The sequence below is a fragment of the Podarcis muralis genome, chromosome 9 (assembly GCF_964188315.1).
Source record: "Podarcis muralis chromosome 9, rPodMur119.hap1.1, whole genome shotgun sequence".
In the NCBI taxonomy this organism is placed as follows: domain Eukaryota; kingdom Metazoa; phylum Chordata; class Lepidosauria; order Squamata; family Lacertidae; genus Podarcis; species Podarcis muralis.
In genome coordinates this window covers 26,837,247-26,909,335 of record NC_135663.1, presented here as the reverse complement: position 1 = coordinate 26,909,335, position 72,089 = coordinate 26,837,247, and the positions used below count along the sequence as shown (strand labels likewise).

The following is a 72,089-nucleotide window of genomic DNA, read 5'->3' as shown; positions in this document are numbered from 1 at the left end:
ATCTTTAAGGAATATATCAAAATTTAGGTGGAAAAAGTAGAATTTCTGGCAGATATTGAGTGAATCCAGAAAATGATTAGAGTGAAAGGAGAGTAAAGTTAAGATAGAAGAAGAGATTAAAGAAGTAATGAAATGTGTTTAAGCTAGTTGGAAAAATAAAGTAGTGTAACAAGAACGTAGCGTAACAAGTACAAGAAGTCAAGTCACTTGGTCGGTGTCCGTGTGGGGTAGGTGTGTAGGTATGTTGATATGTACAGTATAGGTAGGCATTATATAGAGTAATATAGGTATGTTTTTTTTTTTTTTGTCAGGGACGCGGGTGGCGCTGTGGGTAAAAGCCTCAGTGCCTAGGACTTGCCGATCACATGGTTGGCGGTTCGAATCCCCGCGGCGGAGTGCGCTCCCGTAGTTCGGTCCCAGCGCCTGCCAACCTAGCAGTTCGAAAGCACCTCCGAGTGCAAGTAGATAAATAGGGACCACTTACTAGCGGGAAGGTAAACGGCGTTTCCGTGTGCGGCTCTGGCTCGCCAGATGCAGCTTGTCACGCTGGCCACGTGACCCGGAAGTGTCTGCGGACAGCGCTGGCTCCTGGCCTATAGAGTGAGATGAGCGCACAACCCTAGAGTCTGGCAAGACTGGCCCGTACGGGCAGGGGTACCTTTACCTTTTTAGGTATGTTTTATGTTATGAATATAAGGTAGTGTGTTATGTACATGTATTGTGTAATTGTGCAAATGTATATGTATGTGTTTTATATGTTAATAAAATTTACTTAATAATAATAATATAAATAAATAAATAAAAAGAAAGAAAGAAAGAAACCAACCAGGAAGGCTCCTGCAAATCTGGGACTGTCCCTGGAAGGTAGGAACACTTGGAGGATCTGTGAGCAGTGGATTAATATTAATTGGGTTATTTCCCACACCAGTTTCTGCCTTTTGTCCTTATGAATGTATGTTGTTATTGCTTCTGCAGTTAATTCCTCATTGGCTGAAAAGTACACAACCTGCACCGTTACTGGCAGTGCTGTTCTTCATACACTATACTGCAGAAGAAAACCTTTTCTGACTTACAGGCCAGATCCCAACCACCTCCACCATCTGCAGGTCATTTTGACAGGTGGGCAGATGGCTCAAGGGGTTTTCTCAGGAGGATGGAGGACATGTGTGCTATGTCCTGTTGGTATAACCGGAGGCGGGGAGAGAGATGTCCCTATTTTCACCTGAGGAATGCTGGAGGCTATGAGATTGAAGGTGGGGGAAATACATACATTGTCTACTGCACAGAGAATTGTCTCCCTCACAGAGACAATATTTCCAGAGTTCCCTGGAAAAAAAGGAAATTACTGTTAAAACACTCTGGAAAATAGTTATTTGAGGGGAATAGGGTTTCCTAAAAGCTAGCAGCACCCTGAATAAACTAGTTCCCAGGATTCTTTTGGGGGAGCCATGATGGCTTAAGTTGCTTTGCTACTGCTTTAAATAGATAGTGCAGATGGGGCTAGAGTGGAAATTTGGGGGAACTGCATCAAAACACAGTATTTCAGAAGAAACTAGTGGGTTGTGGGTAATTTGGGGAACAGGTGGATTGTGGGTAATTTCAAAGAACAGTTGTGACAATGCGCTGAACCAGAGTAAAGGGCTATATCTGCATATCCTTATCTTAGTTTTCTGCTAAAAACTACTCCCACCCTGGCTGCTATTTGGCTCCTGAGATGCTGCTTGCAGTTAGATGCTCTTCACAGTTGGGCATAATCCAAAGAAAACTGAATTATTTCCACCACTAGATGTCACCAAAGGCTAAGAAATATTTTAAAAAATGAACCTAATGTCAATATATCATTTGAAACAAGGAAAAAAGTGCCTTGGTTTCATTACATTATAACCAGTGCTTTTTTCTGGGGGGACGCAGGGGTACACATACCCCTAAACATTTTGTACATCTTTGTACTTTTGTTCATTTACTGTATTTATTTTTCCCAATTTGAACTATAAAATGGTGATTTTCTTGAGCCAAAATGAGAGTACCCCTAAACATATTTTTTTAGGGAAAAAGGCATTGATTATAACGTTCTTGGAAAGTAAGTCCATATATTTAATAATTATGGATTGTATCAGATTAAATCATACTCAGAGTAGACCATGAGCATAACACACTTAAGTTAATTGATTTTTATCAATCTTTATTGCGGTCAAAGACCAGACAGCAAAGTTAACAACAGCAACATATATAGCCCACACTGTAAAATAACTCATTTGTTTCTGTCTGGAGACCACCACAAAGAAGGCCCTACCACATAGTGCCATCCTATGGACTTCTGAAGTTGGCAGAATTACTAGCAAGTTTCCCCCTGCTTAACTTCCCAGCTGGCATGAATAGGAGGAGAGTTCTTTTGGCTATTTGTGACCTGGGTCATTTGGGGCTTTAGATGTCAAAGTCAAGATCTTGAACTCGACCCAGAAGCAAATTGCGTACCAATGTAATTCTTCCAAGACTGATATAGGATATGGGGTGTAATTCTCAGATCATTGCAGTGCTATTTTTACAGAACAAGAGGTGCCGGAACTCACCATGAACACCTATCTTGTTCTCTTATAATGGCAATGGCGCCCACCTGAGAGGTGCCTGAACTGAGTTCCAGCTGAAAAAAAGCCCTGCCTCATGTTAACTCAAGAATTGCACTCTGAAACCCTGTACAAAATGGCAAGAGAGCATGAGGTGTTTTATCTTTGATAGCATAAGTTAAGGTAAGGTAAAGGACCCCTGGACGATCCAGTCAAAGGCGACTATGGGGTGCGGCTCTCATCTTACTTTTCAGGCCAAGGGAGCCGGCGTTTCTCCTCAGACAGCTTTCCAGGTCATGCGGCCAGCATGACTAAACTGCTTCTGGGGCACGGAGGACAGTCACAGAAGCCACAGTGCATGGAAACACTGTTTACCTTCCCGCCGCAGAGGTACCTATTTATCTACTTTCACTAGTGTGCTTTTGAACTGCTAGATTGGCAGAAGCTGGGACAGAGCAACGGGAGCTCACTCCATCGTGCATATGCCTTACAACATCTTGGATGGCTTGTGCAGATGGACTAGCCCTGGGAGATGCCAGAGCACTTCTGAGGTAGACACGGGTGGCGCTGTGGTCTAAACCTCATGACCCGGAAGCTGTACGACGGCTCCCTTGGCCAGTAAAGCGAGATGTGCGCCGCAACCCCAGAGTCGTCGGCGACTGGACCTAACGGTTATAAGAAAAGGTAAGGAAAAGATGTGCATCCATTTTATGACTGCTGCCTTGCACATATTTTGAAACACTGAGTAGAGAAACAACAGGAGAATCACCCTGTGAACCGGAAAAATTGCTCATAGGAAGCCATTTTGTTGAAACCACTTTAGAAAACTCCCACTAACCTAATTAGGTACAGAAGCACACTCTTACTTGTTATAGCCACATAATTGACACGTGTACACACACAAACAAGACACCTTTGTAACACAGTCACTGTGGAAACACCTTAAACTCCCCACTGAGTCATGAAACTCACTGGCTGACATTAGGCCAGTCTCCATCATTCAGCCTTATCTATCCCTGTGGGTTGCTTCAAGGATAAAATAGAGGGAGTAATGCACATTGCTTTGAGCTCCTTGAAGGGAAGGTGGGACAGACAGGTAATAAATTCAGAAAATTATTGTTGGTACTAGGATTGCCATATTTCAAAAAGTAAAATTCATTACACCCCCAACATTGTTGAGCTTTTCTTTTTAGGAAACCACCAACATTGTTGAGCTTTTTTGGGGAAACCTCCCCCCCCCACAGGGACGCGGGTGGCGCTGTGGCTAAAACCTCAGCACCTAGGACTTGCCGATCGCATGATCGGCGTTTTGAATCCCCTCAGCGGGGTGCGCTCCCGTCATTCGGTCCCAGCGCCTGCCAAGTTAGCAGTTCGAAGGCACCCCCGGGTGCAAGTAGATAAATAGGGACCGCTTACCAGCGGGAAGGTAAACGGCGTTCCATGTGCTGCGCTGGCTCGCCAGAGCAGCGATGTCACGCTGGCCACGTGACCCGGAAGTGTCTCCGGACAGCGCTGGCCCCCGGCCTATAGAGTGAGATGAGCGCACAACCCTAGAGTCTAGCAAGACTGGCCCGTACGGGCAGGGGTACCTTTACCTTTTTTACCACCCCCCCCCAAAAAAATAGTGGGTTTTTAAGCTTTTGGAGCTGTTCCACCATTGCCATACATCCAGATTTTCCTTTACATTTTGCCAATTTGGCGAAAATCCCCCCCATGCTATTTTTACACCAGGAAACCAGGGCATGGCAGGAATTTTCCTGACATATGGCAAGCGTATTGGTACTCATGAGGCTTCATAGCATAATTTTTGAAATAAATTATATCTGGATTAATATTTTTAAATAGCTTTGTACTACTACTGCTGCTGCTACTACTACTACTACTACTACTACTACTACTACTACTATTTGTATACTGCCCTTCATCCATAGATCTCAAGGCAGTTCACAGGGGGGTACCTTTTGTGTGGTTGTGCACAGCCCCCCGGATCCCAGTGCGACTCCTGGTAGTTCAGGCTGGCTTCATCCTTCCCAGGCTGGATACCTGGAGGTCTCTGGCGACCTCAGCCAATTGCCCAATCCCGCCTGGGGAGGCGTTGCCAGGGGATTGGCCAGGTAAAGGGAGGGGCCGCCCTGCCCACAAAACAGTAGGTGAATCTTACCTGAGAAGCAGCAGTTTGCTCCAGAGCTTCTCCCACCCTCCCCTCCCTCAGTTAAGTCTTCTTTTGCAAGTTAACCTCTTCTTCATGACCCGGAAGCTGTACACCGGCTCCCTTGGCCAATAAAGCGAGATGAGCACCGCAACCCCAGAGTCGGTCACGACTGGACCTAATGGTCAGGGGTCCCTTTACCTTTACCCTTCTTCACAGGTTCACAGGTGCTGCTACGTCAGGGTCGCTGTTGAAGGGCCAGAAAGGAATTTTCCTGCATTGGCAGGTTTCGCCTTTCCCGTAGCAAAATGTCACAACTTTGGGGGTTTCAGGCCTTGGGCACAATCCTTTAGTTCTCTCTTCCTAAACGGGGGGGGAGGGGCGTGAAGTGGTGACCCATGCCCCCCTTGAGGCGGTGATACCAGGGTTCCCCATTAAAGGGATCTTGAGGGGAGGTATTGGCCATAAGCTGAGAGGTTGTCATTGCTTACCCCTCCAATGGCGGCGAAACAGGAGATGGGCTATCTGCTTGTTCTCCAGAGCCAGTCTAACCCCACACATTCTGGATAACCCCCAGCTGGGGACTGGGAAGGATAAATGCCCAATGCCTGAGCCAAGGTCTCCCTACATCTGAAACTTAATAAAGCTGTGGCCAATTTTAATCCCATAGCACGTTGTCTTGAGTCATTACTCCGCTCGGGGGTCATCTGGGGTTGGGGGGACTCCGCCTGTCCATGCAATGACCCCAGATCTTTTAGGAAAAGTAAAATCTGTAATAAATATGAAACAGTGTGAGGAGATAATAATACTGGAGGATAAGTATCAAATTGCTTTTGTGGTAGAGATAATTCTGTCCATTTCAGGTTTCACTGTGGTGGTTAATAAGATTACTGGGGGTTTTTTCAGGTTGAATCTGTGGGCAGGCCTATCTGGTGTGGGCAATCCAGACTTCTGTAATGGAGATAAAGTTTAATTATAATATACTATGTGGGCAAATGCAGGCCAGCATGAAACCAATAACAGTAAGCCCAAGGAAGAACTATTTCCAGTTGAACTAGGAACAGTGTTTGCACTGCATTATGAGCCCAATGTATCTTAAACCACATTGGAAACAGTGGATTCACTCTGATATAAGCATAAGTCATAAAATGCACTATATATGCTCAGATATTAGAAAATATCTCTACATGGAGCATTCTGAGTAGAGCTGAGCCAAAACTTCCCAGAAAACATTTTTCTGAGACAAATCCTGAAAGTTTCTTTTCTCTCCCTTCTAGAAAAAGCAGGTAGTTGTGCGTTTTTCTTTTCCTTTGGGTGGCCACCATTTTCCCTCCACAGAACCCTGCAATGATGCTAGGTCCTGGGGCATTGTGGAGGATGCAAGATGGTGGCCAGTGGCCAGGCTTCAGACACAGAAATACCAGAGGAGAGGAGCTGTGCTGGGGCCCATCCCTGAGAAATATAAGAATTCTGCCTCCCCCAAGAAGAAATTTGGTGAAATGGCCCCCCATTTCTTTGACCACAAATAAGGAGAATTTCAAGAGGCAACATGCACACAGCCCTAATTCTGCATCATGAAGCTGCATGGAAGAGGTAATGTAAGACTTGGTTTTACCTGCCTCTTGTAGGTTGTGACCCATATTGGTGTGCTGAATGAAAAATACTCTCGCTTAAATAAATCACCACCAGGAAATAACAACTGTAACTCAGAGCATTGTGGTGTTAATTCCTCTATGCACCTGCACACTTAGACGATGACCCAGCTGGAAGTAAATATTTCCAAACATTTAACATAATCCTCCGGGATTGGATCCAACTTACCGGTAAGTCATGCTTAGAGGAGACCTGCCAAAATCATTAGGACTGAAATTAGCCTTCAATGGGTCCACAATAAACATGTCTAAGTCTGGATCGAAGCCATTGTTTATAAGCATAAGGAGATTTCTATTTTGTTCTTTTTTTGGAGGGGAAACATTGCTTAAAGTGTCCAAATTATTTTGCACATACGGGAAGCAACCTTTGCCTGACAGTTGATAAAAATGGTTTCATTTGCCTGTGGCATTTTCATTAATGGCTGCTTTATCAGTCTGCCAGTACTTTACCTGCTAAAACCAATAATGAATGTTTATTTGAGAGGATCTGGCCAGAGTTTTCCTATTGTTATCTCGGTTAAACAATGTTTTGCTTATTGCAGGCTCCTTGAAATTCACAAGATCCTTTTCCTATGTGAATGCTAGAAGGAAACAGAAATGAATGCACAGGCTGAAACAAAAATTCCATATTCTGAAAACTATGGTGTATTGAATCTCTCTCTCAACCCTGTGGTGGTCTCAGCTGAGACTGAACCGGGCCTTCAACCTTATGGTCCCTGGAAGGATAGAATGTTTTGGATCTCCCTCTCTGAAGGCAAAGAGATGCCCACCTTCAAAGAGGGAGACCTCACCCCTGACATCAGAGCTCTGGGATCAAAAGGGGTTATAAAGTGATGAGGGTAGATTGGTCGACGTCTATAGACCCAAACATGCCAGTTTCCTAACATCCCTTTAAAATGGGGAAAAGTATATATCTGTTAGGATTCTCAGCCGCAGTCAGAGGTAACTGGCCTCACACCAGGCATTCGGCTCGAGATCCTTGTTGACCTTCCCGTCTGCGTCTCCCGGCAGGTTACAGGCAAGATCACAAATCGGCGATCCCACTCAACGTGAGAGGGACACACCCTCCTCCCTCATCCCTGCTTCCCTCAGGGAGGGGGAAAGAGACAGACAGAAATCTATTTACATCTCTTTATTTCTGTCATTCCAGCAGTACAGAGAAACGTGTCTGTACCCTCCAGTCTCCAGCAGAAGACCACACTAACTCCACCCCTGTACTTCCAGTACAGGTCAGATGACACTCTGAGCTAACATCCGGTGCTCAGTACAGTGAATGGACTGCCCCCTTTTTCCAATAGTACAGTCCCAGACATCAACATTGTGTTTTGCATTCCAGACACCTGCAGCTTGCTTTTGCATTGCTGCTTTTTCCTGACAATATCAGACCTGTGTCTGACATATGTATTTGCACTCCCAACATGGAGCAAGAAGGGGTGCTCACTCAGTGACAGAGCAGCGGCTTTGCATGTAGAAGGTCCCGTATTCAATCTCCAGGTAGGGCTAGAAGAGACTCCTGTCTGAAACCCTTGAGCACTGATGCCAGTCATTGCAGACAGTACTGAACTGCATGGACCAATGGTCTGACTCAATATATGGCAGCTTCCTATGTTCCTAAGAAGACTGGGAAGGAGCAGAAGAACATTGCTCCAATTTCAGTTTTGTCCTGCTGCTGCAAGCCTGGCAGTGAGTAGGATCAGGCGGGTTCTTCCTCCTGCTGCCCCTTGGGATGGCAGCCCAAAGAAGCTGAACTGAGCTAACAAAGTTGTTCTGTAAGGATAGTTTTCCAGTTGGATGGCTGTTTGTTCAAAAGCAGCCCCACATGAAAGCTATGCATTAACACTGAAAATAGCAACCTCAAGGAGTGCAATGGAAGGATGCTTCTCCTTCTCCCCAAGTGTAGGATGTTATGGCACTGCAATGGGCTTGTGGCTAAAATCTGACTTGTGTGGTGTGTGTTCCCTGTACAATAATCTCTGCTTTTATGTCTTAAGTGAGCTGTCTTATTAACCACATGCTGTGTAAGGAAGCATTTCTTTTGCGTCCTTCGAGCCTTCTTCCCTTTTTGTGCCCATCAAAAGGTGCCTCCTTTCCTCTATTATGCAACAAAGAAAATGGAGACGCAGCTCAGCTTTCACTGTGCCCTTTATAAACACCTCAATGAGGTCACTCTGCATCTCTTTTCCAGGCTTAATAATCCTGGTCTTTGTAAGCTCTTGAACATAAGCTACAGTTTCTGCTTCTATTGTCCATTGTCTGAGCATCTTAAGGGTCCACACAAAAGGCAAAGGGGAGAAGAGAAAAGCATGTGTGCAATTTATATTTATTTTTGAGACCTATATTATTTGATTGTTTAAATGTTGACTGGCACTGGCACACCAGCTGGGAGGTGTTACTGAACCTCACTTATACCTGGCAGTAGTATGCAATACATATGGGATGAATCAAAAGAATATACTCTGGCTGTGCTCCAAAAAGCTACGTTGCATGCCCCCACAATGTTGAGCCTACCCAGTGAAAATTTAAATTTTTGTCTTTAACCAGCAGATTGTCCCATAAAAAAACTACCACAGAGATATCGAAATTTTCAAAACTAGGGGCTCCATGGCTTGGCTTTTGAAAAACAGGGGGTCTGCAGTACTTAGCTAATTGGGAACCACTGCTCTACAACATGCATAGGATTTTCATATGATGAAAAGTGCATTAATTTCGGTGTTACAACATAGTTATAACACTCCCATAGCTTTGGGAGATCATAGGGCCTTTTATCATTGAGAAACAAATTATAGGCAATGACTTGCATATTAAGAGACTGCAGGGCACACTCTCATCTTCAATGGTATTTAAGATGAAGCGTCTGGGAGCAGTTATTAGGAACAAGGTGTCCACATTATGCCAGTGATGCTCAGCTCTACTTATGGATAACATCTTAATCCAGAGACGCTGTGAGTAATTGGACAATTGCCTGCCCTGGGTGGGGTTGCACTGCCCAAGAAGGAACATGTTGTCTTTAACCAGCAGATTGTCATGTCGTGTAAAGGTACCCCTGCCCGTACGGGCCAGTCTGGACAGACTCTAGGGTTGTGCGCCCATCTCACTCAAGAGGCCGGGGGCCAGCGCTGTCCAGAGACACTTCCGGGTCACGTGGCCAGCGTGACATCGCTGCTCTGGCAAGCCAGAGCTGCACACGGAAACGCCATTTACCTTCCCGCTAGTAAGCGGTCCCTATTTATCTACTTGCACTCGGAGGTGCTTTCGAACTGCTAGGTTGGCAGGCGCTGGGACCGAGCAACGGGAGCACACCCCGCCGCGGGGATTCGAACCGCCGACCTTTCAATCGGCAAGCCCTAGGCGCTGAGGCTTTTACCCACAGCGCCACCCGTGTCCCTGTCATGTCATGTAGGTGCCTTCAAATCGACACTTCCAGAAAGTGATTTGCATTGCAGGGCAGGGAGCCAAATGCCCAGGAAACATGAAAGTGACCTTAAGCACACTGAACTAATGCAGTCTCTTGGCTAATGTGTATTGTACCTATTCTTGTAATCAGCCATTCAATGTTTAACATGCATGCCTTGTTTAAGACAATGTGTGTGACGTATTCACCTTCCCATCTACAGAGGGAAAATAGAGGAGGCAAAATCTACAATGGTGGTTCCCAATTGGTGGTCTGCAGACCCCCAAGGGGTCCATGGCACCATTCCCATAAAAAAACTACCACAGAGATATCGAAATTTTCAAAACTAGGGGCTCCATGGCTTGGCTTTTGAAAAACAGGGGGTCTGCAGTACTTAGCTAATTGGGAACCACTGCTCTACAACATGCATTTCATCATTTTCATATGATGAAAAGTGCATTAATTTCGGTGTTACGACATAGTTATAACACTCCCATAGCTTTGGGAGATCATAGAGCCTGTTATCATTGAGAAACAAATTATAGGCAATGACTTGCATATTAAGAGACTGCAGGGCACACTCTTATCTTCAATGGTATTTAAGATGAAGCGTCTGGGAGCAGTTATTAGGAACAAGGTGTCCACATTATGCCAGTGATGCTCAGCTCTACTTATGGATAACATCTTAATCCAGAGACGCTGTGAGTAATTGGACAATTGCCTGCCCTGGATGGCAGGAACATGTTTGCAATCCAATCCTGACATGTTTAGTTATGTAAGAAGGAACATGTTTGCAATCCAATCCTAACATGTTTAGTTATGTAAAGGTAAAGGTAATGGGACCCCTGACCATTAGGTCCAGTCACGGACGACTCTGGGGTTGCGCACTCATCTTGCTCTATAGGCCAAGGGAGCCAGCGTTTGTCCGCAAACAGCTTCCAGATCATGTGGCCAGTATGACTAAGCCGCTTCTGGCGAACCAGAGCAGCACATGGAAACGCCATTTACCTTACCGCCAGAGCTTTCAAACGTGCTTTCAAACTGCTAGGTGGGCAAGAGCTGGGACCGAATTTAGTTATGTAATGTATGCCATATATGCATGCCATCTAGTGGTTCACACATTCTCAGACTGCAATTGTAAAGGCACTTGCTCCTTAGCCTCCTTGAACAGAGTTTCAAATAAACACAGGACTGCACTATCAACCTGTTTATCATCCATGCACATCAAAGGTCTTGCATATTTATACACACAATGATAAATGCCTTTGTGCGCACACATGCAAAGGGATGAGATGAGAATCTCTTTACTGAAAGGAGCCACTTATCTACAATACCTGCACTGCGATTGGGAAACTTTCTTCTGGTCCCCATTTTACATGCTTGTATTTTTATTAAGAGTGCAAAAAGTCAACTTAGATAAGGAGACCAAAGCCCTTATCGTTGTCAGATTCTTCCGACTATTCTTTCTTCTTTTTCTCCTCCTCCTCCTCCTCCTCAGAAGCAGCACCACTAGCAAGTCCACCACCTTTGCAAGAAGGCAGCAAAGAAATCAGAGCACCACCACAAACTCCTATGTTACAGTTGAGACTTCTAATATTAATATTAGCCAATACCTTTGTAAACAGACCAGGAAGCTTCAACCTTCATTCCAAAGTATTTTCAAGGAATCTAAAAGCCACCTTTGCAGCTGCCTTGTGAGAAGGGAGCTGTCCAGGAAGTATTGCCTGTTATTGCCTTTCATAACTTGCATCCTTTTGTATCACTGACAAAAGAATTATTTCTTTTGCCCCCGAAGTCAGAAGCAAGAGTGATAACTGTTCTTGCTGACCAGGAGCTACAGGGCCTGGCTTCCTTCCAAACAGCCAGTACACACACTGTATAAATTAAAAGGTAAAGGTAAAGGACCCCTGACAGTTAAGTCCAGTCGCAGACGACTCTGGGGTTGCAGTGCTCATCTCACTTTACAGGCCGAGGGAGTCGGCGTTTGTCCGCAGACAGTTTTGCCGGGTCATGTGACCAGCATGACTAAGCTGCTTCTGGCGCAATGAAACACCAAAACCAGAGCAGCGCACGGAAACGCCGTTTACCTTCCCACCAGAGTGGTACCTATTTCTCTACTTACACTTTTTTTTGGTGTGCTTTCGAACTGCTAGGTTGGCAGGAGCTGGGACAGAGCAACGGGAGTTCAGCCAGTCGTGGGGATTTGAACCGCCAACCTTCTGGTCAGCAAGCCCAAGAGGCTCAGTGGTTTAGACCACAGCATCACCCGCATCCCTGTATAAATTAGGTCATTTTAAATATATTATGTTTGCAAACTGAAGTCAAAACTCTCTTGGACAAAACCAAAGTGGGAGCACAAATAACTTTTTAATAAGTTCCCATAGATTGGGCGGGGTGCTGGAGCATAGGAATGGCATCACCGAGTGCTCCGCCCTTTTCATTCAGCCTGATTCATTCACACCTGCATCCTGCATCTTTCAGGAAACTGAGAAAGTACATTAAGCAACCATTTAATGAGTATGAAACCCAGGATAAGTTATGAGAATCATAAATTAGATCCTGAACCTCCTGGTACTCGGGATATTTTGGCTCCCAAATGCCGCAAACCTGGAAGTGAGTGTTCCAGTTTGCGAAAAAAATTTGGAACCTGAACGTACAACAGTGCTTCCATGGCTTCTGATTGGCTGCAGAAGCCGAGCTTTGATTTGCGAAAATTTTGGAAGTCAAACAGACTTCCGGAACAGATTCTGTTCCAACTTCCAAGGTACACCTGTATTATTTATTGCACTCATTGATTGCTTTTCTTTACAAAACGTAACCCAAAGCCACTTGCAAAATTGAATCCATGTCTTTTTATCTTAGCATTTAGTGGATATACCGTAATTTATGGAACTGCTGGAGGTAAAAGATATGGATGAATCCCAACTGAAGAACTGTAGCAGGGCAGCTTCAGACAGATTCAGGGCTCTTCTCATCTAAATCAGGATCTCTCCAAAGTGCCTGAGCCAAAGATGCCTAAAACCATTCAGAGATTTGTATGTTTAAGAACAACATTGCAATGTACCCTTGAAACATTTCCCCTGGCTGCTGAACATGCAGCTCCCACTATCCAAATGCTTGTTGTATGAAAATTCACTTAGCCAAACATGAGGAATTCGTACCCAACCTCACTATACACACAGCAGATTCAAATATTCAAACAGCCGGACCTGTGTGTAGTACTGTGAACAAATCAGTAGTCTTAAACAAGCCTTAGTTTTTGTATTTTGCTGGTCTGTGGCAGCCGTTTCACCAGAAACCATGGTGGAAGACAGCAAGCGAGATCAGACAAATAAGAGCATGTTTTCCTTCCTTGTATTCCTTTTGCAATGTTTTGGAGATTTTTCCAGGGTTTTTCCATCATTTTGGTGTCAAAATTCCATGGTCGGGAACGCATTATAAATTTTCCCATAGGCATCAAGGGAAATCATTAACTCACTGTGTGAACACTTGCCTGAGAATGCATTGCATGAGGATAGTGAGACCTGCATGTATACTAAAATGCAGGGTGGGAAAGGAGAAGCTGTTTTGTGACAGCAGGTCTAGCTTTCAACCAGAGATTATTTTAACAGGGCTCTCCAAAAACAGTGCTTTAGGGGAATGATGTCGATGTAACTTACTGTCTTGTCCTTGTCTGTTCTGAGTTCTTTGCTAGTTCTACTCATGGTGCTTGCTCAGAAAATGCCAGACATTCGTATCCTTCTGCCTCTGTGCTATTTGCCCATTCATCCACTCCTGTTCAAACAACTACTTATCATCTCTGTGATCTTTGGTGCCAATTGTGGAGAACACATGCTTGTAATTGTCCCCCTACCCACCTTACTCCCTAGAACCTGCCCCCCTCCCTCTGGAACATTGTAGTCTACTTTCGCAAGGGCACCAGTACAACTTATCCCATCTTCATCATAAAATTGTTACCCACAAAAGCCACAAGGAGAGAAACAAATCACCTTTAGTTCTCTCACCAGCACCCAAATAAACTCCACAGGTACTAGCACAAAAAAACCCTAGACCTATCTGAAGGATTGTTTTAAAATCACATTATAGTTTGAAAATATATCTGATGGTTTTGAATATTATAATACATTGAATTATGTCTTACTCCTTGTCGGACAGAAGTAGGTCTCCAAATCTTTTTCTACAATAGACAAGTGATACTTGACAAACGCTGGATTTTTTTAAGCCCTAGGAGGTAACACAGCAGAGAGAGCATGATACTGCAGGAATATGAGGACCAGGGTTAAACCTACCCCTGAGGAATTAAGTAATAACCTTGGGAGATTCTAAGCTAGCTAATGTGTTTTTAAATAAGCAGTGCATTGAGGGTATCTCAAAATGGTTGTGATCCATCCAGTATTTGGCACTTTCAAGTCCTTTCGTTTTTATTTCAGTGAAGACTGCTCAATTTTGACTGCATCAGGCCTACGGTACCAAAGCCACGAAACACTTAATTACAATAAAGAACTAATGAAAAGAAATAGAAAAATAAAGATGATGGGACATTGTAGAAACTTGGGGTATAGAAGAATATAGGAAAATTCAATCAGATTCAGGGTGAGTTCCAACATAGCATAAGGTGGTGTCTACTAGCATAACAGGGCTTCTCCTTCACATTCCTCCCATAAACTTCTGTACTTGCCAGAATATGAGCTGGAAGGTGGGAGGAACCCTCCATAGCAGCTTCTGGGAGGCTGAAGTAGGGAAAACAGCAAATAGATTTCTCCTTGTAAAAGTGGGCAGGCGGCACAGGATGTCCCCTTCAGCTTGTTCTATCAATACAACACTAGGATGACAAAAACCACAGCTGGTGAGGTTCTTCTATACAACCACTAAAGGCAGGTTGGTGAACTTTTTTCAGCCATTTGCCAGATATGGGCAGAGCCAGAGGCAAAACTAGGTGGAACAGTTAATGTAAATGTAAATGGTATCTTTGTACAAAAGGCTAGTTTTCACACACGCAGGCACACACCCCTCTCTATCTCCCCATCCAGGCAAGCTACAGACATTATCAAAATTTAAGGACACATTCCAGCCAGTCAAAAACACTAAGAAAATATCCAAAACAACATCAGTAGGGGGCATGGCTGAGGAGGACCCCAAGGCCTAGGCAGATAGCCTTGGAGGGCAAGACTTGGTTCCTGAGCCTAAGGCTCCTCAGCCCTGACTTAAATGTATGAAGTCCTCTCAGGGCATGGACCTCACAACTGTACCTTATAATTTATGAAATCAGGAATTGGGTATTTGGGTTCTTTACTTCCCAAAAGTGCATGCAGAATTCTGTACTGCTAACTCTAACTCATGTTAAGTACCCATGATGGAAACATGTAGAAAATAAATCCACTTTTTCCTCATCAGATACTGAAGTAACGTCATTCATAGTGCTTTTGTTCCCTCCTCTTACGGACAAATCAAATACTTAATGTAAGACAATGGAAAGGGATTGCATGTGTTTCATTATTCTTCTGTTCAGCAGATCAATGTTTCCCAATCTGTGGGTCACAAAGTCTGTACAACGGGATCATGTGTTTTATAGGTAAAACACACACACACACACACACACACATATATATATATATGCTTGTAAACCTTAACTCATATGATAAATACCTCTTACAACTTTTTGGTTTGTGGGTGTATTATAATGCTGGGGTGACACTTGTAACCAAATGCCAAAAAGGCTTGAATCTTACATGTTTGCAGGCAGGAGATCCACAACAATTTGCCACAAGGTGATTGTGCAGGATTTTTGAATGCCTAATGCAGCTCGCCTCTGACATGCAGGTGCCCAAATGGTGAGCTGTAACAGTCATTCAAAAACAGTGCAGGATACAAGCACCTTGTGAAGGACTGACACCTGAACTGCTGCCAAGGTTCATTAATAGTTAAGCCAAGGTTGATTTTACATTTGCTTACTCACAATTTGTAGGCTACATTTCTGCTGAAGAAACAGAGACACGAGAGTAGGCATGAAACCCATTTACAATTTACAAAGTTGTCTTGTGCAAAAAGAACAACTCACTGGACTGCCGTGTGATAGAACCATCCAAGATACATTTTTTGGAAGTGGGATTTCCCCAAAATTACTCAGTTACTGAGTATCCTGAACTTGCCGATAAAGGAATATCTGTGCTGCTCCCGTTCGGTAGTGTGTATTGTTGCAAGACAGTTTTTTCAGCAATGACTGCCATTTAGACAAAACATAGTAGGCTATGTATCAATAATGATCTGGAACCATCAAACCATCTTATCTGAGACCATCAAACCCCAACTCACTGGCAAAATGCAAGCCCAGCCACGTCAACCAATACTTGTCAAAATAGACATAGTTCTATTTTGGTGTGCGGAAAACAGAAAGTAGATTTCTCCTTGTGAAAGTGGGAGGGAACGTAAGAGGAAAAACAGTCTTGAGTCAAGCGGTTCTGTTTTCTTTCAACTCACTTAGCCCCTAGACTGTATCAGTGTTTTAATCTAGGTTTATTATACCTCATAAAATGTGCGCAAACCAAGCCTTGAATACAGAAGCCCATGGGTTCCACCATTTCTGAAGCCTTGGGAGTCTCCTCCTCAATTTACATGTGCTAAATATGTCTTCAAAGCATAACCATATCAGCTTTAAAAACCTGTACCCACCTCCTAAAAATCCACTTGTCAGTAATCTACTTACCATATAGAAACACCATGTATCATGTGAAAACTGAGGACAAGTCTTGTTATATAATCCTTCCAGTGCTAAAAGTTGTTTACCTTGAAATGCAAAAAAAAAAGGCCCTTCAAAGGACAAGTGTATCAATACAATGGCATCACTATGCCAATATATCCAAGTACTGGAGCTCCCTTCAGCTATTTTAAATGCACACATTGGCAGATCAAGCTACATATGATGCTAAACATATCACTGGAAGTTGCATGTATTTTATTTTTGAATAAATGGACCAACTCCCCTCTTCACACCCTGTGGGGACCAAAAATTTACATACACACATTCTGTGCATTTTCTGTTTTAAAAAAATGAGGTGCTGGTACTTGCATTTTCATATAAGCGCCACAAGCACAACCCCCCCCCCCCAAGTGATGGAACTCTGTACCAGTGAGTAGCATTACCAAAAAGTACTAATGTGCATGTGTAAATGTATAAATACACTCCCCGCCCACACACTATACTACCAATTGACATTCATATAAAGTTTAGCCTTTTGTCATGACGTTGACCAAAAACATCTATTCTTCAGGGTGGGGATAGAAAGATCAGTCTATTTTTGCTTTGTTTTGCTTTCACGGGCCTCAGAATTCTGCTTCATCCCATTCCTACATGAATCTGACTTTTAAAACAAGGCATGGAAATTCACATTAAGTACATAATTAATCACTTGCTTTGAACACATTTCCTTCGTTCTCAGAACACGCAGTTCTAAATGAACTTTAACTTGAAAGACACAATTTGATACATTTGAGCTAAACAGCAATGTCAATGTGGAATTGTGTGTTTTAAACTATTTGTTTGTTTGTGCGTGTTTTAAAATGTTGCGTGTTCTTGTGGAGCCAGTACAAAAGCAGCTTTGTTAAATGTGTGTCATAATTTCTGTTTATTCAGTTATTTTAAGCATCTCTCCGAGTACTCAGGTAACACGGGTTTTAATTCACTGAATAGCAGAAAAATTAACTCCATCTTCACTATTCAAACTGAGCAATGCTAATTTTACACCATCACCCAACAATGCTGACAAGATGCAATCTTGATTTATAAAAATCATATGAAAGACAATGGCTGAAATGAATTTGCTGTTCCTGAACTGCTCCCATTGAAGTTTCTGAAGGATCATCTTTCCCTGAAGGGAAATGAGGAGAAATAGAAACAGCTGGGTGAAATGCCAACATCCAGCTTTCATTGTTTTATTCCCTTTGTAAACTACTCTGAGGTTTTTAACAATCAGGTGGTGTATAATTTTTATGAAATAAAATAATAGATAATAAACAAACTCAGGAAAATTACATGGCAAGTTAACTTTCCAAACTATACAGTGGTACCTCTGGTTACAGACGCTTCAGGTTACAGACTCCGCTAACACAGAAACAGTACCTCGGGTTAAGAACTTTGCTTCAGGATGAGAACAGAAATTGTGTGGCGGCGGCAGGAGGCCCCATTAGCTAAAGTGGTACCTCAGGTTAAGAACAGTTTCAGGTTATGAACGGACCTCCAGAACGAATTAAGTTCTTAACCCGAGGGACCACTGTACTAAGAAATTAATCATTTGGGAACAGCAGTCTCATGAGAGTCTCTCCCAACCAATTTATTGTGAAGGTATAATACTAAGGACTACAAGATCATCAAAACTTTGGGGGCAAACAGGACTCAATAGCAACCACTTTGAGGTTATGTGAAAATATTTGTTGCAAATCAGTTGTGACAACTGGTTGCCAAAAGCACAAGTTGCTGCTGTGCACGTGACAAGCTGGGTGAATTTTCTCACACAGATCATGATGTGCCTTTTGGGGATATTCACGGTAGCCAATTCACATGAACAGTGTTCCTCACAGACACATCTAATAAACACAAGGAAGTTTTTGTCGAATTAGCTCTTCCTAAATAGTTACACTAATCAACCCTAGCTTCCATTACTCCCAGTAGGGAGTAGGGATTTACTTCTACAAACATATCTCGAATGGTCTGGTCTACAAACATATCTAGAATAAAAAGTGTCAGGTATGTTAGGGAGCATACAAACTAGGTACAAGATAGAGATACCTGGAAGATTTTGTGGAAATTAGCTATTCATCAATCTAAATAACTTCAATATTGGTAACATGCTGATTCTTTTCTTGCTTTCTTTTTCACACAGTGAGCAACGTCCAAGAATTTCCGTATGATGAAAAACTGCACTGTACTAGGTAATTTAGAACGCGATGTTGCAGACTTAAGTGAGCCCGTTTTATTAAACTGACAGTGGACCAAAGCCATGAGGAAATTAGAGTATTTGTTCTTTTCAATTGTGTTATGTAACATGTGACTGAGTGTTTATACAGAACATACGCACGCAAGAATACAAAACCTAACAGATATTAGCCATGCACACAAAGGGTATAGCTGTTAAGTATACACATAAACAGACAAGTGTGTTTGAATAAAGATGTGCTTCCAACCATTTGTTTCTATATTAAATCCATGTTTATTGCTTAAGTTGTATCACAGTGGAGATTAAATTATTCTTAATCATCCGGTCAGTGCTTGTGTACCATCAATAAGAAAAACATTAAAACCAACTCATTCATACACTCTAGGTCCTGTCACTTTCCCAACACTCATTGCCTCTTTGTGTTCCTTTAAGTTGCCACATATTGATAGGATTGTAAAAAGATAAAGCTAACAGACTTATTGATAATATCATTTTTTCTTCAAGTATTTGGAAAGGCAGTACAACTGTCCTGTACTGAATATTAGAAGCACATTTGCAATGCTACTTTATTGCTACAAGATAGAGGCTCCTGATGGGATGATAATGGAATGCCATGTCACTGTGTATGAAGATGATTTTTAGCATTCTGTTTTGTTCAGAACTCTTCCCATGTTAGTGAACAACACTCAGTAGAGACTTCCCGCCCCCCGCTGTTAAGACATGGGATTTCAAACTGCAAATAAATACAGCGGACACTCACAACATGTGCAGTGCAAATTCCAAGTAAACAGAATGACATGGAAATTAATAAACTCATAGTTGCCAACACTGGTTCAATAGGACCGTCCTGATATTTGCTCAACGCCCTATGTTCCCATTCTCTGTTTAAAGCCAGAAAAGTCTGGTATCGGCTACAGTGATTGAAAGTGTTGTGCAGAAGGGCAGCTATGGGCGTGGGCAGAGACAAACATTCCAACTAGGTTCCCAAGGTTCAATGTCATGCATGATATCAAACCTCTACAAAGACAGCAGTAACTGACAAAAAGGATAGCCTCCAATTTATTCAGAGAATTGATGTTGGCAACTATGTAACATGGATTGTGTGGCCCAGACCAGCAGAAGGAACACAGACAGAACTATTGACAGTGAACCTCAGAACCACCATGGCTCTGGGGTGCGAGTGGGGAACTTAATTGCAATAATATAAAAGCAAAGACATTCAACTTTGTAACAAATCCCAAAGGTGGTTTGATTCTGCATTGCTCAAGGGACATGGCAAGACCTTTTCCAAAGAGCCTGGGGCAGATTTCCTTTCCCCTCTGCTTCATTTGTTTTTCTAAATCTATCTAATCTATCCACACAGCCCTTGTAATTATCAAAATAAAACAACACCCTTACAATGGCATAAATTAATGGATATGTGGAAAGTGAAGAAGGAAGGTAAAATATACATAAATATAAAATTACAGCTTACGGTACTCTTGTGCAATTTCCTTTTCTCTAAAGAAATGGAAGAGAAAGGAAGAGTTAAGAAGTATATCAAAATTAGTGTTTTGTTATCATATTCTTCAGCGCCGTTTAAGAATATGATTTATATGGCTGCATTATGATTCTGCAGTTTGTTCACTGCTATATACCAAACACCAGGAAAGATGACTTTAACATCATTGCCAGATAACATAGTGAAACTTCAAGGAATCAAAACAAAGTTCTCTCTGGAAAAATGTGAATGAATATATGAAAAAAAGGAAGAATAGTTGCCAAGTAAGAGTGAACCTTTCCTTATCTGGGACGCACACATGTAGATTCACAAATGGAGAAGTCATAAATATACTTATTGAATTACTTCAGAGAATTAAGGCTTCTAAAAAAACTTCAGTGCCAGAATAACCTTTTTGCATCAGTATTAAGAATAAAATACATTTTGCATTTTAGGTTGTGCTTCATTTTTCTAAAGATTTTCCTTAGTTCTGCAGAATTTAATCGCATAAGATTACATACTGTAGGGGAGCGTTAGAACTGTTTATTGTTTTGCTTTAAGTAGGTGTTAGACTAAGTTACAGCTATAAAATTCAGTTATAGAACTGATTCGCTGCTAATGTACATTGGGTAGTTGGCTCATTTCACCTTTTTTTCATGTTTAATGTGGCCATTTCTTCTATACTTGCCATTTGGTATCCCATTTTGGTAATGTCCATTAATGGTAGTATGTTCATCAGTGGACCAAAGATGTTTGCTTTGCTTGCGGATAAATTTTGCTATCCTGACCAAAACGTAGCAGAGTAAGGCAGTACCAAGCAGTACAATAAAGGCAATATCCAATAAGAAATACTGATATAAAGAGACTGTGAAAACAGCAGCACGTAGATGCTGTGCTCCATTATGACGAAGGATGTAATTAATCCAGTAGACTGTTCGATCAACAGGATGACCTGGTTGGTCTTTATGAATTTCAGACAGCTTCTGGGCCCTTTGTCTGTAGCTGTGAAGTGGAAAAACAGAACTAATTCAGCATATTGCATTTATGCAATTCCCCCAATTAATTGCTTCATCACCTCTGAATGTAATTTTCTGGAGGTGAATCTATGAAATCTATTTATTATATTGTTACATTTCTGTTTTGCCCTTCCTTCAGAGGAGCCCAGGGAACTATATAATATAAAATAAAATACATCTGATATTATACAACACAATCATAAATATCTATAAAATATCAACCATTAAAACTCAGTGGGCAGTTGCATATGGCTACTATAACTACTTTATAGACTTGTTTTTCCACGTTAGTGGAAGCTTAGCAAAGGAATCTTACCTGGGATCATTAATAACTTTCACTAGTGCTTTATATAATTCATCCTCAGTAATAGTCTTCCAGTTTAGTAATATTCCCATGCCTTTGGCCTGCACTCGGGTCATAGTGTCATAATGATCTCCGAAAAGAGGAATTCCCACCACAGGTACACCGTGATACATGGTTTCAAAAATGCTGTTCAGACCACCATGACTCAGGAAGGCCTTAATCTTAGAGTGACCTAAAGCGGCAAGAGGCAAGGGAAGAAAACGTTTCATGTTAGCTTTAACTTATCATAAAATACCGTATCTATGTACTTAATAAATAGGCATTTGCATAAACTTGGAATGGGAATAAGAGGACTTATTCCCCATCTCTCTTGGAAAAGTGCTTTTTCATTGCAGGTGAAGTGTTGTTGCCATGGCTGCAGAACACAGAAACAAGCTATTGCTTGCCAAGCCACTTTTCGAACTACATACGAGATCTAAATTCTGTCTTCATGCTTCAAAGTGTGGGCAATAAAAACATCAGTAGCTTCACTTTTCAAACAATGGTCAGAGCAGTTGCTAAGTAGGTGTATATACTGCCAAGAGAGGCAATCTCCCTTAAATGCTACATTATTAGCGATAATATAGCTGATGTACCACTAAGAACATTAGTATAACTTTGGCAGTGCAAAGAAAAGAGCCAGTGTGGTGTAGTGGTTAGTGTGTTGGACTAAGACCTGGGGGACCAGGGTTCAAATCCCCACTCAAGTCATGAAACCCACTGGGCGACTCTGGGGCAGTCACTACCTCACAAGGCTGTTATTGTTAGGATAAACTGGGGAGGCGGAGAAGCACGTATACCACCTTGATCTCCCTGGAGGAAAAGGTGGTATACTGACATAATAAATAATAAACAAATAAAACCATATTCACAACCAAAAGTGAATACAGAAAGTGGATATATCTTTCCGAAACACTATTTGAGTTATCAGAACCCGGGTTTTTAATAATAAATACCAAATCTAGAAATCCAATGTATTATACAAATAAGATACAATGGGATTTTAGTGTTTAAGAGCAGAGAGAACTAAACTTCACTTCCAATTCTACTTACCCAGTAAGTCATTCTGCGGTAACCATTCTATGAGTTTTGTATTGTTACCCAAGTTCCTAGGTTTCTTCCCTGAATACCTAACACAGAGAAAAGAAACCAGTTTCAAAATGCATTCTAAGGAATAGAACAATTTGCTAGCTCCTTTTCTACTGTGCAAGTGACTTGCAAATCAAAGGATTTAAAATCCAGTATGCAATTCATTAAAAATAGAAACACATAGCTTATGTGTTAGGACAAGAGTAGGCAATTTCTAGACCTCAGGCCAAAATAAACCTGCCAGGGCTACCCAAGAGGCTGTTTTGGCCAAGTGAAACACACCTGTCCTATACCTGGCATCATATATGTTGCAGCCTTCTCAGCATGTAAACACCTGTGCTCAGAGGTCTGGACTGCTTGCCGATGTACTTCAAGGGCTGAGTTCAAGGTGTTACCATTAGTATACAATGCCCTTAACAACTTGACACCAGTTTACCCATGAGGTCCCCTTTCCCCATATGTACCCAATCAGCTGCTTCAGTTGGAGGAACAGGCTTTTTATAGTTGCCACATAATACCTGCACCGCATCTGTAAGAAGTCAATCATTTATTGTGGAAGCACCAAAACTTTGGAACTTCCTGCCTACTGGTATTAGGCAGGTGCCTTCATGTATTCTTTTTGGTGACTGAAGATATTCTTATTTAGACAAACCTACGCAGATGTTTAGAAAGTTTGTATGAGTTTTAATTTGTTTTACTCTCTTCCATTGTGGTTTATAACTTTCTGTAATTTTGTAAATTTTCTAGTGATAATTTTACTGTTTTATCCTTTTAAATCTTAGGAAATAAATACATATTATGAAGTGTGTGGTGGCTAAAGTTGTGGCTGGACCAAAAGCTGGGAGTTGCAGGCACTGACAATCAGCTGGTTGATGGTGCCCACAAAGACCTTGTGGCTCTTTGGAAGCCCTGAAGATCCACTGACTGGTGGTTTGCAGATAGCTGTGCATGGCGCTTTGAAGCATCAGCTCATTGTCAGGGTTTCAAAGTGGCTCACTGCAAGCACCACAAACATCTGATTGGCAGGACTGGGGCAGGCCACTTGTTTAACATGGCCCATGGGAGGGTGGAGTTCTCTGCCCCTGGGTTAGGACAAGGGCAGAAAACCAGGTGCATCAAATGAGGTACACTGGTGATGGATTTTAAAAGTTTCACAAATAGGCTAAAAGCCAAATACATCAGATCAGTTTTCAATTCAAGAAAGCTCATGCAATGTAACTTACTGATGATAAATAAGACTGTTAAAATTGAAATTAAACAACTATGCAATATTTGCAATACATTTTTAGACACACACACCCTTGATTTGGACCTTAAGAGTTATTTTCTTAGCCTACACTTCTTTCCCACCTGTTGTGAACTGCAACTTAAAAGTTCTGTGGGCAGGTAGTACAGAAAGGTGGGTGAATGCACCTGGAATAAATAGTGCCACTCCTTTGTATTTTTTGCTGCCTGTGTTGCACTCTCCTAGACAAGACTTGGGCTGCATAAACACCATCCATTCAAAGCACATCCCCACCCCACACAAAAAAGCAGGCAGGTGCAATTTACCCTTCACAGAACCACAAATTCTATAACCATAAACAAACTACAATTCCCAGAATTCTTTGAATGAGAAATGTGCTTTCAAAATGCTTTAAATGCATGATGTTTATGTAGCCTGGACTTGGTCCTGGATATCCATAAATGTTTTAAACCTATTGACAAAGCTATTGTGCTATGATACATACCTCCAAATAACTCGTTGAGGAAGTCTTGCCAGAGCATGGGCCAATTTATGTGCTATATCTTCTGACAAGTATTTGACTCCTGCTCCAAATGAAACAAGGACAAAGCCTTTTTCATTAGCACCATCCACCCATGTTTGGAGATCCTGAGAAAATAAAGAGCTTGCTGTCATGGCTAGCAAACACCATGCCACAAAGGGAAATGCTCCCTTATCATCAAACAGTGTCAAAACAAATCCATACGATAAATACAGTTTTGTTGAAGATTCATTATTTCATTAATTTAAAACAACAACTGTGAGTACAATCCAGAAAGCACAAATGCAACAAGTGCAGAATTGAAACCCAGCCCATGGAATTACTAGATACTCAAAGGGAAATAGACTTCCATCACCCCCCTACAGGGCATCTCATATTTAGGGAGTCAAGGATGGGATAAAAGGAGGAAGTAATCAAGTAGCCTGAGCATGTCACTAGTTAAGTCCTTCCTCCTCATCCCTTAAGTCAGGAGGATCCTGCACAATCAAAACCATGAGCAAACTAGACTTTTTTTGAGGCTCTCCTATTGCTGCCCATGACTAAGGTGGGAATGGAACCACAAACTGGCATACACACCGGACACCTGAGCATCCTCCTGGGGCTGATCAGTTGCACCAAGGATTCACACACTGTCTTGATATGCAGGGTAATGTACAGATGGTGCCTAAAGAACTTAATTCAAAAGCCATATGTCTTAATCTATCTTTTAATAATCAAATGAGTCTTACAGTTCCAAAAGTCATTTCTAACATGCAAATACCACTATGACTTTCAGGAATGGATTCAACTGCTGAATCACAGTTTATTGTCTGTAACTGTAAAAATTTTTTTTTTAAAAAATGACCTGTTTCATAAGGAGAGTGTAAATTGAGCCAAGAATGTCTCAGCTGTGTTCAAATGATGACTCAATCGCCAAGCAATTCAGGATCAATCCCTTTTCCTCTCCACCTTTTCCCCAGCTGAAAGAGGAAGCAGCACTTTTTTACAGGGAAAGCAAGCAGGTTGGCAGTTTGCAAAGATTGGGGCCAAGAGACACATGCTTGGCCATAGGAGCCAACTCCTATGGGAGGGGTCTTCAGCCCCCCCCAAAAAATATTTGAGGGAGAAGCCCCACCCACCCAAGTTTATGGGCATTGCCATTCAAATGGTGTGCGTGCACCACACCATGGTGATCTATCATGTGGGGCAGGGCTTACGTGTGCCCCTCTAATATTTTATTCAAATTGGCACCCCTGTGCCTGGCTGAAGAAGTCTTGAGGGAGATGCAGTCATAGCAGGGACTGCTACTCTTGGCCATATGTATGATTGCAACCTCTAAGTCTTGCAGTGTTGGCCATCTTGTGGATTGATATGGCAGGACAGTGAAATACATGAGCTATGACCCAGAAGGCCTTAGCCGTTGTTAATTGGAAGCACTAGGCAAGCAACTCTTTCTTAGCTTTTCATCTACAGCCTGAACTTTGCAGGTAATACAAATTTACATAGATTGTTCCTGAAGACTTTTAAATTTCCAGCACTCTGAGCAGAAAGTTTTTTAAAATAGTACAAATATAATCCAGAATATTACAATCACTAGAATAATACAAGGCCCACACATTTTTACATGTAATTGGAAAACCCCAAGACGTGAACTTTGCCTCTCATATTCCAGCACAAAGTCAGCCAAATCACTCATGGGAGATCCGATGCAACAATACTGTACATACTTGAAACTGCCTTTGGGGTAATTCCAGTAGAGGAAGTGATTGATTATATGCTTGCAGAATGTAAACTTTATTTACTTTATTCAGTAGCAAAGATTAGCACATCACACAAGGAAAGACCTTTTGAGGTAAATGAGTAACCAAGAATAAAAGAATGCTAAAAGAACCCAAACATCTGAAAGTTACAGAATGTTTTTCACTTACTGACTGACACTTCATCTGAGACAGATTGGGGGTTTTTTGGTCCTAGAATTTTCACAAGCCCTTGGTGAAGTCAACATATTTTCTAATTTAAGGATAGGAATCTTTGAGGTTTCCATATTCCTACACCTCCTGCAACATCCCCATCTCCCTTGAATTGACTAGTGTCCTCATCTAACCCTTCCATATGCACCTTTTATTCTTTTCCTACCAACTCCAAATTGTATACACGCCCCCCCCCCCGGCAGCACTGCTATTCTTCCTCTTTGTCATATTATCAACCCCTTCTTGATTGTTTCCTGCAGTATTCAAAAACAGTCCCCACCCCCCTTTCCTCAATAAACTGCTGTTTGGCCTATCCTTCAATTACTAGAGCATGTTGCATTAACTTCTTCTTCAATCTACTTGGATCTGGACTGTCTCTAGTCTGGCTTCCACCCTCTGCAGGTCACTGAAATCACCCTCATTAAAATCACTTACACATCAGAATGCCTCTGTCTCATCCATCTTCAATTCACTGCTGCCTTCCATACACTTGATTTCCTTAGCCATGACTTTATCCTAAGCTGATTCCACTCCAACCTTATTCCTTCAGTATTTCCACAGAGGAAGTGCTTCCTCTCTCCACTGGAGAGCCATATGTTCATGGCCATTCTATCTTCACACGCTGTCTCTGTGACAATATCCAGTTTCACATCTCTCTACCTGATACTTTTACCCCTTCCTTCACTTCTGTATCCCCACCTGATATTTCTCCTTGGATGCTTCAATGTCTTAGCATAGCCAACTCTGAATTTCTGGTTTTTCCACCCAAGCCCTTCTCTCATTGTACTTTCTACTTATTAGTCGACAATGTCTCCTGTCACCCTGCGGTATAGGCACAAACCCTTTATCTGTCTCCTTTCTCCCCTATATTTTGCTGTGAAGTCACAATGCTTCTGTGTTTACAGCATGGCAAAAATTTGGCCCTTCCTCTCTATTCCCTTGGTGAAAACTCCAGTTGATATTACAGTCAGCTCTTGAACTAAATTCTACAATATTTGCTTTTATGATCTTTCGTTGGAGGCTTCTCAGTTCTCCCCAGCACTTTACAGACAAAACCATTCACCTCTTTCATGGATACTAGCCATGATGCCTGTTCTGCCCCTTTTCAAATCTCTATACTGGCTTCCTGCCCACTCCTGAATCCAGCACAAATTTCTTGTTCTTATGCTGAAAGTCCTCCACAGCCTTACATCCTCCTCTCTTCATTCTGATTTCCCTGTACATGCCTTCAAATGACATTTGCTTCTCCTGTTCCACCAACTTGCCATTCCTTAGCACTCCCCCCCCCCCCCGTGTCAAATTACAGGGCAGGAACTGCCCTCCTGCACTCTGCAAAGCACCTTACACAGCCGAAGCACTATATAAAAAACTCCAATTGTAAAATCACAGGTGAGGGCCATCTAAAATGTATTGGACTTATGTGAGTGAAGCGTTGTAACCAACGGGACATGTATGACAACAGCTAGAAGGCAGAACTGATTGGCACATGCTCATCTTTCTCTAACAGTACTACAAGGCTAGATATTCTGAATGCCTATAGCATGTACTCATGATGCAGGACAGCACCATGGAAAGCTTCAAGTGGGCAACTTGCTCCTGTGAAGACTGGAGGTGAACTGTGGCCTTACAAGTTCCTCCACCCAATCAATCCATCCCAAACCCCACCTCCCTCCAAGGGAAATTTTGTAGGCTGGTGGCTGGGCCCAGGGAAACCTAAGAAGTGACTGTTCCTAATGGGGACTCAATTTCATATACTGATAGAACTTCTCAGTCAAATCTTTGGCTGCAGGCCTTTGATCTTTATTTTAGTCTTCACTTCAGAATGCCCAGGGCAGTATGAAGGCAACTCTTATATTCCTTTTCATGCCTTATTATTATTAATATTAATTTATTGAGTTTATATAACACCCTATACCCAGAGGTCTCAGGGCGGTTCACAGAAAAGATCACAACATATAATCAGAATAAAAACAACAACCCAATAACATACACACACACACACCGAAAAGAGCCACATTTTGAAAGGGTATAGGATGTCAAACAGATCAACCAAAGGCCTAGTTATTGGCATTTTTACATCTATACTACCTACCTGACATTTTTGTTTCAACTGTGCCCATCAGAACTGGTCTCATAAATCTGAACTGGATTTGAAAAGGTACCACAAAGAAGGAAAAGAAGGGAAATGTGGATGTTGCCCTGGTCAAAAGTTCCATCAAAGTCATTTGAATTAAAATCCAGAATATTGTTCTAAGGTAAGAATCATATCAAACTATATTTTATCCCTATCAGCAATAGAACTGAGTTAAGTTGATTAGCGGATATGCCTCCTAACACTGATAACATTTCACTAACAAAACAGAAACATGTACCATTCTGCATACAGAGATCTTTCTTTAGAGCAGGTTCTAATCTGGAAATGAGTATTAGCTATATTTTAAACCTAAACTTCAGCTGCATTTCCAAAAAATCAGGTTCCATTTAGGGAACTGTTGTAAGGGCAAAACATTATGTCAAATCACATGAATTCATATTCTTATGGAAGGTCATACACTTTAGGAGAGGGTTTCAAGCGTCTGAATTAGCACTACTAAAGTGCTCCCTGCAGTTTTGCTTTAACCATTTTAGTATTTATATAAAAAATACAAGATATCAGACAGATATGGTATTGTATTTACAGTACTGTGTGATCTTTGTTCTCTTTGGTTTTTCTAGCTAGCTATTCTGCACAGCTGTGACTATAAGTGTGAGGTCCCAGCTGGCAGTAACCAGTGGTGCCTAATACTGAGCTTTGTTTCAGATAAACAAAGCACATAAATACAAACATAACTTGGTTTCAGTGTCTGCAGCTCTCTCCCTGTTCAGCTGTTGGAATCAAATATGCAGAAGCATCAGTGCCTATTTGCCCAAGACTTTTGTGAGCAATCATCAATTCACAAAAATATATATTGATGATGTTACTGTACAAGCCATGAATACATAATTTATAAAATAATTATTTAGAAAAAACCTGAAAGTTGAGCTACCTTATTAGTAGGTAAAATTAAGTTTATTGAAGTTTTGTTACAAATACTATATAAAAGGCTACATTTAAAAAGCTTTTACCCCATCATAAATGCTTTCTGGAAAATCAGTGGAGGATATTCTAAGAGAATGCATTTGCTTAAAAAAAATAATTTTTAGATGCAACGTTTCACATAAATCTATAAAAATAATTCTTAAATCAGTCTGAGAATATATACTAAGTCTATCCAATGTCTGCAACATTTGTATGAGCAATGGAGTTTCAAAGCATTTTCAAATGATGGTACATGTTGCTGCTACAACTTTTATCTTAGAAGAATGTGCTCTCAAAATTAGGGTCTAACAAATAGTCTACTTCTTCTTACATTACAAATCTTAGAAACATGTGCGCGTCCATTTCCAAATAGAAAACCCATGATCAGGAAAGCATATAAGAAACAGAAAATATAAAAATAAGAATCCTGGCACTGTCTGAAGTGACAACCTCACAGTTCTTAATACAGCACCAATAAGAAGCTAATTTTTCAAAGCAATCTAACTTTGGAAATCATTCAACTATTCTGCATTTTATTGTTTTGTCTTTTTGAAAACCGCTTTGAGGTGTGTTTTTTTACAATAAATTAATAAATCACCAGCCCCACAACCCTTTCCTTTTAAAGTCACTCTTGTCAGGAAGCAATGTCAGAGATAAACTAAAGGTAAAAAGGGGAATCAGATCACTTCTTCCATTCCCTCTGGCAAACTGCTCAAGTGATAGGATGGAAGGGCACAATGGCTTCAACAGCATGCTAGCAGTACCCCAGAAAAAATGGGGGGGGGGGGTCCTTACCTCTCTCCTTAATACAACATATCATTCATTAAGTTCCGGCTAATCATCACTGGTGCTCCTGTCTAGGCACCGCGTTAAATGTAATTTAAATAGAAGGATGGGAATGGGTTTGGGAAATCACTGGGTGAATAAACTAGGAATCTCTTAATCTGATAGAAAATAATTTTGCAGTTCATAAAGCTCACCTCCCTTTTAAGATGAGCCTCAGAGAGCTCGTAAAATCCTGTGTTAGGCGCCCAAGCCTGGAGAACTTTATCAGCACCTCTATGAAAAGCTTCCCCACATTTTGCTTTAATCCAAATATCTAGCCTCCTTCAGCCATAGTCCTAGCATCAATAAGGAGTATAACCAATTTTAAGAAACACCTCCTTGAACTAGGTCTGACACTGTCAAAAATGCAATCTAGACTTACCTTTTTGGGGGGGTGGGGAGGAGAAAGTACTTCTTTTTTAAAAGTGTTTATGAGTGACTTTCCACATTGCTAGTTATAGTTGACAGTGGAAGCAATACACGAAAACACAACACTGAGCTGAGATACAGAATTTATCTGAAAATGGCTGTTTCAATGTCTTCCAACTACTGATGTCCTCTATTCATATTTAGAACTCTCATGCAAATACTGTACCTGCCAGAAGCAACAGCAAGTGCCACTCCAATTCACAGTGCTATCAAAGGAGAAGTGAGCTAACCCCCCTCCTTCCTTGCTCCCTTCACTTGCCAAATGGCGAGAGTGCCCCATTTCTGGGTCAGCCTCTAACTGTAAGACCACCATTGCTGGAGAAAGCAAGGAGAGAGGTGTAGGACAGCGCAGCCTCCTCCCTGCTAACCTCTGCACAGTGTGTCCCAAATCTACTACAGTGATACCTCGGGTTACAGACGCTTCAGGTTGCAGACTCCGCTAACCCAGAAATATTACCTCGGGTTAAGAACTTTGCTTCAGGATGAGAACAGAAATTGTACGGTGGCAGCAGGAGGTCCCATTAGCTAAAGTGGTACTTCAGGTTAAGAACAGTTTCAGGTTAAGAATGGACCTCCAGAACAAATTAAGTTCTTAACCCGAGGGACCATTGTATAGCTGTTACAAGTACAAACTATCAGCGGAAAAAGAAACCTGTCTGCCTAAATTCTAAACACCAGCAGCTAGTGAAATTAGATCAAGGATTAATTCACAAACACCTGAAAACCAATTCACAATAGTTTGGGCAATATTTCCAAATTTCATATCATCACTTTAAACTTGCATGAATTGAGCCAAATACAGATCAGTGGCTCTTCATGCGGTAAAACTAATTCCAAAACTACTCAGAATTGTATTGTTCACTGGTAATAGAAATCCCTACTTGAATCCCCAACATTCATTTTTCTACATGCAAATAGCTTCTTATTTGGGGGAGCATTCTGTCGCATTCTCTACCTAAAACTGGCAGTTCTTAGCTCAAAAGAAGCATCACTACCAATATGAAATATGCATTTCATTCAAAGCAGTGATACAACAGTAAGAGCTCCTCCCCTTAGAAATGTAGGAGACTAGTTTAAAGTCAGGGAGGAATGAACTACAGGTTCTTAAATTATTGTTCATGATACAATAATAACAAAATTACATTTCATTACTCAACATTACAACTTATTCTCCCTGAGCTGCAATGGGGTAGGCAGAATGGCTGTAGATCAGTGGCAGAGCACACATGCTTTCCTTGCAAAAGATCTCAGGTTCAATCCACAGCATCTCCAAGTAGGAAAGGCCCCATTTGGAAAAGCCATTTCCAGTCAGGGTACACAGTACTGACTAAGAGAAAACTGAGGCTGGCTCAGTAAAAGACAGTTCTCATTATCCCTATAAACACTTTCCATCTATGAACCTCCATCTATGAAATTCTACCAGATAACCTAATCACTAGGATTTTTGAGAAAAAGAAAAACTATCTAACAAGAAACATTTCACATTTCTTAAGCACAGAGAAAGAAGGAATAAAGGAAATTATGACCGGTGTTTGCAAATGGGAAAAGCCAAAAGCCTAATATATACTGCATTTTTTTAAGGTTATGAAGAGCTGCTTCCTGCACCCGCACTATGTTATTTAATAATAATTAAAAATCCTTCCAGCAACACCTTAGAGACCAACTAAGTTTGTTACTGATAACAATAACAAACTTAGTTGGTCTCTAAGGTGCTGCTGGAAGGATTTTGTTTGTTTGTTTCGACTACGGCAGACCAACATGGCTACCTACCTGTAACTATGTTATTTAAGTATAATTCTGTAGAAGAAACTCAGAACAGGCATCTTCCAAACATTTTTACAAGTTTAATTGCAGTGATAAACAACATAAATAGGCATCTGAATAGATTTATTTGCATAAAACTCACACCTTTATTTATGCAAAAATGTTTGGCAAGGCAGTTTTTACCAAGCTGAAAGCATTGTGAAAGGTTGCAAAATAATCTAATCTTCTTTGCAAAGTGATAGTGCTCAATTAATCCACAGAACACCGCAAATTTTCACTTTGCCTCCTATCAAAACTCATTATTTGTGGTCACTATTGACACCTTCTCTAAAGTCCAAGTCCCTTGCATTTGCAGAGGTCTCAGGGAATGGAGAGATATTTGCCATTTTGCAGAACATACAAGTAGCGTGTCACTACTGCAACATCCTATAAATGCACAAACAGGGGGAGAGAGGAAGCACTTTCTCCTTTCTTACCACGTTTTCTTGAGAGGAAAGAAGTGGTACTTTCTGTTCCTTCCTGAAAACTTTTTCTGGGAGACAGCTGCTAGTACTGTCTTAAAATGACTCTTCTTTCATACAAGGAGAATGAAGAAGGAAACAAGAGAGAGTCTCTCAACGCCTGAGCTGGACTTCGTCCACAGGTGCATACATACTCATACGCACTACTGGCTTCAATGCTTCAATCCTCAGTTCATGACTTCCAGACTCTGAGAATGCGCGGAGATTTGTCAGTTTTCAATTTACATCATTTTCCCTCTTACAGGTCACCAATTCACATGAGTGAAGATGCACATTAAGTTACAGCACAAATGTATGTGTATGTGATTTCATTAGGCTTGCATTCATAACATGCAATTTTTAAAGGAAAAAACCCCACTGAAAATTGACTACTGTACTTAATTCAGAAGGCAAGACGAACAGAACAACCATCACGTACAGAACAAATTTGAGCAATTCTACATATTACTTAAACTGAACAAAAATAGCATTTTATGCATATGCATAAAGATTATTCAACTAAAATGTTTCATACCAAAATATCCTATTAAAAAATGAGTGAGTTGATGCTGAGAATAACGCTGAACACACTGATACTCTTTCTATGACTAAGTTCAATGAGGCTTACCCCCATGTACGTCGAGATAGGATTATAGTCATTTAGCTAAAATTTGGGTGGCTGCATTTTCCTTCATTCTTTATGCCTCTTTTCTACTTTTCCTAATCATAATTTTAACATTCTATTTTGGTGCCTGCTGGAAACATTCTTATTTAGACAAGCCTACCCAGATGCTTGGGACGCGGGTGGCGCTGTGGGTTAAACCTCAGCGCCTAGGACTTGCCGATCACATGGTCGGCGGTTCGAATCCCCGCGGCGGGGTGCGCTCCTGTTGCTCGGTCCCAGCGCCTGCCAACCTAGCAGTTCGAAAGCACCCCCGGGTGCAAGTAGATAAATAGGGACCGCTTACTAGCGGGAAGGTAAACGGCGTTTCCGTGTGCGGCTCTGGCTCGCCAGAGTAGCTTCATCACGCTGGCCATGTGACCCGGAAGTGTCTCCGGACAGCGCTGGCCCCCGGCCTCTTAAGTGAGATGGGCGCACAACCCTAGAGTCTGGCAAGACTGGTCCGTACGGGCAGGGGTACCTTTACCTTTTACCTTTACCCAGATGCTTAGAAAGTTAATATGAATTTGTTAGTAACAAATTTGTTAATTTGTTTTAGTCTAATCTGCTGTGGTTTTAACTTTCCGCATGTTTCAAATTATGGGTGTAAATTTTTTGGTGATAATTTTATTCTTTTATCTTTTTCATAACCAGCTTTGAGGTTTTTTCTACAATTAAGGAGGGTATAAATTTTATGAAATAAAAGATAAATAAATAATGAGAATTGTGAAAATTATCTACAAGAGTATTCCTATTTACTCTGGGTTCCACAGATTATACTAGCACTAAATGTTTAAATCAGGACTCTCAAGGGATAAAGTGTACAATGCATTACATAGTCACAAAACCCAAAACTCTCCCTAAAGAGCAGTATTACCATAGAACAAAATTTCCCCAAGATAAAATTGGAACAAAATACGCAGTGGGAAACCACCACTAACACCTGAAGAATCAGAGGGCAGAAGACCAGCAGCTCTCATTCAGATGGGATGGAGAAAGGAATAAAGTACACATGAGAAAGAGGACAGGCATATTGGTGGGTGGGGTTGGGGGCACAATGAAGAATCATTCAGAGTGGGGAGAGAAGAGGAGTGTGTACAATGAACAGGACAGGATAGCCCCTTGAAAATGTTTTTGCAAGCCTGAACTAACTCGAATTAGTTCTCAAACCCTTTTGGGAATTTAAGATGTTGAATTCTTTAGTTCAAAAACCTCAAGTCCATTTGGGAGCATGCAAACCCTTGTGTACAGCTAAAGTAACTGTGGACTGTGACATTCAAATCACTACTCTGTCATAGACACACTGTCTACCATATGTAGGCTATCCAAACCCTGCTGCTGCTGCTCTCTGTATGCTCCACAAAGCCTTGGGGAGCCATGCCCATCTTTCCCCATTACCCAGCCAATGAGCCATCAGCCGTGTGGCGGAGAAAATATCCCTGTTCCTTTGCTGCTAATCAGAACGGAAATAGGCATTTTGTGCACTCTGCCTGCCTGTGTGCATGCATTTCTATCTATGCAGTCCCCAATCCACCAGGCTCTGCCATCTGCAGCTTCAGAGACAAGATTGCATATTTCTGCTGTATACCTTGATGTTGGCTGGTTTCTCGCTTAGGAGATTAGGAACCATCACAAGTATGTTATCTACTACAATCACAGACAGATAAATTTGCTCCCTGTTTCTTGCCTAATAACCTCCAGACTAAAATTCATTATGACTAAATAGTTGAGGTGTTATCTGCCCTTGTTTATTGACATAATGCCTTACCACTTTCCACTCTGGGTGGCTTCAAACAAGGATTAAAATACATTAAAATTAAAATACATTTAAGTCTTCAGATGCTTTCTAAATGTCAGGTAGTTGTTTATCTCTTTGACATCTGGTGGGAGGGCGTTCCACAGGGCGGGCGCCACTACTAAAAAGGCCCTCTGCAATATTGACTTAAGCAACCACCACTTACCTCTTCCAAATAATTAAAATGGTTGCTTAGCTTTTTCTTAACTTAAAGTTGTTGGCTTTCATCTAGAATCGGTTTCACAGACCTGATTCTAGAAAGGCAATGCAATTACTTTCAAGCCAGTGAATTTAAATCATGCTCAGAATGTAAAAATGGAACACTGTGTGCCTGTAAATTTGTGTGTGTGCATGTGCTGTATGTGTGCTATTTGTATGTGCCCCCTATGCAATTCTTAAAAGGGTTGGCTAACCTTGAATGCAGCCCTCAGGCTGAAAAAGTCTAGCAATCTGTGCACTAGTCCTAGAAATAAGTGAGCATATGAAACCTTATTACAAAATACACCCGTCCTGTGATCTTGAGAAGCCACAGAAAAATAGTTTAAAAACAGAGTATAAAACAGTAGTTGTACAAAATCATCATACATAAAGGTAAAAAACAAAAACAAAAAAACTCTGCAAACCTTACTTCTGGTAGAGGATTGGCTGGTCTGGTAAGGATTCCTCCCACATACACAACATTTGGAAGGGTGGGTCTTGGAAACTCTAGTGCTACATCAGTACACAGCATCCACAGGCTAGAATCATGAACCAAGTCATACATGGACCTTGCTGGCTGTACATTGTACTTCTGCATTATCCTTTCGTATTTTGGCAGAACCAAAAAGTTGACTCCAAATCTTGAAACCAGGTATACAACAGTGTTCTTAAGCCTCTCTAGCAAGTTCATATGATCTGTGAGAAGTGAATTAAATTCTGGAACATATGCTAAAGGTGATGGAGCACCTACTTCTGCTGGATACCAAAGTCCAGTGGAAAAAACCGCGTATTTAATCCCTAAAAGATGAGCAATAACAAATCCACACATTTCATTAGGATCCACTAGCAGCAGGTCAAATTTTTCCTGTTTCAGGGCATGCAGGAGCTTCTTGTTGCCTACAATCATGTCACAATTCTTGGAATAGTGTTCCAGAATGTCAAACAGTTCCAGGGCTGTTAGTCTCCCAGAAAAGATACTCCTCATTTTGGATTGAAGAAACTCATCTGAGGTGCTGGTATTAAAGATTCCTGGGTAACGCTGCAGTCTATAGTGATTAGATGGAGGGATGTCTCTGCCCTCAGACAGAAGGAAAACTGTTTGGTGGCCTTGCTCGTGCAAGGCTGAGGCCAGGGTCTTGAAAATATACAGATGGCTTTCAAACATAATTGGCGGCACAATAACGATTTTGGCAGCCCTTGAGATTCCGACAGCACTCCAAAGAAGAATGAAAAATGGAATGTAAGACTTCATAGCTGAAATGACAAACAAAAAGAATTACTTCAACATATGTTATTCAGAACATAAAAAATAAACACTGCCCAGTAACAATGTGAAATATCTGATATTTTAAACTCCAACATCACATTGTTCATTATTATATCATGTAAACAATGTAGCCTGGACAAGAGATGGGGCAAAGTTCTGGCTACCCTATTGGGTTAGATGCATTTCCAGAGAGGACCCAAGACTTGATGCTTTTTGGTCCATTCCAGTATTACATCTCCCCACTGTGCCTGGAGCCCTTCAGACCACTAAATGGCCAGTGCTCAATGTAGCTGCTTGCTTGACATGAAATAAACCTCAACAGATGAAGTGAGCCCAAGTGCTGCCTAGGAGACATTCCAGGACTCCTCTTGTCTTTTCCAAGGCATGCCGGGTGCAGTCACTGAAGAACTTCTGATGCACTAGGCCTCCCATTGACTTCTCCACAGCCAAGAATTAGGAGATGGCCAATTTCACTGCCCTCTGAGCACACTGAAAAACTACATGCTGTGCTAGGCTCCTTTCATACAGCAAGAGTAAATTGTAGAATCCCTTCTGGATGCTTCCCTGTCCTCTGGAATTTTGGTGGAGCATTTGTTTCACTATCCATCATAACTTTTCTGGACTCTGCACCACAAAGTCACAAGATTTCACAAGTCATTTTATGGGGCACAAGTCACTCCAACATCAGTCATGTATGATTTCACAGGGCCTGCTCCATCTTATTTAACACTAAGTGCAACTTTCAAGAGATAAATAGATGGGAGAATCACAGAAAGTATTAATAGTTAATGTCAGTCAATGCAATCAGCTTAAATACAACACATAGGTATCAAGTCTGAAAACTGCCCAGAACCATGAGTTTGCAGTCACCTGTATGGTACCAAAATACTACCCACCGCTGCTGCAGTTAAGAACCGTGTGAACTCATAGCACAACACAATAGAAGCTATTTCAACAAACCACAAGATAAAACTCATCTCTGAATAGGCAAATTGTAGAAAAATATTAAAATGAGAATTCAGTGCATTAATAAAATTATATACATAATATAGCACATTCCATTAACACATAATATGATCCTCAGTTAATAAAAACTGTATTAGCAACTACTGCCTCTATAAATAACATAATTTGCTCCAATTGGTGTCATAATTTTGTCTTTTAACCTAATTCAAATTATATAAAAAATAGTATAGTATTACAAACAAACCAGAATATGTATATTTTCTAGTTAAAACTGCCCCTGTGATCAATTAATCATACATTTCATTATGTAAAACACAAATTAAACTTTTCAACCCTCATTTTTTATTCCTAAAATTAACATAAGCACAAATCTGTAGAAAGCCCAGGGAGGAGGAGGAGGAGGAGGAGGAGGAGGAGGAGGAGGAGGAGAGGAAGAAGAAGAAGAAGAAGAAGAAGAAGAAGAAGAAGAAGAAGAAGAATTTACATGCCTCCCATATGACTGGGTTGCCCCAGCCACTCTGAGCCAGCTTCCAATAATTAGAAACATTAGTCAATTATGTTCCAATAATTAAAAATTCCAGTAATTAAAAACATAGTTATTTCCTTTACATGTAACGGAAAGGCGTTCCACTGGGAGGGCGCAACTTCCAAGAAAGCCCTCAATAGTAACAAACCCAACATTTTATGCAAGCACCCAATTGTTACATATTTCCCAGAAAGCCTCTATCATTTTAATTGGCCATAACGCCTTCTGTAATAGTGCTTCCTTTCATTCAGAAGAACTCCACTGGGTAGAAGATATTATGTGTGATTACAGTGTAAGTAAGCAGACACTCCCTTATTATCACATCAATTAAAATCAATAGGAAGAGTCATGCACTTCCCTTGAAACATATTAATTCATTAAATTTAGTGTAATGTACGTCACAGATCTCACACCATGGTCTGCAGACAGTGCTGGAACTAAAAGATGGGCAACCCTTTCAAGATTACCTATGTGTCCCTTCTGAACTGAAACATTCTCAAAGGAGCTATAGGAGCTACTGGCAGGTGCAAAGGTACCCACAGGCACCACACTGCCTATTCCTTTGCTGAGAGCGTGCTTGAAACTTACTTCCTTGCATGTTTATACTTATTATACAAATTCTGGGAGATTTTTTTGAAGTGTTAAAGCAGAACAAGCAACATTCTGAGTTTCTGGATGAGGCAGTGTGCATTTGCAGTTAAAGTGGAACTTGTAGTTTGATATGTGATAAAAGCAGAAGGGTGTAGGAATGAAAAATCACAGGAGACGAGAGAGGCAGGTGTAACATGAGGCGTCTGTCAGGGCGGGCCCTGGGAGCCGCCTTTATTGAATATTACAAACATTGCCACAGGTGGGCCTGTGGCTGGTTGGTTGATACACAAAGAAACTTGTTGCTGATTGGTTAACATAAGTACTAAGGCGGGAATTACATGTGAGAGGTGGGGATTACATGTGATCATTTATCATCGATGGATTAAAGGCTGGGAATCGAAGCTAGAACTAGACAGGCATGAAGCCTCCTAATTAAATTGTAACTAGAGATTAATATGGCACAAACAATTACTAATGATGGATCATAACATGAAACAATATAACAATCAAGTTCTGTAGAAGCAGATCATGTTGTTTTCCATGAGCTTAGGATGACTGAACAAGGAAAAGAATGTCCTGGTGTTTGGAACAGTTTTGTACAGTTTGTGCAGAAGCAGATTGTAAGCGAGACTTTCCAGAATGCAAGAAAAGAGGAGCAAGGCTTCCCCATAATGCAGCAGTTTTGTGCAGAAGGAGAACTAACAGTTATATGCAGAAAGAGGACTTCCCTTTAGAAGGGTAAGAGAGCAAGTGATATGGACAAACACCATAATGGTCAAGGAAATCTTTATCTCAGGGACAGTGGGAGCCAGTGCTGCTTGAAGAATGTGCAGAAGCAAAATGTATATGAGATCAAATGCTTACTTCACAACACAACATCAGGAAAAAAAAATCTTTGTCAAGTGTTGCATCCGAAAATATATATATAAATGCTTTGGAAAAGTATGAACTACTACTGCTTATCTTATTACATTTAAAAAAAAAAAAAACCAACTGCACAACTTTCAGTGAAGTATAATCCGCACTTCCAGGGTGCCAGAAAAGTTAAGCCACCTGGAGAAAATGACTTTGGGAAAATAATTCATGATTTTTTAATGATGAAGACTAAAAAAATAAGGCTTAAGACATAACTGATCTATTTATGAAATGCTTCCAGCTGTGCTCATCCACTAGAATAATAATTTTAAGAAAAACAGCAACAGGATAACACCTTTTTTTTAACCAAAAGGTTATAAAATAGCTTTGAAGGACTCTTTCTTAGGCTGGCTATTATGTTAAACAAAAACTGCAAAAACAGTGTATGTTTAGGGTACAGCAGAAAAGACCCAGTGGAGCCATACTGTAATGTTATTTCAAAAATGCAGAAAATGTACTCTCAGAATGAAAACAGAAGCTTTTCTTTCATGATTTGCATGGGATGAAGGAGATGTATTTCATGACCGCTATGTATTGGGATTGTGGTATGCATGTGGGAGGAGACCCATAGTGCAGGCTTGGTCCATAACCACTTATATTAGACAAGACACACCTAGAGCAAAACTTAGCTATTTATAGATACAAGCTCATACTCCTAGTACAAGATAGAATGCATAATGGCTGTGGAAACAAAAACAAAACTGTGTAAACACCATATAGTTAAACATTAACCATTCTAACAGCCTATCAAATAAACTAAGCTTCTGCTTTAGCTCTGCAGGGAAGGGCTCAACAGTTAAAACATAAGAAGCCAAATAAAAGAATAACAGAGATTTAGTTCAGCACGTTGCTTTGGCTGAGACCTTGCAGAGTTATAGAAACTGTCCCTACACTACAAAAAAATCTAGAAATCTCAATCTCGCTTTCCCACCAAGCAGGATTGCGGGGGGGGGGGGGGAGGGCAGAAGCTCTCAGTGGTGCCATTGTGACCTTTTACCCCCACCCCCACTATGCAGGCTATCCAGCAGGAAATTTTGGGGGGAGTTGCAGCAAGTGGGAAGGGTTTTCTAGGACTACATGCTGTGCAGGAACATAATTTATGTTGGGAAGGGAAGGATCGAGAGAAATAAAAATATGAGGTGGCCCTATCTGCCACTGTCTTTGGAATGTGATTTATTCCACTTATGATAATCATGATTTCATAGAAACAGCACAAAACTATTACAGTGGAGACAGGGCCAGCAGTCAAACCCAGAAAAACATTATTTACCTTCCAGCTTGTCCCTGGCCATCTATGGCCCCACTAACAGATTATTGGTTGGGGCCATAGATTATGGCCAGGAATGCAGCTCTCAAGAAAAAGTGACCCACCTGTTTTTAACTGTTGGTTTTTACATTGTAAAACACCCTGGAAACCATTTTAGGCTTAAGGGGTGTGGTATAAATACTTGTAATTCACCTTTTTTTTTAAAGCATTCAGAATTAAATCTATTTTTTAAAAAACAGAAATGGAAAATGAACTTGCCTGGTACTGGCAATCCTCTTCCCTGCTCCAAAAGAAAAAAAATAGCAGGGGAAGGAAAAGGCAGACCAGTTGGGTCAACATGTAACCTTCCACAATGGCTGTCCTATGGGCTAATCCACGCTTGCACAAGTTTCTCCTTTAAGTCTTACCATGAACTGTAAGACTTAAGAAAAGAGTTGGAAAAGGTTCAGTAAAGGGCAACCAAAATGATCAAAGGGATGAAACAACTCTACCATGAGGAAAGATTGCAGCATTGGGGTCTTTTTCGTTTAAAGCAGAAGTGAGTGAGAGGAAACATGATAAAGGTTTATAAAATTGTGCATGGAATGGATACAGTCATAGACAAGGCTATGATGGCTACTAGCCATGATGGCCATGTACTACTTCCAATGTCAGAGGCAGTATGCCCCTAAATACCAGTTTCTTGGAACTGCAGGCACGCAGAATGCTTTTCACTCATGTCCCACTTGGGGGCTTCCCACAGGCATCGGGTCAACCAAGATGTTGGGCTAGATAGGCCATTGGCCTAATCAAGCAGGTTTGTCTTACATTTTCAGTTATGACCTCGTTCAAACAGATGCAACAAGATTCATGCAAGCACAATGTCCAAGGACACCCACTTTATATTTTCAGTATAAACACTGCTTATGCTGTTAAACCTGTACATTCAAGCTGTACATTCAAACATAGTTAACTAATATAGGCAAGCTCTGTATACAAGCCAAAGATTTTATGGTATTGATGAAGTAGAGCTTAAAGCCTATACAGTAATGTAAGAGAAGAAAAGGTACACTTTTTAGAGCGTGTTTTACAATTGCACCACACTACAGGTATACACTTTGACCAAACTGCGGGAGGCAGTGGAAGACAGGAGTGCCTGGCGTGCTCTGGTCCATGGGGTCACGAAGAGTCGGACACGACTAAACGACTAAACAACAACAGGTATACACACGTTTCCAAAACACTCAAGCAACCTACCCCTTGCAATCACAGGCACAACTATGAGCCAAACTACTGCATGGCCTAAACACTGTGCAAAATCTACCTATTCCCTTCCTGCTGATAGAAATGGGTTGGCCCTGAGCTGTGCTCAGTTTTGAGTGGAATGTGGGTATTACACGATTGCAGCTCATGGCAGAGGCTCTGTGACTGGTCTGTGGTTTTTCCAGGCCACGGCTTCTAGGATTGCTAGAATTTGCAAGAGCTGACTAGCAGTTTGTTTGTGCTGATACTGGACACGGAATTATGTCAGCACAACACATAGGGTTTGTAGATTATGCCCCACATAATTCTAAAGCAGGCCAGCTTTCCAATGAGTACATCCTTAACAATACCATCTATAGGTCTTATTGATCCACCAGATAGTCATTACAGTCAGTAGTCCCAGAACTATGAAACTACTTTAAAAGCAAGCAGGGCAGACAGAACCAAGCCTACAACTAATGTGCCCATTGCCTCTTTTCACCGAGATAACAACAATTCCAGAATGAGATTTCAGCTGTCTGCAGGAAGAAGGTTCTACCCTCCTTGCCCATACACCCTTTTTGATTTTAAAATTCAACTCTTCTGTGGATGAGGAAAGTTCCACATGCTTATAAAAATGAAACAGTGGCTCTTGCATCTAATTCGCACCCCCCCCCTTCCCTAAATGAGAGGTTAAAGCAAATCAGCCCTGGAAAGCAAAATGGATAAACACAGCTTTACAACCCATTATTTCTAACATGCTAAAGCTCAATTCTCATACCGATCAGAAGCTGGTCATTTAAACATACTGCATTTTTTACTACCTCTCTCTATGGGGTACCTTTTACCTACAGTACCTTTAATAAGGTGAAGTGTTTGAAAACTCCTTTCTGAAACCAGAAAATACTAGAAACATCAAAAATAAACAGCAGTCCTTTACACACTTCTCTCTATATAAGCCCTACTGAAACCAGTGGGACTTACTTCCAAGTAAACTCAGATAGGTATGACCTGCATTTCTGCCAATCATTAAATATCTCTATTCTCAATAGAAGAATTGACCAAATTACAATATATAAGGACATTAATCTCTCTGATATTTCAGGCACAGGTGAAAAAGTCTGGGGAAATAGGGAAAACACAGTTAAACACGTTACCTCATATCTTTCTTTGTTCAGTTCACTTCGCTCCTTCCTGAGCAGTTTAAGTCTCTTCAGCAAGAAGAAAAAGTCATGGCTAAAGAGAGGCTCTTCAAACCAATTAGCAGCACTTTAGTGCCAGCAGCTCAGCAATCTTTACAGCCTCAGTCTCACTCATCATGTTACCAGGAGGTTTTAAATTACTTGTTACATCATAAGAGATAGCAAAGCAGGGCAGGACTCTTAGCACATTATCGTCTTAATTAATATGTCTTTAACCTCTTGAAATCGTCATTCTAATCCAAATTAGCAGTTAATTAGTTATAATAGTTTAGCGACTCTACTTCATTGTCAGACACTGACGACTGTGCTATGGAAACATCCCTGAAGCTGAGACAGTAAGGCATACAAAGTTATAGGTACCACCACCTCAGAGACAGTGCCACACACACCAGCAACTGTTTACTTTCTATCCTACTCTTTTTACTTTACTTTCTTTGCCTGCGAAGTAAAGATCTTGATAGTTCTCCAGAAAGACCCCCGTCTGACCCAACAGCCAGCTAAATTATCAAGTTCCCTCAATCAAGAGACCATCCCCTGTTTGTGATGGAATTTCAGTTAGAATGTGGTGGTTTGAAATCAAGAAAGCCATTTCTGAACAGTTCCAGCCAATAGGCTTCAGTTATGCAATTAGGTCAGAGAAAGAGGAAGGTGATTAGGCAAATGTGCCATTTATGATGCTGCAGGGCCTTTATGAACTCAGGCATCCACAGAACTCATCCTGATCATGTTTTGCCTCCAAGGTATATAAAATAGGCACAACAGTAAGTTTTGGAAGAACAGCTTCAGTTGGTATAATTGTTTTGAATTACACAGAGCTTTCCATAAGGAAGAGTTTAAGAGTCCTTTATTCCTGGCTACATAGAAAGCAATCTAGGCTACTAATACAGTGTATGATAAGCAGAAGGCCGAATTACGTAAGGTATTCGACATACTGAACTGGTCTAACTGGTTTGTTTGTTTTGCCAAAGTTGTTGTTGAACAGCACAGAGATACTCTATAAAGAACATTAGAAGAGGTGACAGTGACCCCACAGACATTGATGCTGATTCCACCCCCTTCTGTTTATTCATTGGTCATCTGAATAGGGTTTTTGAGAGAAGAGCAAAAATATTTGCATTTGTAGACTACACTGTTCCATACATAATTGTAAACATGCCTTCTGCTGTCTGACTGATTAAGAATTCTATGCAGTTTAGTTAAAGCAGTGAACTTGCAGAAGACAACTTTGTGGGTGGAAACACTTAGGGTTTTACATACTGTTCCTGGCCACATAAAAATATATACTACTTGTACTCTTACTCTGCCCTATGGGGAGAGTAGATGGGCAGACTAGAACTGAAGTTAATAAATATATTGCAGAATCACTCATTTTTACAAATGGTATGCCTAATATTATAAAACAGCCTTACTGTGCTACTGTTAGGAATTCAACTGATTTCAAAATATTTTTTCATGAAATAAAAATATGAATATTTGCAACACCAGGGGTCTATATTGCAGGTTGCAGTTTCTTCTGTAGGAATGTTTTTACACTGCTTGCTCTGTGCATTCCCTCTCACTTTTATGAGTGATAACTCAGTAGTAGAGAATATGCTATGCACATGAAAGATCCCGTATTTATGCTCCCCCCCCAAACCCTGGGGGACACGGGTGACGCTGTGGGTTAAACCACAGAACCTAGGACTTGCTGATCAGAAGGTCGGCGGTTCGAATCCCCGCGATGGGGTGAGCTCTCATTGCTTGGTCCCTGCTCCTGCCAACCTAGCAGTTCAAAAGCACATCAAAGTGCAAGTAGATAAAGGTACCGCTCTGTCGGGAAGGTAAACGGCATTTCCGTGCGCTGCTCTGGTTTGCCAGAAGCGGATTAGTCATGCTGGCCACATGACCCGGAAGCTGTACGCCAGCTCCTTCGGCCAATAAAGCGAGATGAGCGCTGCAACCCCAGAGTCGGCCACAACTAGACCTAACGGTCAGGGGTACCGTTACCTTTTACCAAAACCCTGGGGAGCAATTGCTACTCAGTGTACACAGTAGCTAGCTGGATGGGTCAATGGTCTGATCTGGTATAAGGCAGTTTCTGATTTTCCTGCTTCATCATAATCCACAATGTAAAAATCAAAGTTGATCTAAGTTTCAAAGTGAATAATAAGTTTCGCTGATTTGATAACAATAAAATTACTGTGGAAAACATTTGGGGGAAATCAGAGATATTGCTAAATGATTCTCCCAGTAGCCTATACACTTATGTAACACAACTTTTATCAGTTTTGCCACTTAAATATATGGCATATATCTGTACTGCAAAAATAACCTTACTATACATTTGTGTAAATAAGCCCAGGACTGCAGCAAGAAGTTTTGCCAGGCATTCTGTTTTATCCAAGTGCAGTCAAGAGTCCACAATAAATTAGCATATGAATCTGCACTAGTGCTGACACTGAAGGTCACTTTTTAGGATGAGAAAAAACAACAACATAAGCCATGCGGTATTTTAAACATTAGTAATCCTGCTCTAAATTATAGAGCAATATACCTCTTTGAACACAAGTCAGGAGTAATATTTTTTTTCATTGCTGAATGTCTAAAAACCTGATTTCCTTCGTTTTCCAAAAGACAGTTAATCATACAATGAAATTATATATTCCTCCCTATCACCCTTCATACATACATCTGACAAAGCTTATGTCACCATAAACCCTATAGCTAATAACATTTACTTATTCCTAAATTTCCACAGCAGTGTCTTTTTGAATATCTGAACTTTTGAAATGTCTCCATAAATAGGTTTTTCTACAGAAATCAAAGAACTTAATCTTGAATGCAGTTTCTTATAGATGAGTTTTGAAAGATCACGAGAAATACAAAGGAACAGGAATACCCTCCCCCCTTTTATCTAACTTGAGAGCTAACTTGAGTTTACTATTATTTTCCACTAACATCAATTTTGCCCAATATGTGGTTATATAAAATTTATCTTATATCGCTACCATCAAAGCATTTCAGCTATCTTTCTCAAATAAACTGGCCGCAGACTTCAATTCACGGTTTCCTAAAGAGTAGAACAAGCATAATCTGAAAGGTGAATGGAAAACATATGAGCATAATCACCATCTTTTTACCTGCTGAGGCCTGCAGTGTGTTACAAAGCAGCATTGCCGGAGGAACAGATCCCTAATAGAAAATCCCTCTGAGAGAATATCCGGTACAGGAGAGGGAGACAAAGGAACCATCTAACATGCAGTCTGTAAGCAAATATACAACCAGAAATAGTGAAGAAATGGAAAGCAATCAGCTTGCGCTGAAGGTTCCAGAGGAGAAGAAACATACATAAATGAACAGGACACTCCAGGGCTTCAGAAAGATGAAGGCCTACCTAAGGCCTTTACAGATTTCCATCTAGGGCAGGCTGACAAATTGCCATGTTAAAATGAGGAAAAACTGCAGATAAAGGCATCCATGTTTCATCTCCCTCTAGAGGGCCGGAGGACTTGAATCTCAGATTACTTGAGAAGGTAACATATTTTAAGAGTTAATCTTGCCGGCTTCATCTTTTTACTGCTAATTTATACTGTCTCTTATAACGCAGAGTTCCACGGCAATATTTCTTACGAAACATTGACAGGTGGAAGCACGACAGGCTTGTGGTTAAAAGTCTTTCCAACCTTATAAAAGGAAGCGTCAAGCTCTTCAGTATGATTCCATGTGATACAAACCAGTGGACAGTATGAATTAAATTTCCTAATTTTAAACCAGGCTTCCTCAAACTCGGCCCTCTAGATGTTTTGAGACTACAATTCCCATCATCCCTGACCACTGGTCCTGCTAGCTAGGGCTCATGGGAGTTGTAGGCCAAAAACATATGGAGGGCCGAGGTTGAGGAAGCCTGTTTAAAACCATAGCATCTGTGGGTGGGGGCATCTACTGAAGGATAACCACAAACAATTCTATGCAAAAAGATAGAATAATAATAATAATAATTTATTATTTTTACCCCGCCCATCTGGCTGGGCTTCCCCAGCCACTCTGGGCGGCTTCCAAAAAAATTAAAATTAAAATACTCTAATACAGCAAACTTTAAAAGCTTCCCTAAACTGGGCTGCCTTCAGATGGCTTCTAAAAGTCTGGTAGTTGTTGCTCTCTTTGACATCTGGTGGGAGGGCATTCCACAGGGAGGGCGCCACTACTGAGAAGGCCCTCTGCCTGGTTCCCTGTAACTTGGGAATATTTGGATTTCTGTCTTATTACGTTTGGCTTGGTACAAGGTAGCTATCCTGATGTCACACCAGTAGGCTACCCTTTACTCATTAATATTATGAATCGCACTGTGCAATTATCAGGAGGAACGCCATGCTGCTAGATAATTTCAGGCATCAAACACACTGCCAGACAACCTGCATATGAATAGCTCTATTCATAGATGGAAGCAGACCCTCCAAGTGTCCCTATTTTCCACGAACAGTCCCGGATTTACAGAAGCTGTCCTAGTTTCTGATTTGATGCCAGAATGTCCCACTTTTCCTTAGGACGTCCCTATTTTCATCAGAGAAATGTTGGAAGGTATGGAGTTATGCAACCCCCAAGCCAAGGAGATAAGTAACTATACAACATTTAGAAGACCTCTATTATACAGGACTGCCTTCAGATAAGTTTTTAAATGTTTAATGTTTTATTATGCTTTTGTTGGAAGCCACCCAGGGTGACTGGAGCAACCCAGTCAGATGGGCACGGTATTGTTATTATTATATAGAACGTCCCTATTTTCATTGGAGAAATGTTGGAAGGTATGTGGAAGCTGATGAACGAGAAGCTGCTCACATGTAAGTTTTCTTGATGTACAGTCAACAACAACATGCAGAGGCCAACTTGAAGTATGTCCAATACCAGAGGTGTAGCCCTGCTCCCGGTAGTTGTGTGGAGGCAGCTTAGAAAGCCAATTATCTGGATTCTGCAAACTCTACAGCAGAAATAATGTATTTGCTCTGTTTCTGACCTCATCACATTTCTATGACTTGCAGTGAAATTCTGCACATGTCAACTCCACAGGCAAGTCTCACCAAGCTCAGTGAGATTTACTAACAGACTTAGTTGCACTTACTGGACAATGCTGTGCATGCTTACTCTGAAATAAGTTCCTATCAGCTTCATGCCTAGTAATTGTTTAGAGCTGTAGCCTAACTCACAGAATGAATCTCAATGTAAAATGCATTAAAAGTCTGATAGTGCATGCCTTTCTGTTTCTGTTGCAAATCAACACCCAGTAAAACAAAATGGCATTTTACATTCCAAATGGCAATTCCGTGTTTAGAAATTGCTTAAGACAGGGTTACAAGGTGTGAAGACACACATGTCTTCATTTGGAATATGAAGAAAAAGGAATGTCTTTGTGATGCAGGAGTTGGGAGGGAAGCAATTTCCTGATGCAGTACAGTGGTACCTTGTGTTAAGTACAGTACTTAATTCGTTCCGGAGGTCCGTTCTTAACCTGAAACTGTTCTTAACCTGAAGCACCACTTTAGCTAATGGGACCTCTTGCTGCTGCCGCGCCGCCGGAGCACGATTCCTGTTCTCATCCTGAAGCAAAGTTCTTAACCCAAGGTACTATTTCTGGGTTAGCGGAGTCTGTAACCTGAAGTGTATGTAACCCGAGCTACCACTGTACTCTTAAATGAACAGGAACCCTACCCTCCATTGCAAATGGCACTTGGGCCTTACTGCTAATTATCAACATGTAAAATAAAGACAGAGGGTTGTATTCAACTTTTACTCAGAGAAGATCCATTAATCAACCAAAATTATCATGGACATTAATTTCAATCCAGAGTGTCAACCAAAATTATCACGGACATTAATTTCAATCCAACAATAGTTCAATTCTCTACTACAGGCTTCCTCGACCTCAGCCCTCCAGATGTTTTTGGCCTACAACTTCCATGATCCCTAGCTAGCAGGACCAGTGGTCAGGGATGATGGGAAGTGTAGTCTCAAAACATCTGGAGGGCTGAGGTTGAGGAAGCCTGCTCTACTATCTCAGCTTGCAGAAAGATAACACATGTAGGTGATAAGGGTGGGTTCTGAAAACTTTGCATGGATGTGTAAACACAGGCATCCCCAAACTCGGCCCTCCAGATGTTTTGGGACTACAATTCCCATCATCCCTGACCACTGGTCTCGTTACCTAGGGATGATGGGAGTTGCAGTCCCTAAACACCTGGAGGGCCGAGTTTGGGGATGCCTGTGTAAACGTATTAGAAGGAATAATTTAGATTTGTCCAATAATATGAAATGCATTATATTTATTTTACTTCATAAAATTTATATAATGCTTGATTGTAAATGTTGAATAGTGGGTAGACATGGCAGACGACACAGCGATTTCTCCAAAGCAGCTCTTTATTTTGTAAGCTGGAACAGAAACTGAACAGCAAACAGCTCAGCCGGCCTGCTTTTATAGGCAGCCAACTGTCAACATTGTAGCAACAACAACCCAGGGTTTCCCGCCTAAAATAACTGACGTGGACCTGAGTGAAAACTATCTACAGTATCCCCCTGCTGGCCCAGGGTGAGAACTTCAGTGCATAACAGTAAAAATAAACAAACCTCAAAGTAATTTATGAAGCAAAGAAGTCTCCACCTGAACTATATTGACACAGACTGAGAGCACTTGATGTCAAAAAAAGTATAGAGAAGCTTTTAAAGTTTATACAGACAGGTGCTGACCAATGTCTGGATCAGGATGTATTAGAAATACAGTACATATACTAAACCTCCCATGTACTCAATGTGGGGGACAAGATAAAAAACGGTTAAGGAGAGCTAATACATAAATCGACCAGGGTTTTTTTAGGTGGATTGATACTTTACTCCAGTTCGGTGGGAACGTCTTTGCGAATTTGCCCCAAAACAGAATGTGACATTTGTGTGATAAAGAACACCAGATGCACAGGGTTCTGTCTAACATTGTGGGGGGCCTGGCACGCACATGACTTCGCACTGTGGAAAGAGGCCTGGCGGGCCCTCCTACGGCTGTGACAGGCTCCGCTGCAGCAGGAGGAGCCGACAGAGCCCATCACAGCCACAGCAGGCCATTTGGAGGGCATGACACGCCCCATCAGGCCTCCTTTTATGGTGTGGGCTATTGAATACTGAGGCGAGCCAGCCCCCTCATTTAAAATTGAGGGGCTCAGCCCCCACAGCCCCACATGGATGACGCCCTTAAAGAACAGCATTTTTTCCCCTGTGGTTCCTTCATCTAGACGAGTGGTTCCTAAACCCCCCCCCTCCCTCCACCAGGCTACTTGGAAATTGCTTAGGATTCTGGCAGAACACTTAATTATTGTTATTCCTGTTACAACAATTGTAATGTGCTGCGTTAAATTCTGTATGATTTTTAATTGCATTTCCACAGACATGCCGCAGACCACCTGAATGATGCTCGCAAACTCTGATCTAGATTTTACCAGAGCTGCAAGGGGGAAAAAGACAAGAGAAAGTGGCTCTCTCGACACTAATTCTACAGGAATATACAAATGAACATCAGGTTGTTGCAAGACTGGAAAAAAAAAACCTCTAGGTCAGAAATTATTAGAAAGAATATCGGAAAAAGTATCATAATGCAGCTAAATAAATTTATTGTGCAGACATATTTAAAGTATTGTTTGCAGTTCTGCTTACACAGTCATACTTATTAAGTTATCTGATCGTAAAATTTCATATCCTTTAAAAGCAAGTTAAACAGCTTATACAATTGTAAAGCAAAACCAGACAAAAGCAGCTCTGTATAGATTAAACAAAACAGAAGAGGTGGATCCCACAAAGATTCCTCAACTGCCAAAGGCCAAGGTAAAGACACATGACCTCAGCATACAATGGAAGCTGTATAATAAAACTGCTAGGCACACGTCTGTGGCGAAAGGAGTTCCACAATTTAGGAGTTACCACAAAGAAAGCCTTCTCCTGCGTTGCCATGCACCACACTTCAGAGGGTGGTGGAACTTATCAAGAGAGCTTCTTTGCTGTTTTTAACACCTGATGGGGTCTGTTGGAATAGATGGTGCATTTCAGATATTTGAGGCCTAATTTGTTTATAGCTTTAAACATCAATATGAACATATTGAATTAGGCCTGGAAACAAACTGGCAACCAGAGCAGCTGTTTTAAAACCCAATTATATGTGCTCTAAACAGTCTATCTGATCAGTAACACAGTCATTGCATTTTGGGCCAGATTTCCCAATCATCAAGGGCAGCCAGCCTGGAAGTTAAAAGAGTATGGAGTATGGATCTAAAATTCCAAAGAGACTGGAGTAAATTTATTGACTATATAAATAATAACTGTGGGTGTTTGAAGACACTAGCAGGATTGAAATAAATCCTACGACGTGGACTTTATAATATAAGATTAAACTGTGAGGTGTAGATTTGAAAAGGGAAAGCTTGTTGGCGGGATGGAGGGAAGTCATAAACTCGACAGAGCAGTAGGGAATGAGATTGGTAGGCGCATATTGGAAATTATTGTTTAAAGTGAAAGTTCAACAAAAATTATATTTAAAAAAGAGAGAGTATGGAGTATTGTAGCCAAGTAATCTCTGCCCAGGGACGCAATCTCTGCCCAGGGCTTAGTCATGCTGGCCACATGACCTGGAAGCTGTACGCCGGCTCCCTCGGCCAATAAAGTGAGATGAGCGCCGCAACTCCAGAGTCGGTCATGACTGGACCTAATGGTCAGGGGTCCCTTTACCTTTACCTAATCTCTGCCCAGCACTGCCTGCAGCTCACAAACCAGCACTGGAATATAGCTGAAAATTGGTACCAAATGGACAATTTAAATGGTCAAGGGTTTGGAGAAACTTTCTCATAAGAAAAAGAGTGACTAATGGGGATATGCTAGATAGATCCGTAATCAATGTGGAAAGAATAAAAACAGTCCAAATTTTAGTAGACTAAGGCTACAACTTAAATGGGGGTTATGCTCCAGGGATACCACCTAAAGCCAAAATTGTGTATAGCCAAAACACATTGGGTTTAATGGCAGGTGGGATTACCAAAGTAATTTTTCCTGGAACTCCGTCTCCCTTCCATACCCTTGTTATTTTTATTTTTTTCAAATATTTGCCATACGTCTAAAGCTGAATATACACAAGTTAAATGCACATAAGTCACGGTTTTGCTGTATATGAGAATTTGTTAAGACAAATTAAATAAGGAGAGCCTTCCTGGCAGATCAAAAACCTGCTTAATCCAGCATCTTGTTTCCAACCGTGGCCCCTATGGGAAGCCCAAAATCAGGATATTAATGCAATAGCAACTGGTATACAGCAACATGCTGCCTCTGCAGACAGTTGCATAGCCATTATGACTGCCCCGTGGCAGTATATGTCCTGAGGTAAAATCCTAAAAAAAGCTCAACAACTTCGGTCGGCCCCTCTGACCCTCTTTGGGAAAAGTTTGGGCACCCCTGCCTTATGCTTTGTGAATTTGGTTAATCCTGTTTTAAAACCATCTAAACTGGTGACCATTGAAAGTAGCTTCAGAACATATAAAGTTGACATATGACTTGTCAATAAGTATGCAAAATTTACTAGTCTGTGGGAAAAAATTACTAGGCTGATTGCTTACATATCTAATAATAATTTGTGGCTCCAAATTAGGCAGATTTAACTTTTGTAAAGCTTTGTCCTGTCTAGTCTGGCCCAGCCGAAGACATGATGATGTCTGAGGCAAAATAGCAAATGCTGATCCCACCATTCAAGTCAAGGTACATGGTAAGGTAAAGGTGCAGTCGTGGCTGACTCTGGGGTTGCGGCGCTCATCTCGCTTTACTGGCCGAGGGAGCCAGCATACAGCTTCCGGGTCATGTGGCCAGCATGACTAAGCTGCTTCTGGCGAACCAGAGCAGCGCACGAAAACGCCGTTTACCTTCCCGCCGGAGCGGTACCTATTTATCTACTTGCACTTTGACATGCTTTCAAACTGCTAGGTTGGCAGGAGCAGGGACCGAGCAACGGGAGCTCACCCCGTTGCCGGGATTCAAACCGTTGACCTTCTGATCGGCAAGTCCTAGGCTCTGTGGTTTAACCCACAGTGCCACCCGTGTCCCAGGTACATGGTACCCGCCCCCCAAATCCCACAAGTACTTGCCCCTGGTAGTAATATTACAATAATACTAACTTACCTAACAACTTGCTGCATTTCATAACCCCAAAAATCAGCCACCCCCTCATTTTGTGTTTGGAGATGCTCATTATCACAATTAGATGGGAGGCTGTTTAGAAGTGTACAGGCATTTGTTTACACCATGCGTAGTCAAGCAATAACAAATTATTGGCTCTTTCCAAATCCCCTGGCTTCCTCCCACTTCCATTTTGCATGAAGATGATGGGCACTCCTCAAGAAGCCTGATAAATCTGTCATCCTATTTCTACACCTTTCTTTCCATGCCTCTTTCCCAATTTTTATTATATAACTCAGCCCCTTCATTTTTCCTCACTTCAGGCACCCACCCAATCACTGTTTCTCACTTTGTCAGCAGTGTCATTTCACATTTTAGAGTTGGGGGTATCATCAGTGAGTATGAAGGATTGTGTGCAAGAATAAAGAAATTGCTTCACCTCTTCAGATTTCAATACAGTGGTACCTTGGGATGCGAACGGGATCCCTTCCGGAGCCCCGTTCGCATCCCGAATGGAACGCAAGACGCGACGATGCATCTGCGCGTGCTGCGTTTCACCACTTCCGTGCACGCGCGTGACATGATTTTGAGCATCTGCGCGAGCAGCGAAACCCGGAAGTAACGCGCAACTCGAACACACTCAACCCGAAGCACATTCAACTCGAGGTATGACTGTAAATTGTGGCTAGAACATTTGTTGTGACTAGTATAGCTGGTTTTAAAAAAAAATCTCGTAAGAACTATTGAACCTTCATGACTTCTGGCCTACCTACACAGACCCATTTAAAATGTATATATAGCTGAAACTCTGAGCTCCTGAGGAGCAGTCACATGTGAGCTAAAAGGCAATAGGTAGGACCAATAACCTTTTCCTTTTATGGCACCCCAGTATTTCCAACAGCATGGCCTCCTCCCCTTCACTCCCCCCCCCCATTCTCACTTAGCCCAAACCTCATTCGCCTCCCCAAACGTCATTCACCCCCAGTATTTCTTCCATTTTAACCAAGCCCCATTACCAAACACTGCTCCTTGACTTCCACCAGACTTGTCCCAAAACAAATTCTCCCAATTCAATGTCACCTTATTTTGCTAATTTATGCCAACGTCCTTTGTCAAGCCGTGCTATGGCTTACTCCTATTTCTCTGGATTGCATAGCTTGAGTAAAACATTAACCTTCATGAAGGTTTGGAAGAGGGAGCTCCATTAGTGTACAAAAATGCATAACCTCTACCCAAAGTGCTGGTGTAGGGCAGTGGTGCCTTCAGGGCAGGACTTTGGGCAGAAGTTCCTAGTCCTATCCAGCAAAACGTGCATGCCCTCCCCCATGCAGCATGACTGGTTCACCACATTATCAAGTATAGGAATAAATACACATTATTATCTCAAGCTTAGTTTCATTTTTCCTGGCTGCACCACTAAAACAAGGTAACTGGCAAATCTGTCGCGTTCTGTGCCTATTTATCTGCTCAAACACCAGGATGAGTCAAGAAGAATGTTTACTTTTCCTTGAAGTAATATCTACCTCCCCTTTATATGTGGTTGATCATATATAAAAATATTCTCTACTGTGCCAGCCTGAAACTGGTACAGCAAAATCTCAAGAGAATAGCCTGTCCCACGGTCTACCCTGAACAGCAGAAGCCAGAAGGGATTCAGGTGTGGCAGTGGATCTGCAACTCTCATCATCCCTCAGAGCATGGTTAGCATTGCTCTGTAGGACTGGAGAGATGTAATTTCAGATAGCCACAAATTGACCTTGTGCCAGTCACTATTTCTCAGGCTATGCAACCGCACAGGGTGCTTGTCAAGATAGCATTTGGCAGTATCTTTGGAGGAAAGATAGAGGATACGAATGTGGTACATTAAAAATAAAAGATTATGTTATGCCACTATTTCTATTTTGACTAATATAAATTCCAATTTTTTAAACAAATCATAATCCAGTAATGTCTAGCAACCAATTATGGAGGGGTCTATCAAGAAATCCGCAATCCTTTTTTATTTGTGAGATAAGTTTTGGTTGAACTTAATTGCGTACTGTATGGAAGGACAAGTTAGCAGCCAAAATATTTTAATCAGAAAAAAAGATTGCTTAAGCAAATTGAAGAGCTATATGTTCCTACTGTATTTAATTATTTCTTTGGCTATTTACTGTATTCATTTTTATGCCAGTGCCTAAATATATTCAAACAAAATTGAATACTTCACTTTCAATGTCACAACAAAAATGAATCTGTATCTACCAATATCTACACAAAATTAGTTTTTAAACAGTGATAAAAGTACAAGTAGGCATATTGTATTAAAAGGCATTTTGTCATTTAAATACTTCAGTTTCACAGCTCCTATACAAAAATAATGAACGCTTTGCATGACTGGCAAGGATTGTGGCAATACGGTTCTAAGAAGGACAAAGAATGTGAAGAAACGGTAGCATTGGAACAGATGGAGAGGAGGTGCTTACTGCAGTGGTGCAGCAGAAGCAAATGAGCAAAGTCAAGCTGTACCTGGGAATTTAGTTCTCCTAAAGCCTTTGCAACACACTATTCTTCTTCTTTAGAGTAGACTGTATCTAGATGGTACCTGTCCTGTATTATTATTTGTCCACACAGTCTGTTCCTTTTCCAAATACCGTATATAGCTGAGACTCCACTAGCATTTTGTCAAGGACCCATCATCGGTTCCCACATGAAGCATCATCTCTCTCTCTACAAGCCAGGTGTGTTCAGCCTAACAATACACATTTGAGTTTGTGCCATTCAGTTTTTTTCAGATACACCTTCCATTCTACCCTTCTTAATCAGATCAGGGGAACAGTGCAACTCAGCACTAGTTAATTCCCTATATTCCAATGCCCAGGGCTTTTTTCAGCCAGAACTCACCAGAACTCAGTTCTGGCACCTCTCAGGTGGGAGCCATTACCATTGTAAGACAACAAGGGAGGCATTCATAGTGAGTTCCGGCACTTCTTTTTCTAGAAAAATAGCACTGCCTATGCCCTTTCTCTATGCATATCCCCTCCAATGACAACTGTCTATAATTCCCCCCAGAACACTTTCAGCTCCTGCCTGCAATACTGGACCTGCTCCTAGCAAGTTCAAATAAGCCCTCTAGTTCACCCCACCATGCTTCTGAGCTACTGATCTCACTTCCATACAAGCCTGCTTGGCCTGCTGCCCAAGAGAGGCTCCCCACACCCTCTTTCTTTCTTCTTCTACTGGCATTACATATCCCAAACACAACGTATAGAGGCCCTAGAAATAAGCTCTACTTCAAGGTCTAGGAGCTCCACCCCATCTGTTCATGGCAATGGCACTAAGTTTTGTTGTTGTTCCTGGGAGACCAGCCTCTTTCCCTCCCCAAAGATACTCTCCCTTTTCTGAAGCACTTTAAAAAACAAAGCCCCTCATCCCCCCCCCCCCTCCAGCGGGCTGTTGGATGCACAACCATGGGCATAACCAAAGGGGGCGGGGAGGGCAGTTGCTCCCCCCCCCATCAAACAAAAAAACAAATATATAATACTTAACTAGCCAACCACATGGCAGATAGCAAAACCACATGGCAAAAAGCAGATTCTGCCCCCCAAAAAAACACACATAAAGCCTGCCCTCCTGCAGCCATGTGCACAGCCTGCCTCTACTTCCCTTAATGTACTCTTTCGTCCAAATCCTCACCCGTTCTTTTCTTCCTCCTCCAGAAACTTCCAACTTACCGGTACTTCCCCAGACACAAAAACCCCTTTTTTCTGGAAGCAACCCCTTCCCCCTCCCCCCCCCACGACCCCCTACCCTTGAAGGGGCCCCGGGCTTAACCCCTCTCGCTGCGCCTCAGGCTCCTCCCCCAAGGAAGGTCGCCAGCCCCCTACGGGGCGTCGGGCACCGTCCCGCCAGCCAAGGGCAGCCGGGAGTTCAGTTGCGTGGGGAGAAGGAGTCTGCGGCCGGGGAAATGAGTTGAAAGTTTCTGCAGGAGGAAGAAAAGAGCGGGCTAGGATTTGGACGATGCTCCTCTCAGAAGCAGCCCTCTCCTAGTCCTCCTCGGCGCCCTCCGGCCAACTTCCTCGCCCGAGACACGCGCGCGCATTATATATATACATACTGTACATATACTGTATACACAAACTCCCGGAGTGGAAGGAGACAGACGCGCGCGGGGACACATAACAGATACAAACTCTTGCCTGGGCGCGCACGCGCGCGCTCCCCCCTCTCTCTCTCTACACACACACACATAGGGAGAGAGAGCAAAACACACACATACACACACCCCGGACTGGGATACCAAGTTGTGTGTCCAGAACTCCCACCCACCCCTTCTCCCTCCACAGCACACACGTGACGCTCCGTCTCCACCTGCGGTTCCTAAGCTACCCGCGTCCTTCAGTTTCCCAGCGCGGCGTCGACTCCACCCATGCCCCCGGCTTCCGTCTCCCCTCGGCGACCCTCCCCAGCCCTCGTGGCCAAGTGCGGGCTCGCAGGCAGGCGCGCGCGCACACACACACACACAACCCGCTCCCCAGACGTGCGCCTGCCGCGCCGGCCAAATTTCCCACCTGCCCAACCCCTCTTCTCCAGCAGCGACGCCTGTTTCACCTTCAGCATCCCCTTCTCGCAGCCTCCCTTTCTCTTGCCAGCGCCAAGAGGCAGTAGCAGCCGCCGCGGTTTCCTGCAAAGCTCCTCCGCTTCCTTACCTCACTTCAGGACCTGATCCCCTGCCTTTGCCTCGGAAATGGGGGCGAGAAGAGGAAGCGTCCGAGAGGGTTGGGGAGCGTCTAGCCCGCGGCTATGTCCCGCCCGTCCCCTTTAAATGCAATGGGCGTTTGCTGCTCTTTTCCAAATTCGCTGCGGAGGCGGCGGCCGGTCCGGGAGAAGCAGCAGATTCCCTTCGCTCCCTTTGGTGTCTCTTCCGCTATCAGCCGCTGCACCTGCTGCGGAGCTCGGCTGCTGCCTCCGGGCTGGAGGAGGAAGCAAGCAAGCAAGCAAGGGGGTGCAACTTCAGGTTCCCTCAACTTCTCATCACTTGGGCGTCCCCTTGATCTTCCTCCTCCTCCTCCTCCTCCTCCTCCTCCTGCTGATCGCCCCCGGGCTTCAGAGCTGGGCCCTCAGTATCAGCTGCGCACATGGACCGCTCGTGACATTGAGAGCGCACCTCCCAAGCACAGCCGCGCGCTGCACCAGCGAAAGGTCCCTGGAGAGAGACGGGAAGGTCAGGCAGCTACTGCTACTGCCGCCGCCGCCGCCGGGTCCAGGTCTCTCCAGGAAGGAGGAGATCCGTTTCCCCTCCCCCACCTCCCACGCCGACAGCCGCTCTCAGTGGCCCCCCGGGCACCTTCCGATGGCATGCACTGACCCCGGCTCCCAGTGCAGCAGCAGCAGCAGGGACAGCTCCATGGGGCAGCCCCTATTCCCACCTCCCAGCGGGCGGGACCGAGCCTCCCTCCCGCTCCAAGGCGCCTGGCCACTTACAGAGGGGCGCTCTCGGGCAGGAGGAGGTGTCAGCGGAGCGAGGGATCGGGACTCGGGCGAAAAAGGACACCACCACGCAGCTGCTTCCAGACGCTGCACGGGGTTGGCATCCTGGTGGGGTGGGCTGTCCCATCGCTGCAGCACCGAAAAGGTGATCGATCAAAGCGGGGTGCAAATAAATGGGAGGGGCGGGTTCGCCTGATTCATTGGTCCCAAAGTATTAGCGAAAGTGTCGATTGCATCTCGCCGAGCAGCCCAGCATTTTGGTGCAGCAGCAGCAGCGCCACAAGCAAAAGGATGCAGCGTTGTCCTGCATCCTTCTGGCTCCAGCGAGGCTCAAAGTGAGAGGAGACGGCGCTATGTCCGCTTCCGAGTAAACGCAGGGTGTTCGGTCTACAACACCCCGAATGTTGCTCGCGTTTGATCCCTTTGCAACGTGAAATTGAAGTTGGCTGGAACGCAAGTTTGAATTTTAAAATGGTTTTCTGCCCACAGGTTAGCACCATCAATGTATAAGACTCCAAATTTTTGACAATCTTTTTTAAAAGTAAAAAACATCTTACACACGGAAAAATATGCTACATCATGTCAGTAAATCCAAACCCTACAACTTGCATCACATCACTCAAGATGCAAAATCAACATCCTTTGCATGCAAAAAGTCCCACTTTCCCTAGCATCTCCAGGTAGCGCTGGGAAAGAGTCCGAAATGCTGGAGAGCTGCTGCCAGTCAGTGCTGACAATATTGAACTAGATGGATCAATGTTCTGAACTGCTATGAAGCAATTTCTGGTTTTTTTGTTTTTTAAATAAGTAACCAGGCCCTTCTAATATGCTTTAAAGGTGGATTCTTGTCATGGAGGGGGGGTGCAGGGGGGGCACCAGTTGGGGAACCCACAGGGGATGAAGGCTCAGAGGCAGAAGATTGGTGGTGGGATGACAAATGTGTGGTCAGAAAAGGAGAAGGGAGCAGACTGGGAGGATGAGGTACTGGAAGCTGAAGAGGCAAGAAGGGTTAGTGAGCTGGAAGAGGCTGTGACAGGAGAGGAGCCGGACTGGGAGACACAGATGAGGCAGGCTGCTGAAGAACAGATGAGGCAGGCTGCTGAAGAACAGGTGACTCGCCTCTCCTGGCCTGGAGGCGAGCACTCCTCCTGCGAGAACTTAGTTACTGCCACCTCTCTGCCCTGGGCCTCTGCAGCTCAGGAGAGGCTGGAAGGTTACTGGACTCAGAGGCAGCCTCCCCCCCTGCTGCAACCCGTCCTCCCCCCACCCTCCCAGAACATGCAGAGGAAAAAAGAGGGAAGAGGAATGAGAACAAGAGATGAAGCTTTTGGCTGCTGGGGAAGGAACTGGGGGATGAGCCTTAGAGAGCGGTGGGAAGGCGGAGACCTTCAGTCCTTGCAATAACTTCATTGGGGCAAAACCTACTGGGAAGGATTGTAGGTAGCTTGAGTGTCCTGGTCCGGGGGGGGGGGAGGTTACCACGTGGCGTGGTCCGTGTCCGGTCTGAGACTGAAGCGGGGTCCAGGTCAGGGAGTCGGGCGTGGTCAGGAACTCTGGCAGAAAGCAGGACAGGGTGCCGGCAGGAACAGGTAACCGCAACCTGGGACTGGGCTGGCTGGCCTTTATTTCTTCTGAGGCATAGGGCGGCCCACAGGTGACTCGCTTCTCCTGGCCTGGAGGCGAGCACTCCTCCTGCGAGAACTTAGTTACTGCCACCTCTCTGCCCTGGGCCTCTGCAGCTCAGGAGAGGCTGGAAGGTTACTCAGAGGCAACCTCACCTTCCCCTGACAGGGCTGAGAGAGGAGCACCTGCAGGCAATGGGAGCCAGAGCGGATTCAGCTGGTGTCTGCTCCTGAGGATCCGGCACAGGTGAGGGCACTTCAGGTTCAAGCCCCTGCCCCAGCTCAGCCGGCCCGGAGGCGGGGACTCCTGTGCAGGCTGGGATTCCTCAGGTTCAGCCTCTGAATCAGATTCCCAGGCCATCACATCGAGAGGTGTAGCAAGCCCAGGTGGTACCCGGTGCGGATTTTTTTTTGTCACTCCCCCCCCCCCCCATTGACAGCTTGGGGTAGGCTTGGGAGTCGCCCCCCTTCCTATACCTCTGTGCCTGACCCCTGCGACTCCCAAGTACCCTGAGCTCCTGCTGGCAGCGGGGGGGGGGGGATCCGTATGGCGGTCCAGCGGCGCCAGTGGCAAACCACTATGTACAGCACATGTGCAGTGTCACTATGCACCATGCATGCATGTGACACCGCCTATGTGTTGTACGTAATGGTTAGCTGTTGGCGCTGCCCAAGAGCCGTACGGATGGTGGTGGGGTCCTCTGCTCATGGCTGCACTGGAGGCCGTGGGATCCTCTGTGTGTGGCTGTAGTGGCAACGGCGGCATTCCACCGCTGTCTGTACGGCGCTTGGGTGACGCCGGTGGTAAACCGCCATGTACAACGCATGTGCGGCGTTGCTGCGTACAGCGCATGCGTTTGACACCGCACATATGTTGTACGTAACGGTTTGCTGCCGGCGCCACTCGAACGCCGTACGGATGGTGGGATCTTCTGCTCGCTGCTGCAGCCGCGAACAGAGGATCCTCCACATGCGGCCGCGGAGGTGCAATGGCTGCTCACGCCACCGCACTCAGGCTGGGGCGGCAGGGCAAGCACCCCGTGGGGTGCCTTCTTGTCACCCTCCCAAACACAGAACCCGGGGTGCACCGCGCCCGCCCCCCACCTTGCAACGCCACTGGGTAGCTCTACAGGATGCCAGAACTTAGCCCAGGAGAGCAACCATTTTGAGCAGCACTAATTCAGTCGCATTACTGACTTGCAAAATGGCAGGGGAAGCCAAGGAGGAGGCAAGCGGCAGAATCTCTGCTCCTAAAACCTTCAGAGGACAGTTATCATAGCCTCTTCTGCTTCACCAATGTAAGTTGTCACAAAAGAGAATTTTCTTCACAGCACCCACCTGAGCACTGGCTGCTTAGCAATAACAAGCCTTTGGCTTTACTCATTTCTGAGCTGTTGCAATGTTGTTTAAAGATTTTATTTATTTATTTATTTATTTATTTATTTATTTATTTAATTAATTACAGCATTAGCATCTTTTTCTTCAGCCAAAACAAATTCCAGAGCAGCTTAAATATGATCAAACAAACAAGACAGGTCCTACCTGGACGGTTACTGTTAGGTTGTGGGCAAACATATCAGACAACACAGCAATTCTTCAAACAGCTCTTCTTTATTCTGAGGCCAGAACTGAACTGAGCTGAGCTGAAGGGCTCAGTCAGCCTGCTTATACAGAGCTCCAGTACCTTGTTACTGTAACAACTTTCTAAAACTATTCAATCACTGAATGTCAATTTCGATCCTTCATTTGCATAACTATCTACAGTATCCCCCTGATGGCCCAGGAGAGAACTTCAGTACATAACATTTACCATCTTAATCCCACAACACAAAAGGGAAAAGGGACATGGAGGAAAGAGGAAAATCCAAATTATTCACAATTACCTTCTGCCCCACTCTTTCCAGGAACAGGTGCATGCTTAAAAGCTCTGTGTCTGAGCATGGTCTTTTGTGTGTGAGGATGTTCCCCCAGAGCTTTCCCCGCAAAAATAACAAAGAGGATAATGGAGTCAGCCCACACTTTTAGTTTAAAAAAATTAAAACTATCCTAAATTACATGAAGCAGAAATTCTAAGAACGTAAATCATGTTTTGTTTTGTTTTTTAAAAAAGCAAAGTACAATAAAATATATGGTAATGGTGATTCTTCAGTTTAATATATTAATCTTAATATATGGTCAGCACAAATGTCAATTGAGATCTTAAGCGCATCGCTGTTTGCTCCAATTGAGCTTTAAAGAGCAAGTTATCATGAGAAAAGGTCCAGAGGAGGGGGGGAAAGGGTGCTCAGACACAGAGCTTTAAAGCACAGATCAATCATACCCGGAAAGGGCGGAAGAAAGGTAATTGTGCCCCACCTACAATTAGCCAGCTAGCATATTCAGGGGTAGGAGGTTCCTGGTGGAGCTGGGCCTCCAGCAAAGCTGATGAAATGAGCTCTGTATTGAGGCAGTCTGGTGCAATGGCTGCCCTGAGGTGACCCCTGATGGGAAATGAGGCCTGACAGAGCTGGCCGGTCATAGCAGAGTCAATGGAGGGAGCTCTGCTTTTCAGCACCCCCACTATTTCAGATAGGTTGCAGCTATGAGTTTTGGCTACACTGACCCCAAAGTCGGAAGAGCTCCTGAACAGAGATGACATTCGACTCCTTACATAGTTTTCCTGGGTTTATATCCTGTGTCTCACCCCCACTTTCAGACCCTCAGAGCCGGAAAGCAACTGACATTGAAGCAGTTGAGGGCCCCTGTTCCCCTGTTCAGCAGCACCTCTTTCTTCCATGAATTCAGGCCTAGAAGTGTGGTGAAGGGGCTACTCAGCCACTATGGCTTGACCTTTGCACTGACTGGTAGCGCCTTCTCCCTGATCTTTGGAGACCATCATTCAAATCCAGCAACATCTGGAGGGCACCATGTTGACTGCCCTTGCCCCATGGCATTCCACACTATTTTGAAAGAGCCATTAAGTGGCTGCCTGGCAGTCATTGTAGCTCACGGATGCCAAGCAAGCTATGGAGAAGCTATGAAGGTATGAACCAAAAGGGTTCTCTGGGTCCTCTCCTCCTGGCATTTTACTATGTGGACTGCCTTTTCCGTTCAATGTCTCTGAGGCAGAAGAAGCATGTGTTTGCTCTCACTCTTTTCTTGAAGCATTTAGTCTCCTTCCCCACGGAAACGGCCTAATCGATGTACTGAGGCCTAGCAAGTTTTGTAAAGAACCTGCAAACTGCCCATTTGAGTGGAAGGTTAATATTTGAGGGAGGCCCTTCTGCCTCCTAGTAGCGTGTGGACTGATTGGCTGCCCTGAAGTGACAGCACTCATTGTGGCTGGTTGGAATGAAGGGCTGTGGGCCTAAATAGCTTTCCATGTGGAATAAATAACTGGTCCTCCTTAAGAAGCTATTGTCTCTTTGTTGGTGAAAGCTGGAAGTGCACTGCAGTACTGATTGGAGAGCAAGTCCAGCCGCATCTCCCTGTTCTGAGAAGGCAGAGCTACCTTTCCCCCCTTCCTATCACGAGGTTCAGGGTTGGAGTGTGACAAAAGATTAATGGCTGCACTGAGGCTCAACTTTTCAAGTAACAACAAAATGGAGAAGAAGAGTGGTGGTGTGTTTTTCCTTCTGAGCAAATGCCTTCCTCCCCGCCCTGCCCCACTCCCAGATGAGGTGCAGGGCTGGAGTGTGGCAGGAGCCCAAGGGCATCACAAAGGCCTAGTTTTCAGGTAAGAACAAAATGGAGGGGAGTGACTACTTTCAGGTATCCTTGTCTCCTAAGCAGCTAACTATCATTCCCTTCAGCATGCCAGCACTACCACTACTGCCCTCTGCCTGAGACATATTTGGGAAACCGTCCTATAAGGGCTTCTCTACAAGTGCAAGGATTTATATCTGGTGTAAGGATTGCCATTCCTTAATAAGGTTTTGAAAGGGTTCTCTATAGGGGATATTGTTTTGTATTCAACTGCTTTCCAACGTGATTGGGTTAATGCCTTTCTTTCCTTGATACCAGCTCTCTCAATAATAATAATAATAATAATAATAATAATAATAATAATAATAATAATAATAATAATTTTTATTATTTATACCCAGCCCATCTGGCTGGGTTTCCTCAGCCACTCTGGACAGCTTCCAGTACATATAAAAACATAATTAAATGTCAGACATTAAAAACTACCCAATAAAGGGCTGCCTTCAGATGTCTTCTAAAAGTTGTATGTATCTGCTCCACATACCACATTTAATGTTGCATGACATCAGGTGTGGGGCAGGCGGGTTGGATGTGAGGAAACTGGCCTTGTGGGCCAAACTGGGACCCCCGGCAACCCTAAGTAGGACCGTGGGCTGGAGGTTCCCCACCCTTGCTGTAGGGAATGGGCCTGGCACTAGTTTAAAAAGTTGTGATTACTACTAAAAATATGGCCTAGTCAAGCTGAAGCCTCAGGTATTAAAGTGGCACTATCTCCCAGGTTTATAAGTCTTGGCCAAAGGAAGCTGTGGAAATGTTTTTCTGGTCAGCAGGTAATAGAACATACAGGTCCATCTACACTATATTTGAGCAGCCAAATTCTAGAGGGTAGTTTGTGCATCTCTTCTTCATGTCTCTTCTGACAGGACACCACAGGGCTCATATATCTTGTCCCAGTGTATTTATCTGTACAGTGGTGCCTTGCAAGACGAAATTAATTCGTTCTGCGAGTTTTTTCGTCTTGCGAATTTTTCGTCTTGCGAAGCACGGTTTCCCATAGGAATGCATTGAAAACAAACTTGCAAGACGTTTTCGTCTTGCGAAGCAAGCCCATAGGGAAATTCGTCTTGCGAAGCAACTCAAAAAACCAAAAACCCTTTCGTCTTGCGAGTTTTTCGTCTTGCGAGGCATTCGTCTTGCGACGTACCACTGTAATTGATAAATGTTAATCTGCTAATGGTATTTTGTTTGTAAGTTATTTCTGTAATGAAGTCAAGTTCTGTAACTTCATGTTTCTTTCTCTCTAGGAATGGCAAAAATGTATTTTCTTGTTGGTCCTGCCTTCTACCTGGTGGAGTTAACTTTTTTCTGTTTGCTGCATTCCCTACTGATCAGAAGAACACTTCACAGGGAGTCCAACTTTCCATTCTTACTCTGTTTTGTGCCTAAGTTCAAAAGTTATAAACATGCCCCACCAAGTGTGAAGAATGTGCGTGTGTTGAATTAGTTGTCTGTCTCTCTTTAAAAATTGGACGTAGAAACCTGATCTGTTCATGGCTGCTGTGTCCTTCACACTTGATGGGTTGTGCATGAGTATTTTGTACTTGAGTAAAAGAGGTAAAGTGAAAATCCACACTTAGACTTCTAGCGGTATGGTGATGTTCATGATCCGAAACGATAAAGCAACAGAAGTGATGACAAAGGTTTTTTTAAAAAAATAAATAAATCCATAATTTGTCAAAAGAACATCTGTTGCATATCTATGATGAGCCACTCAATCAGCAAACACAGAGAAATATATTCTGTGATAACTAATAGTTCTGCATTTCCCAAAAATATTAATAATCAAGATGTAAATGATGCTTATTTCAGTCCTAACAAAAATCAAACTTCTTTAAAAACATCCTAATTTTGAAAACTCAAATATCTGATCCTCCACTATTTTGTATGAAAATCTACCCTGTTGGTGACAATCACATAATGATGTATGTTGAGAAGATTATTTATTAAATAATAATTTCTATTAGAGCCTTATTTGTGTATCAAAGTATGCATCATTTTCAGGGAATGTCAATCTAATCTAATTTCACGGAGATTCTGTTTAGCATGGAGATTCTTGGGCATCAATTTATATTTTTAGACAATGAGCATCACAAGTGAATTGTGCATTTTGTAAGGTTTATGACGCCCAGATCCCCAGCTTGTGCCAATAAGAAGACGGTTATAAGCTTATTCTCTGATATTATTCTCAACAAAATAAGCAGCACTTCATTTACTGTTGCTACTGTTTTTTCCTGATTTCCTTGTTTTAAAAAATGATTATATCATTCAGAATGATAATATGCTGTGAATAGAGAACTCTAAATTATCTGAGCCTTAAAGCTTGTTTCACATGTGCAATTAGTACCTATGCAATAATTATCATAACAAGGAAATGCTTGGGTGAAAAGCAAAGCTAAGTAACAATTATGTTTTTAATGGCTTATTCATATTATATACAACTTTCTGGTGTGACTGTTAAATATTGTGTGGTTTAGGACACCAGAATCTCAAGATCTGCTTTTCCTTACATGAACCTGAAGTTCATCAGAAGCCTTTCTCCATATGCCTCATCCAAGGGACAAGCAGAGCAGAGCAACACAAGAACAGGCTTTTTCAGTGGTGTCTTTCTGCCTCCACATTTGACAAATGTTCTCTATGAGGAAACATGCCTGGCATACCACTGTCAGTTTTTAAGCACCAGGCTGAGCAGGGCTGGCAGACTGAAGCAGTCACCTCAGGTGGCAGAATCCTTTGGAGCAATGCCCCTGCGAGTGCCTTGCCTGCTACTGCCAGGGTTGCACAATGGTGGCTTGCAGTAAGATCTCGCTGGAAGCAGCTATGTGACCCAAGCAAGTGCAGCTGCAGCAGGGAAGAGCATCTTCCCATTTTACCTCAGATGGGGAATAGGACTGGTCGCCCCTGAGGTTGAAACATTTTGTTTACCCGGATTTTTGGTGGTTATGTTTTTGAGATCATACTTGTTGTTGTTGTTTAATTAAATTTGTATTGTGCTCTTCATCTGAAGATCACAGGGTGGTTCACAACATAAAAATACAAAATGACAACACAAAATGCATAATTAAAAAAAACCACCATTGTTACTTTGCTGGATCTCATGACTGGGTTTTTTAAAGACTTCTTGGCTTTTATCTAGTTCAGTGTGCTTATTTGAAGTGCAAAAGCTGAAACACGAGGACAGTGGAATCCTCCGACCATTGTTCCTCAGTCCCTGGTGTTCAGCTGCAAGCTACTTCTGATCCTTGAGACAGCAATATGCTTTTCATAACTCGTAATGATTGATGGCCTTATTCTCCATGAATTTGTCCAATCTACCTTTAGAGCCATCTTAATTTGATGTCCAACACCATGTTTTGCACTAGCAAAGATTGTCTTTAAACTATGGATCTGGTACATAGCTGTCAACTTACAGATTTGAAAATAAGGGACCAGCAGCCTTGAAAATAAGGGACCAGCAGCCAAAATAAGGGACCTGTCCTCCTGCAGTCTGGTCAAACTCATGCTGGTAGCTTCGAGAACACTGTCCAACCAACTTTGTAACCAAAGGTTCAACTGAATAGAATCTGAATCACATGCACCACAAGGCCTATGCAGCCTCAACTTAAGATGGCTCCCCGGCCTGGCTTTGCACTGCAAAGTTTGCAGCAGCACGTGCAACAAAATGGCGTCCAGCATTCAAAAACCCATTCAGCTTGCATTAACTAGCCACACACAAGGCATGCAAGCTCCACCCCCCAGTCGTTCTTAGACTTCTTATTGGGTGAGCAACACAGCCAAGCAACACAGTTGGAGCCTCCCTCCTCCCTGGCTGGCAGGGAGGGAGGGAGGGAGAGGAGCTGCTTCCTTTGAAATTTAAGGGACATCATTTAAAGGACATTTAAGGGACATCTCTCAATAAGGGACAGCAGCGGGACATGGTGCTGGAATAAGGGACTGTCCCTTCAAATAAGGGACACTTGACAGCTATGATCTGGTATTTAAAATCTGGTGTTACATGGAGTACTTTCCAGTCCTCTGGTAAGGAGGCCACATACCCACACCCATGAGGGACAAGTTACCATAAGAATACATTATTATTTAGACAAGCCTACCCAGATGCTTGGAAAGTTTGGATGAGTTTTATTTATTTAGAATATTTTTTGAATTTTATAACAATTAATGATACAAATCTAATTCATCATGTTATTTACAATTATTCTGCCTCCCCTCTTCTGTACTTCCCTCACTCCTCCTTTGCTGAGTTATTTGGTTTTATTTATCGTATCCTGTTTTTCCTACACAAAAATAAAACCCCTTATCATTTCTCTGAAATATCTGTTACTCAAGTGAAATTGTGAAGTTTATTCAAATCCTGCCAGTGGTGCAGAGTGCCTTCTATCAGCTTCGGCTGGTGCCCAGCTGCACCACTCTGTTGCAGTTGTGCTGCATACACTCCCCCCTCCCCCATATTCCTTGCTTACATAAAAACACTGTGTAATCTGGAATGGCTACCATGTCACAGTGGATTTCCAGTGCTATATGAATCAGACAAGGAGTAGCCAGTCTGGTGCCCTCCAGATGTTGTTGAACAAAAACTCCAATCAAACCTGACCATGTGTTGTGTTAGCTGGGGCTGATGGGTGTTGTAGTCTGGAGGGCACCACATTTGTTACCCCTGAATTAGACATATGCCCTGCTCTGGTGCATATTGGGGAATCGATACAGTTCCATCAACCTCCTAAGTTTTCAAGGACTGTGTGCCTGCTTCACTGAACTCTGCACTATGTCTTTCTGAGGAACTTCTTGCAAGCGGCTGAAAGAAATGGAATTTCCCCCCAAGTTGAGATCAAAGAATTCCCTTGAAAGTTTCCCTTCAACTATAATAGGGCCTTGGAATGACTCCTTCATCAGGACAACATACAATGGTATCTCAGATTAAGTACTTAATTCATTCCGGAGGTCCGTTCTTAACCTGAAACTGTTCTTAACCTGAAGCACCACTTTAGCTAATGGGGCCTCCTGCTGCCGCCGTGCCGCTGGAGCACGATTTCTGTTCTCATCCTGAAGCAAAGTTCTTAACTTTATATTTCTGGTAATATTTCTGGGTTAATGGAGTCTGTAACCTGAAGCGTATGTAACCTGAAGCGTATGTAACCCGAGGTACCACTGTAGTGTCCTGAAAAACACTTAGCTGGAATACTTAACCCTCCACATCTACCAGATAAAATATGTTTACAAACTCTCACCCTAGAATGGTCTGGATTTGATGCTTGCCTTGGTCAGGCATGACCAAACTTGGCCCTCCAGTTGTTTTGGGACTACAGTTCCCATCATCCCTGACCACTGGTCCTGTTAGCTAGGGATGATGGGAGTTGTAGCCCCAAAACAGCTGGAGGGCCAAGTTTGGCCATTGCTGGCCAAACTTCCTACCCAAATTAAGTGTTTAGTTTCAGATGCTAATTAGTTTCAGCTCCTAATGAAGGTTGTAGTCAAGATGCCTGGGCTGCTGTATCTGAATATTTCTCTTTCTAGTAATAACTGACCTTAGGTGTGTCTTAGGATAAACACATTTGCAGAAGATTATGAGATATATATTTAGGATTAATACATTTGCAGAAGATTATACTATTAAGATTAAGATATAATAATAATAATAATAATAATAATAATAATAATAATAATAATAATAATAATTTATTATTTATACCCCGCCCATCTGGCTGGGTTTCCCCAGCCACTCTGGGCGGCTTCTAACTGAATATTAAAAACAGTACAGCATCAAACATTAAAAACTTCCCTAAAGAGGACGTTGCCACATCTTTGTATTATGTAAAAGAGACTCCACCTGCAACAGGATGTCTACTGCTAGTATTCAAGTGATTAAACAGGAGCATAGGCAGCTGCCTTTATTGAGTCAGAGCATTAGTCCATTTAGCTCAATGTCTCCACCAGGTATGGGGAACCTTTGACCCTCTGGATGTTACTGAACTACAGTTCCCATCAACCTTAGCAAGCATGGCTAATGGTCAAGGATGATGGGAGTTGTAGTTCAGCAACATCTGAAAGGACAAATACTCTAACTAGTCTAAGCTGACTGGGAGCAGGGAACATTCCCAGCCTTAGCAGGAGATGCTGGGGATGGAACCTGATGCTGTACCATGGAACTTTAGCCTCTTCCTTATCATCTTGAATTCTAGACTATGTACTGGAATATTAGACTCAAAGCATATATACACAACCTTCTTGCACACATGCACTGGTTTGGCTGTAAAATAAGAGTTGGGGTTATGCTAAATAGACTGCATGCTCCATTTAACTTCAGAAAATGACATTTCCCCCTTTTATAACCAAACCAATACATGTATGTTTCATTAACACACCAGGTCAGCTTTGACCTTTATTTAGGGCTTGTCCACACTTCCACTTATCCCAAGGAAAAGCAGCAGGACAAACGGAAGCATGGACAAACCCCTAGGTAATCAATAAAGGTAAAGGTACCCCTGACGGTTAGGTCCAATCGTGAACAACTCTGCATCCTAAACATGTCTGCTCATATGAATGAATGAATTTACTTTATTATGGTCACAGACCAGCATAAACAAAACATAAATAGCATCACAATATCTCTAAGCGGATAATTATTAAATTAATTGGGAACAAGAACCAAACGTAGATTAAAACATATACATGGAATACCTGATTAAGCATAGGTAATGGATGAATAAAACGGATAAGGAAAATTTAAAGGAGATCAGTTAAAAAAGAACAGCTGTATGGGGTGGGTCTTCAGAAGTGCGGATCTAACAATATGGGCCTTCTATTTAGGACTGATTTGTAGCATAAACCACCCTTCGACGAAAATCAGGCAACTAAATATGTGACTTCTGGGCTTTTGTACTGTAATAATAGGGAGATGTAGCATTGTTCTGAACACCCAGGGAACTTCGATAGGATGGGGTGGATAAAACTAGCTCGAATGTCTGTGTAATACTCACAATAAAGAAGGGCATGCTCTGTTGTTTCCTCCCGCCCAGTGTCTGCTCATAAGTAAGTCTCAGTCAATAGGAGTCATCCCTAGACCAGGTAAATGTGGGGGGGGGGGATTTCAGCCCACATAGTCAGTAGTTTTAACAAAGTTGAAGAAAAATTTCCTGGATAAAATATGTATGAAGAAGAGCAAAATTCAAAATCATGAATTTCATTAGCTATTTTTCTCTCCCTATTTCTGTTGTTATGCTAACTAATTTCACTGGACTTACTGTGGTTTCTTAAAGCGCAACATACAGCTACGTTCTGTTAAAGGGCAATGCACGATTGCCACAAATCTATCGAGCTGTCATCATAAACAGTCAGATAGTATAGTTCCTGGTGAAAACATTGAACGGTGATGGCAACATCAAATTGATCTAATCCTGGGTGTTTTTATAATCTGAAGGGATTACTTTAAAAATAATAATAAATGCTATGGTGGAAGCCAGACCCTTTCCAGTTGTGATTGAGAACAGAGGAGAAACCCATGCTCAGATATACTCTCTTTTGTATTAGTATTGTTATATCTACTCAAGTGCTGAGTCCAGGCACTGAAGAAACGTGCTCC

At 42.6% G+C, this 72,089-nt stretch overlaps 1 protein-coding gene across 4 annotated transcripts; it reads right to left on the bottom strand.

The window, feature by feature from the left end:
- Positions 1–19,718: 19,718 nt before the first annotated feature.
- On the bottom strand, positions 19,719–59,123 carry UGT8 (UDP glycosyltransferase 8). 4 transcript variants are annotated; one of them, XM_028744090.2, is made up of 6 exons: positions 58,370–59,123; positions 35,990–36,813; positions 24,345–24,487; positions 22,579–22,655; positions 21,499–21,718; positions 19,719–21,168 (listed from the first exon to the last, which is right to left on the bottom strand). In XM_028744090.2, the coding sequence occupies exons 2-6, from the start codon at positions 36,809–36,811 to the stop codon at positions 20,805–20,807; spliced, it is 1,626 nt and encodes a 541-aa protein (XP_028599923.1). In that variant the 5' UTR covers positions 36,812–36,813; positions 58,370–59,123; the 3' UTR covers positions 19,719–20,804. The 4 variants fall into 4 exon arrangements, with proteins under 4 accessions (XP_028599923.1, XP_028599922.1, XP_028599925.1 ...); XM_028744089.2 differs by lacking the exon at positions 58,370–59,123 and adding an exon at positions 46,634–47,287; XM_028744092.2 differs by lacking the exon at positions 58,370–59,123 and adding an exon at positions 46,842–47,287.
- Positions 59,124–72,089: the final 12,966 nt, after the last annotated feature.

Excerpts from the sequence above, each read along its gene's own strand:
- UGT8 (XM_028744089.2), bottom strand. The coding sequence starts at position 46,667 with ATGCTGCTTTGTAACACACTGCAGGCCTCAGCAG. Across the intron at positions 36,814-46,633 it reads CACACTGCAGGCCTCAGCAG|CTATGAAGTCTTACATTCCA; the intron begins GTAAAAAGATGG and ends TTGTCATTTCAG. Across the intron at positions 22,656-24,344 it reads CCTCAACGAGTTATTTGGAG|GTATTCAGGGAAGAAACCTA; the intron begins GTATGTATCATA and ends TCTCTGTGTTAG.